Source organism: Plasmodium brasilianum, chromosome 11 (assembly GCF_023973825.1).
Source record: "Plasmodium brasilianum strain Bolivian I chromosome 11, whole genome shotgun sequence".
NCBI classification, from domain to species: Eukaryota; Apicomplexa; class Aconoidasida; order Haemosporida; family Plasmodiidae; genus Plasmodium; species Plasmodium brasilianum.
In genome coordinates, this window is record NC_090124.1 from 2,434,592 (window position 1) to 2,506,680 (window position 72,089).

General features: G+C 18.9%; 11 protein-coding genes and 2 pseudogenes across 13 annotated transcripts in view; 9 read left to right on the forward strand and 4 right to left on the reverse strand.

The window, feature by feature from the left end:
• Window positions 1-16,871: 16,871 nt before the first annotated feature.
• MKS88_003963 (uncharacterized protein) lies at window positions 16,872-18,709 on the reverse strand (the record flags this gene model as incomplete). The annotated part of the gene is made up of 3 exons (XM_067217102.1): window positions 16,872-17,039; window positions 17,162-18,559; window positions 18,683-18,709. 3 exons carry the CDS (start codon window positions 18,707-18,709, stop codon window positions 16,872-16,874), a joined length of 1,593 nt encoding a protein of 530 aa, XP_067072771.1.
• A 2,688-nt stretch (window positions 18,710-21,397) lies between these two features.
• Window positions 21,398-22,630, forward strand: MKS88_003964 (PIR protein; the record flags this gene model as incomplete). Its single annotated transcript, XM_067217103.1, has 6 exons — window positions 21,398-21,424; window positions 21,565-21,624; window positions 21,682-21,763; window positions 21,891-22,143; window positions 22,197-22,332; window positions 22,493-22,630. The coding sequence occupies 6 exons, from the start codon at window positions 21,398-21,400 to the stop codon at window positions 22,628-22,630; spliced, it is 696 nt and encodes a 231-aa protein (XP_067072772.1).
• A 3,827-nt stretch (window positions 22,631-26,457) lies between these two features.
• Window positions 26,458-27,354, forward strand: MKS88_003965 (uncharacterized protein; the record flags this gene model as incomplete). The annotated part of the gene is made up of 2 exons (XM_067217105.1): window positions 26,458-26,544; window positions 26,683-27,354. The coding sequence occupies 2 exons, from the start codon at window positions 26,458-26,460 to the stop codon at window positions 27,352-27,354; spliced, it is 759 nt and encodes a 252-aa protein (XP_067072773.1).
• A 1,458-nt stretch (window positions 27,355-28,812) lies between these two features.
• Window positions 28,813-29,158, reverse strand: MKS88_003966 (uncharacterized protein; the record flags this gene model as incomplete). Its single annotated transcript, XM_067217106.1, has 2 exons — window positions 28,813-28,956; window positions 29,090-29,158. The coding sequence occupies 2 exons, from the start codon at window positions 29,156-29,158 to the stop codon at window positions 28,813-28,815; spliced, it is 213 nt and encodes a 70-aa protein (XP_067072774.1).
• Window positions 29,159-38,594: 9,436 nt separating this feature from the next.
• MKS88_003967 (uncharacterized protein) lies at window positions 38,595-39,006 on the forward strand (the record flags this gene model as incomplete). Its single annotated transcript, XM_067217107.1, has 2 exons — window positions 38,595-38,621; window positions 38,752-39,006. The coding sequence occupies 2 exons, from the start codon at window positions 38,595-38,597 to the stop codon at window positions 39,004-39,006; spliced, it is 282 nt and encodes a 93-aa protein (XP_067072775.1).
• Window positions 39,007-43,368: 4,362 nt separating this feature from the next.
• On the reverse strand, window positions 43,369-44,349 carry MKS88_003968 (uncharacterized protein; the record flags this gene model as incomplete). Its single annotated transcript, XM_067217108.1, has 2 exons — window positions 43,369-44,157; window positions 44,260-44,349. 2 exons carry the CDS (start codon window positions 44,347-44,349, stop codon window positions 43,369-43,371), a joined length of 879 nt encoding a protein of 292 aa, XP_067072776.1.
• A 2,884-nt stretch (window positions 44,350-47,233) lies between these two features.
• On the reverse strand, window positions 47,234-49,654 carry MKS88_003969 (annotated as a pseudogene). Its single transcript has 3 exons — window positions 49,634-49,654; window positions 48,406-49,504; window positions 47,237-48,192 (listed from the first exon to the last, which is right to left on the reverse strand). Coding segments are annotated over exons 1-3 (2,076 nt in total).
• Window positions 49,655-51,229: 1,575 nt separating this feature from the next.
• On the forward strand, window positions 51,230-52,013 carry MKS88_003970 (annotated as a pseudogene). Its single transcript has 2 exons — window positions 51,230-51,237; window positions 51,365-52,010. Coding segments are annotated over exons 1-2 (654 nt in total).
• Window positions 52,014-55,439: 3,426 nt separating this feature from the next.
• On the forward strand, window positions 55,440-56,416 carry MKS88_003971 (uncharacterized protein; the record flags this gene model as incomplete). Its single annotated transcript, XM_067217109.1, has 2 exons — window positions 55,440-55,526; window positions 55,670-56,416. The coding sequence occupies 2 exons, from the start codon at window positions 55,440-55,442 to the stop codon at window positions 56,414-56,416; spliced, it is 834 nt and encodes a 277-aa protein (XP_067072777.1).
• Window positions 56,417-58,389: 1,973 nt separating this feature from the next.
• On the forward strand, window positions 58,390-59,349 carry MKS88_003972 (uncharacterized protein; the record flags this gene model as incomplete). The annotated part of the gene is made up of 2 exons (XM_067217110.1): window positions 58,390-58,476; window positions 58,603-59,349. 2 exons carry the CDS (start codon window positions 58,390-58,392, stop codon window positions 59,347-59,349), a joined length of 834 nt encoding a protein of 277 aa, XP_067072778.1.
• Window positions 59,350-61,933: 2,584 nt separating this feature from the next.
• Window positions 61,934-62,866, forward strand: MKS88_003973 (uncharacterized protein; the record flags this gene model as incomplete). Its single annotated transcript, XM_067217111.1, has 2 exons — window positions 61,934-61,936; window positions 62,066-62,866. 2 exons carry the CDS (start codon window positions 61,934-61,936, stop codon window positions 62,864-62,866), a joined length of 804 nt encoding a protein of 267 aa, XP_067072779.1.
• Window positions 62,867-65,623: 2,757 nt separating this feature from the next.
• Window positions 65,624-66,067, forward strand: MKS88_003974 (uncharacterized protein; the record flags this gene model as incomplete). Its single annotated transcript, XM_067217112.1, has 2 exons — window positions 65,624-65,647; window positions 65,771-66,067. The coding sequence occupies 2 exons, from the start codon at window positions 65,624-65,626 to the stop codon at window positions 66,065-66,067; spliced, it is 321 nt and encodes a 106-aa protein (XP_067072780.1).
• A 5,604-nt stretch (window positions 66,068-71,671) lies between these two features.
• Window positions 71,672-72,089, forward strand: part of MKS88_003975 (uncharacterized protein) — a gene marked incomplete at both ends in the record, with an annotated part of 1,884 nt that continues 1,466 nt past the window's right edge. The window contains 2 exons of the mRNA XM_067217114.1: window positions 71,672-71,695; window positions 71,835-72,089. The exon at window positions 71,835-72,089 is cut by the window's right edge and continues 1,182 nt beyond it. Coding sequence (XP_067072781.1) covers window positions 71,672-71,695; window positions 71,835-72,089 — 279 coding nt within the window. The remainder of the gene's footprint in view (window positions 71,696-71,834) is intronic.

The following is a 72,089-nucleotide window of genomic DNA, read 5'->3' on the forward strand; positions in this document are numbered from 1 at the left end:
AAGAACAAAATCAGTTTAAATATAATAACTGTTGTACCTCTTCGAAATGTTTCAATGCACATATTAAAACAGAAAAAATAGTAGCTTTCGTAAAAAAGATGAGCATTATTTGTATTTTGCTTTATGGTAAATTTCTTTGAAGTTGTTATAACATTTGTAATAATGTACTAGGTTTACGTGAAAAATTAAGTAATAATTAATAAATTGTTGATTTATAATATGTTTTAATTATTATTTTATTTTTTGTCAATAAGGAAGATTTTTAGTTTTTTTTTTAAACAAGTAAAATAGTGGTATATACTGAAGCATAAAAAATGCAAAAATTTAGTGAAAGTTGCATTTTATTATATTAATTAATATTGTTCAATTAAAACAAATTAAACCGTATTTAATAATTATTATAAGGATAAAACCATATAAAAATTATTATTTAATATGTAAATTTATTTAAAAATTAACATTTATATAGTAGTATATATTGATATAATATTGTATTAATAAGAAAATAATAGGGGAATAGAGAATTAATGTAATAATGTATGCATTAGAATACATAATATTTTTAGAACTAATATGCCTAAATTTGTTACATATTACATAATAATTTTTTTTAGAAACTATGAACTAACTTATACTATTGTAATGTTTTTTAAAATTAATTTTTATAAGTACTTTTAATGGAAAAACAGAATATAAGGAAACGCAAAATTATTACAATACATTACGTTTATATTAAATATAGTATTAGATTTAGATATAATTTGATGTACATTAATTATTAAAAAATATGTTAATATAATTATACAGCATACCAGTATTTGTACCTTTATGTTATAAATAATATAGAAATTTTTCATTTTGTTCAATAATTTGATATGATGTTCCATTGATTTCTTGCAGGAAGTATATATTTATATACGACCTCAATAATTCCAATGATATGGTGTTCAAAATAATAAGAGTAAAATTTTAACTCAAATATACACTCCTTTGTAGAGATTTTAATAATATTTATAGGATGAATATAATAATAAAAAAAAAAAATAGATATAAAACATTGTCCTTTTAAAATGTACATTTTAGTTTTCAAATTTTTTTTTATATTTATGTATAATTAATTTTTTCTTTTTAATTTTATATCAGTATTTTCATTTCAATTTTTCTTTTTAGTGTTCTTATTTGTTTTTTATTAAATACTTTTATTGAAGCTGAATATTGGAAAATGGAATTTATGCAATATATGTGTACATTAAACCTATTTCGACGACCTTTTCGTAGAATGAAATTTAATATAATATTAAAATTAGAAATAAAAAAAAAAAAGATATAGATGTATGTAAAGTTTGTATGAAACATTTAAATTACCTATTTATTTCTTTCATTTTTTTTTATTATACAAAATGTCTGCTATAGCGTATAAAAAATTGTATTTAAAATGTTTAAAAAATGTTTAGTTAAAATATTATTTTACAATTTTGTAGTTAAGAAAATTTAAATGTAAAAATATATCTAACAATATTAGAGTAAATGACTATTATATATATGATATCTTGGTAAAATCATATAAAATGAAAAAATGAAAAAAAAAAAATTACCTTTTTTACATGATATGTGCGCACTGTTTATGTATATATATATGTAGTACTAATAAAATCAATAAGGAAAAATTAACTTCGTTAATAAAAAATCAGCATTTGTGTATTTTTACGGAAAAACTTTACTGAGAAAAAAACTTACGTTTGTTTAAATCTAAAAAAAAAAAAAAAAAATAGTTGGGTTTAGGGTTATTTTTTAATTTTATTCTTATTTTTGTATTTTAATTTATTAGTTTATGTAAGCTGTTAAATATATAATTAATTTTTAAAAGAAAATAAGCTTAAATTTTGTAGTTTTATGATATAAATAAGAACTTTTTTATGTTTATGGAATAAAAAGGCCAACACCAAATTAGACATACATTCAAGCTTTCTTAAATTGTTATTTAAAGGTAAAAATTTAATTATTATTATATTGTTTTTTAAGCAATAACGATAGAAATTATTTCTGAGTGTTCTGAAAAATTTAATTTATTTTAGCATTTTTATATTTTTTATAACAAATGTAAATATTTCAAATAATTTTTATTTTAATAAAAAATAAAAAAATTTGTTTTATTATTTAAGACAATTAACCATTTTTACTTCAACGAAGTTAAAATAATTCATTAAAATTATAACAAGTGGAAAAAGTAATCACGATTTTATTGTATCTCAAAATAATATAGTTTTTTTTCAAAAAACAAAAAACAATATAATAAAGAAAAACGAGATCCAAATAAAAATTAAAAATTATTTAATTTGTGAAAAAATATTTTTTAAATATTATATTAGTTTTGTATAAATGGAAGTAATTTTTTGTAATGTACTCATTTTATTATAATAAAAAGTACTATATGTAAAATTTGGAATTGGCATCTGTATTTAGTAATTTATTTTTGTTGATCAGGTTAAAAATACATAATGTTGGTATTATATATAAGTAAATTTATAAGGAAAAATTAATACTTTATTTTTATATTTTTTTTCTTTATCATATCATTTAAAACTCAACGTATATGTATAGAAGTATATGTACTTTTATAAATCTTCATGATAGAACAGAAAATAGTAAATAAAAACTTATGTCAATCTAATTAATATCTATTTACTAATTACAAGTATGAATCACATAATGAGTAATTTTTTCTTTACTATATTTATGATTTGTAAAAAGAAGTGGATATGAAATATAAATAAAAACGACTTCTTATAATAAAATTTTTCTGATTTAACCCTTTGATATAGACATTCTAATGTTAGAAAAATATGGTATAATCACAATATTCCATATTTTTTGTTTAATCGTTTTGCTTTGTTTTTTTATGCTGTTATATGTTTTATGTGTGAAAACAGGATTTTATTATTATGAGACTAAACACATTCTTAATAAATAGTATTTATATCTTTTTGCTATAATTCGAATAATAAATCACCGAATTAGAAGAAAAAGATATATTTTGTTAGGTTTATTAATCTAGTTTATTATTAGTAATAAATGTGACGGAATTAAAGCATATATATAAAGGTAAATATATCGAAGGTTCCTTATTGAGTAAAAAGTTATCAGTAAACTATGAATTAGGATAATTAGATAATGAAAAGTAATCATAAAATGAAGAATAAAAAGGGAAAAAGAAAAATAGAAAAGACAAACTTAAGTTAGTAAAAATAAATGAAAGAGTTAACTCAAAGAAAAGACAAGAACTAATTCCATTAAAAGATATAGAAGAAATGAATAAATTAAAAATAAAAAAAAAATAAAATATTTTTTTAAATTCTGTGAAAGGGAATAAGTTTATTCCTATGAAAATATGTTCTACATTAAAACCATTTAAAGAAGATAGAAAATATATTTTGAAAAGTGAATATTAGATATGCTTATATATATAGATGAATATAAAGATGTTCTAAGTTTTCATAAATGGTTTCAAAATAAAACAAAATTTTCTAATTATGGTATACTATGTAGTGTACCAGAATTAATGTTAGTAGTGTGGTGCTTTTGTTTTATAAGTGGATATTATTAAGTTGTAATATTTTATTGCGTCATAGGTGCAGTGTTTACCGAACTTTTCATAAATATTTTTAAATAAGATTTATCTATAAATGAAACAAATATATCTAGTTATAACCAACATATTTTTCTCAACAACATTTATTATAAATTATACAACAATTTAATGTATTCCTAGAGATAATATATCTTGAAGAAATATTATGTTGATTGTAATATTTATGAAGATACTAGAATATAATTAAACCTTTTGAATTACAATAAGAAAATTAATACGTATTCTTAAACTTTGTCAGAATTTGGATATGTTTTTTTTCTAATTTGCATATTATGGTATTTTTTCAGGACATAAACATGTTCCTGTTTATTTTATATATATGAATATATAAATTTAATAATTCTATTAATTTATAATTTTTACCTTTTCTCAAAAACAAATTAGACGTTTCACAAAAAAATGAATATTAATTATACATTATTTTTTCATTTTTTTGAATGTAGATAATTAACTTAAATTTTTTTCGATATTTTTAATAAATATAACATTTACAAAATGATTTACAAAAAAATAAATACTCCTAAAATTGGACAACTCAAATAATTATATAATAATTTAGAAAATATTTATTAAATGGAAGCTTTTAAGCTGTATAATTTTTATCGTTACATGCTTTTTATAGGATATATGATTAATTAATAACCTATGCTTATATATATATTTATGTATACACATATTTATATTGATTGAAAAAGTAAAAGGAATTCAAATAATAGGACATTATTTGACACCACAAACAATTCTAGATATGCTTATAACTGTATATAGTATATATATTATATATATATGGGAGAATTCAATAAAAAAATTAATTATATTATTCTTGTGTAATATAGATTAGAATAATATAAATTATAATTGAATTAAAAATTTATTGATTTATTAAATTTTTGTTTAATTAATTATTTTTTAGAATAGCAAACTTATTAGACTAATTTGTAATAAATTTTTATTATAGAATTATAAATATATATTTAATATAAAATATTTTTATATTTATCCATAATCATTAAGTGAAACAAACAAGAAGAAAATAAAAAGATGGAATATAAATATTTATTCTTCTGTAGGAACATTTCATAGAATATATAATTCATATTATTTACATTAGTTACATAAAAGTATAATTTAACATACGAGTTAGTATTGAATTTCTATTTTAAATCAATATAATATAAATGGATCGTTCTCCCCACTATAAATTATTCAAGAAAAAAATTAAAACATTGAAGATATTCAAAAATTTTATTATGTATTATTTTACATGTTTCACAAGAATATTATTTTATCTTGTAATATTCTATATTAAAATTATTTTTTAAATTATCAAAATTATTAAAAACGCTTTTTAGTTAATTTATTAATACATTTTAATTTTACCTTTAATGTAATTATTTAGAGAGAACCTACAAATTTGTATTATTCTTAAGGGGAAAAAAAAAAAAAATAAAATAAATTAATTTTACATATTTTAAAACATTTTATTGCTAAATAATAATATAAATTAAACTTAAAAATTAAATTCTTCATAATATTTGATGAAAAAATAGAAATTGAGTTATTTTTTAGCTTATAAATGTATTTTTTTTTTTATAGATTACATAGTATATTATAGATTCGCTTTTTTAAATATTTTATGGACAACAAAAAATGAATATGGTTAAATAGTAGCTGAAGTGTACGTTATAATTATAATTAATATAAGATAAGATGTTCTGCAGCATGTTGCTATTTTCATTTATTAATACTATTATTGCTATTATTTTATTGTTATAATGATTAATATTTCTTAAGTCAATAACATGTTTTAGTGTATGTTCTAAAATTAGAATAATTAATAAGATACAATCATTATAATTAATAATTACTGATATAATATATAGAGAAATGTATTATGTACCTAATTCAAATATTCAATATTGTGTATAAATTCAATATTTTCACATAATAGCAAATCTCATATCCTTGTTCTTATTTTATTGTGAAAACTGCTAAAAGAAAATTTATTTAAGGAAAACACTGTATTGCATAATTAAATAGTATGTTTTATTTATTTATGAATGAATTCAACTTATTTTTATTTTAAGGAAAGTTTTATTTTTTTTTAAATAAGAACAAGATAAAAATAGTATATCAAATTTGTATGGTTATTTTTTTGTTGTCCAAGTTGTAAAGTTCATTATATTTATATACGTTTTATTACTTACAGTGCAATAATGAAATTTTTTTTTTTTTAAATAGATATAGAATATTTTATCCTTAGGAATATATTACGTGATTATTAAATTTTTCTTTATTGAACATACTACAATTATAAAGATCTATATTTTATAGCAATAATATAGGAAACATTTAATTATTAAAATTTCTGCATTAATACTTTTAACTTGGATATTTCTTTTCAACAATCGTACATCATGTTAATGTTTTTTAAGTTTTTTTTTATAATTCATATTTTTAGTATTTTGTTTTTAGAAATATTGTTTTTTGTTCTATTAAATATGAAATATTTTATTTTTTTCTTTTTTTATAGTTCGTTCAACAAATATTTGAATCATAAATTGGGATATAGTATAAAATTAGTTCCAATAAATTATCGATTATTAGAAAAATATAAAAAGGATAAGCATTCAAATATTGTATAATTAAAAGAAGATATACCAAATAATGGAGAAAAGGGGGAAAAATTCTATATAATTAATAAATGAGAAAAGAAAAATATTTTATTCTAATGGAGGTTTATTAAATAATGCACGATAATTTCGAAAGCTACGTAAGATAATTATAAAATATTTGATGGGAAAGTTTTATATTTACAAAGGAAATAAATTAAGGACAAAACATTATGATGATGTTCTTGAATAAAACATAATTACTCGTGATACTGAAAAATTAAAAAAGAAAATTAAAAATTACTTTTTTGGTATTGCCATATTTTTACTTTTTTTCTTATATGAATAGATTTATCCGTGTTACAGAGTTTAAAGTTTTTATAACATTCATGAATAAGTGTGTATCAAAATGATGTTAGTGGTTGTTTGGAAAATATACAAACAACATTGTTATATGTGTTATGATATCATTTTTTTTCAGTATTATATATAATAATTTTGAATATATTATCAATAGTAATTGTAGTAGCAATAAGAAGTATTTTAATAAATAATGAAAAATAATAAATATTTAAGTTGATAACTGAGTAAAATTATTAATAAATATGTATTTTTCTGTAAGGAAGTTCTTATTATGAAGTAATATCTGTAGCATATTCAGTGATATATTTTTAATAAACATACATTTATCTGCTATAATATTATAAATACTCCTGTATATACATATTCGTTTTGATAAGGAACAATTAAATTTTATGTTATTCTTCTTGTAATTTGTATGTTTAATTTTTTTGTAATTTGTATTTTAATATACTATATATTATTAATTAATTATTATGGAGTGATATATATATTAAATAATTTAAATAAAATTTTTTAAAAAATATATGTTTTTACTTTAAAATTAATATATAATAGCTCATTTCATATAATTTTATTGAAGTGTTTAATATTATAATTGAATTGTACTAATTGGTACTTTATATACTTTATTTGGTTCCACTCTAAATTTATATAAATTCACGCAATAAAAAAAATGTATCATTAGTTTTAAATTAAAAATAAACGTGTCTTGCTATATGATTTATGAGACAGGGTTAATGTATTATGTTGCATGAATACTTACACTCCCACACATATATATATATATTTTATTTATACACTTAATATTGTTTATAAAAAATATATCATTTGAGAAATACTCAGTAAAAGATGTTTATAGTTATAACATGTTTAGTTGGAGTTTGCTATTTTTTTTTAGCATATAAATGTGAAATTATAAATATATAATGAAATAACAATTATTCTAATAATAAATTATCTATAATTACCTTCTAACTGCAGAATGATTATTCAGTACAATTAAGTGAAATGTTAAAACAAATTATTATTTTACTATTGTTCAAAACTTTATTGTTAATTCGACTCTGCATAAGTCATTTTAATATAATTTGTATTGAAAATTTATAAATAAATGCAGTATATATTCTTCTTCTTTTTTCTAAAAGTTTCAACAATTAAATTTATGTATTTAGTTTAATTAGATTTTAAAAGATAATATGAACCAATACATGTTTTTTTTGTTATAATTGTAAATTTCTAAAAAGTGTTATTTGTTTATAAATATATAAATTACATTATTATAAATTAAAATACATATATATTTTGTACAATAGTTTGAACATGCGTAGATATTTACTTATATATTTGTGATATTTTATATTGCTGTATATAAATATATTATGAATCACTTAATATTGTTTTATGTATATATATAAAATACATACAGTTTATATTAATCGATACTAATTCTTTTATATTTATAGAACTTATTTTTTAAAAATATTAAAAGTATATAAAAATGATCTCATTTCTTATATATAATTTAGAAATACATTTTTATGTCACAGGATATTCCTAAGATATAGTGGAATATTATTAGTGTAATTTTAGTTTTATTAACAACTACATATGGAGAATTATAGATTTTGTGAATTTTTATTTTTTTTCAACAGATAGTAAGATACTTACATTTATTATTTTATTACGAAACACTTGTAATTTTTGATTTTATTCTATTTCATAAGAATTTTTTAAATATATATAAGATAAAATGAAAACCAAAAGAGAAGTGAATCTTTATTTTTGGAAATATTAAACCATACTTTTATAAAACTTTCTATTAAATAAAAAAAAAGCGAAAAAATGGTTAAGAAAAATAAATATTCCTTATTATTCTTGAGAATATGAAAAAATTAATACATTAACTTCATTATATTCAATAGATGTTATAGGTTTTTGAAATTTTTTTGATAATATACATATTGCGTGATTCTTTTTTTTACCATTTTATAAGAGCTAAACATTTTTTATGTAAAAGCATTTGTTTAATTCGTTAAAATATGCACAAGTGAAAAGAAATGAGCGTGTAAATGATACTGAAAAGGTATTATTATATATGTTACAACATACACATATAAAGTAATGGAATGAAGATACATTATGTCAATTCTGACAATTTGTTTTAGTAAATGAAAATAATTGTTTTTACTTTAATATTTATTTTCTTTATTTTTTTTTTTGAGTATATTAATTTTATTGTTTTATTCATTAAGATTTTGAAAAAACAGTTGTATGAATTTTTTTTTTTTTTTCGATAAATAATAATATTTTTTTTAATACAATAAATTTATATATATTTACATTTAGTGTTATAGTATATGATAAATGAAAATAATAGGATATAAAGGAATACCATTTTTATAAGAAATTTTTATAATATATAAAAATATTAATTTTTTATCTTTCCACTTAAAAGTATGTTATTTTAGAAAATAGTATATTACATATTATATATTAATAAATATCCTGTTTTCAATGAATTTACTAAAAAATGTAAAATTGCATATATTTATACACTTATAAATATTTAAAAATGCATTTTAAAGTTATTACATTCTTCATAATCTCCTAAAATGATCAATTTAACGATAATAATAATATTTCCCATGCACCCAGTATATACTTGTTTTCCATATTATGTATCATATAAATATTTGAGATACTACATAAATTAAATGAATAACAAATATGTGTATACATGGAGGAAATATTTTAATTTTTTTTTTTTTGTATATATCAGCAGTTATATAAGGAACATACTATAATGTTATTAATTAATTGTATTGTATCGATGGATAATAAAATTTTCTATTATATAAATATCATAACATAACATCTTATTTACCAAAGAACAATTATATATATTTGTATAATAATATATTCTGTTAATAATAGATTTATTAAAATTTATATTATATTACATTGTACATACTAAAAAGTGAAATTCAAAATAATTTAAATTTTTATATTTTAATATGAAAGAAAAATAAATTATCAAAGGATGTAATAATTTTTTTTTTTCTACGGTGCATTAAATATGTTCTTATTATTAATCTTACAAAATATTAATTCTACTTAAGTGAAACGTAATAATAATATTGTTATGAAATAATATAATTTTTATAATTACATAAATTTTAAACAATTAATTCCTTTAAAAAAATGAAACAAAATTAACAAATAATATATATATATATATATAATTAGGGAAATTCTTATTTAAGAACTAATTTTCTCATTAATATATTCCTATTTTTATTAAATTAAGGATATATATGAATTTTCTTGATGATATTCTAAGAAAAAAAATTATATATGTAACCGGTATATTATTAAATAAATTAATTTCAGATTTTATATTTTATGTTCTTTTTCCTCTTTTATATTATGAGTTACTTCATTCTTATAATTTCTTTATTCTCTTCCTATATCATAAGAGTTATTATATCTGTTTCACAAACAACATATGATATAACGTGAATAAGATTAAAACATAATTTTATTATGTCCTTATCACTTTATAGAATGTATTTTTTTATTAATTATTCAGACTTTCCTACTTAATTCTCATTATGTATAGAACTTAAATATATATTATCTGCTCATAATTAATCTTCTATCATCATTCTATATTAGTATTCATCCTTTCAATTATGAATATCCAGATTTTTATGCTTTCTACAGTTCTCTTGTTCGTTTCACTTATTTTTTCTGTAGCTTCTGTTTTCCTAAGTGAATTTTCTTCTGTTTTCCATTTATTTATGTAATCGTAGAGATGTGATTCCCTATTTCTTTTACACTCCTCTTTTTTGAGTTCTTCTAATATCATACTAAGTACGAGAATACAGTTTTGCCGATAATTTTTTTTTTTATATATTTAGATAATTATTCATTACACACTTTGTGCTCTATTTCTATTTTATTTATTAATCATACATTAACTTTAGTTTCTTCATTTTCATAATCATCTAATATATTTTGATATTCCCCTGTTAATCACTTAGATCAGCACTATTCCAAATGTGGATATATAATTATAATCTTTTATGATATCCACTGTTTCCATTAATCTATGAGTCTTTCAAAAAATAGAATTTTTTGATTATCTTTTGACAATATTCCATTTAATTCTTCAGTTTTTTTAAAGTAATCTTGTTCTTTTTTCTATTAATTTTTGAAATTATTAAACCAATCTTCTTTTTTCATTTTTCAGAAAATTTTTCATTTTTTCTATTTATTTATTCTATAAAATTTGTGTATTAATGTTATTGCTACTTTTAACTTTTTTCATTATTTGTTAATCAGTATTTATATTAGGATAGGTTGCATGTTTCTCTTTTATAAAATCTTCTAGGCATAATTCAAAAGATTTAGCTTTCTTAGATAGGCATTCTTCATTTATGCATTTTTTTAATACTTCCATGTGTACATCAATAATAGTTTTGGGGCTGTTCTTTTTTTCCTTTGACATGTTTACATTTTTTATCATGTTAGGATTATGTATTGTTATACTTTTTATGATATCCTCTTAATTCTACATTGAATTTTTTAAGTGATTTTATGCTACGAACTCAATTTTTTTGTGAGAATGTAAAAGTAGTAGTATTATGAAGAATTTTGCACTTCTTCTTTTTATCTTTTTTTATTTAAAAACATTCCTATTAAAACGAGCTTTAATATAGAAAATAATAGTTTTATATAATAAATTATTACAATATTCAAATTATTAATTTATTTTTTCACATAATTTATATTTTACTTTAATAAAAAGGGAAAACAAAATAATAACCACGAATCAAAATAATATTGATGATACGTATTTGTTTTGTGAGTTTAACACTGTATCTGTATTATCATTTTAGATATATATGTTATATATTGTAATTATAACAAAATTATAAAATTTTTTAACATTAGGGGAACCTGCAAATTAGGGAGCATAAAAGATATAAAGGTCGAATTAGGCATTAATATTTTAGGATATAATAAAATAGTTTCAGGCTCAATGATTTCTTTTATTTCTTGAGAATCAGGACTATGTATTTTGCATTTTGGTGATATACTTGTATAGGATTTTTGAGAATGTGTAGAATTTTTAGGGAGTTCTTCTTGTATATCTTTAATTTGACTGGCTTCATTTTCCGTAGTTGCTTTTTGTCGTAGAATTTATTATTCCTGTTAAGACTGGATAGCATATTTTGATTTAGTTTTATTTGGGGATTAGTTGTCTCTTTTAGGTGAAAATTTATTTTTTTTTTTTTTCTTGTCTTTATTTTGAGCGTTTATTTTCCACTTCAGTTTGAGATTTTTATTGCAGAGGATGATCCAGGATTAAGTACCTAAAGTGTTTTTTAGATGTTTGACTATTTTGTATGATGAAATTAGGGTTCAAATTTTTATTTTGTTATTTATTATTTTAGAATTATTTTAAGGATTTATGTTTTTTTCTAAATAGTTCTTTCTTTATGTAAGCCATGAATTATAATCTTTAAATGCAGTTATACATGAACTATGTCCATTACAATTATACGTATTTTTTCGTTATTTATAGGTCCGTATTTCATCTATGTATATTTTTCTTTATTCTCGAAAATTAGCTTCTTCATATTTTAATTGCAAAATTATTATATCAATATAATCTATAATCATAGGACAACCACTCTATTTATTAAGCTTTCCAATTTGATGTTTAAAATGATTTTTATGTACTTGTTTCCGCTCATTCTGTTAAGTATATGGTGGTGAAAATTTTTTTTTTTATTATATATTTAGCCATTACTAAGCATTATTGTTTAAATTTGTTTTTTTCTGTCTTTGTCTTTTGATAAAGTAGTTTCCTTTACAATATATCTTCCAATTCTTCTGTATTTATTTTTTGAAAACGTAATTTCCTTCAACATATCCGTATCCTAACTAATTATGGATTCAAGAGAATTAGTAAGAATTATTTAAACGGTAATTTTCATATTATGTACGTGATAATATCTGGTTCATATATAGATAGTTTATGCATAAATTTAGTGATATTAAAAAGCAATAAATTTTACCCTTGTCATAATGGCAATATAATATTATTCTAGTATGTCATAAACAATCACCTGTAAGAAAAATGCAAATTTACATTTTTTTATATATCAATAGCTTAATTTTAAATTAATATATATTAACAGAAATTAAAGGATTATCTAATGGATATGCGTTTTTATATGTTCTGTTATATAATTGGATACACTAATATTTGTTTTATATTTCTCCTACCTTTTATTACATTAAACAAATATGTCACAAGTGGAGATATATGATATATATAATTTGAAATTAAGTCACAGTAAATTATATAATTTTATAAAATATCAAATTTCACTTTATAAAGTGAGAGACAAACGGCTAACAATAATGTATTAAATATAAGATACATTAATAAATAATATTGCATTTGTGTAAATTTATCGCCAATATATGGATGACGCTTTTTTTGTTTTTTTAGTACAGATATGCACATGTTTATATATATTATAACTTGTATTATTGTAAATAATTCTTTTTAATATTTTGATTTTCCTAAAATGAATAATTCATAAACCAAGTCGTAATTATCACTGAGAGTACGCTCCTTTTTTATTGTGTTAGATTAGTTATTAATTTTTTATACGGCGATATTACAGTGTTGTAAATTTCTTGTTCATAGTTTTTTACTTTTAATATATTGTATCTAGGAATGTGATTTATTATTATATAAAATATGGTATAATGTATCTGTAGTTACTGAAATTACATATCGCTATAATGTATTTGTACCATTTAATACTATGTACATATGAATTACCTAAAAATTAATAATATATGGTATATATAGTAATAAATATAATAGATTTATGTACTATATATTATTACATATGTGGGTTTTACTTTATATGTTATTTGTCACTTTCGAATAAGAACTATTTAATTTTGATTACATATTTTAATTAATAGAATGTATCGTTCGGCATATTAATTAGTTAAAGTATATTTGAACACGTATTGAACATGCGAAAAATTATTAGTATATATTACAGCAGAATTAATTAAAACATTATGTTAAAAAATGTAAAATAAATTAGAACTTTATAATGAGAAATCGTAATAATATAATTGAATGTAAATAGAATGATATTTTACAATATTTAAAACAAAATATATGGAAGTCTTCCAATAACACTTCTGTAATTGTTCATATATATATTCGAATATATAGATTAAAATTATGTTATTTATTTCTGGTTCTTATTTTGAATTTGACAACTACATGAATATATATTTTTTACATATAAAGTTTATTTGGAAATATAAAAAAAAAAAAGTCACGAATTAATATAGAATACTTTTTAGCACATTAATTGGTAATTAAAATTACATAAAGATTTAAAATTAATTCAAAAATGATTGATTATTCTATTATAATATAAATATATTATTTCAAATTTTAATTTTTCTTTTGAAATAAGTACGTAAGAGATAATGAATGGAGAGAAGGTTAAATGAAAAAAAAGGAAAATATATTAATTGATAATAAATATTGGTAAATAGTTAATTAACACAAAATATTAATCCGTTCTATTTATCTTTAATCAAAATGTTGTATTAAAGAATTATTTGTTTAATATTTTATTATTTTTTGATTTTATTTATATGCAAATTTTCTGTTGGATACTTTCTTTTTATTTTAATGCCTTACACACTACTGCATTTCTTTTTATTATATATTGCTTAATAATGATATACAAGAGAATATAAATAAAGATAATTTATCATTTTTTAATGCATAATATATTTGAACAGTTGTATTTGAATATATTATATATATTATATATATAGTAAGCATAATGGAAAAAAAAGGTACAACGTAGGATAATATGTAAAATACTAAAGGAAATATGACTTTCTCAAATAACTTAATGAATATTGGAATAATTATATAATAGTTAACAAATATATATATATCAATATATATATATTTTTGTTATTTTAATTTATGTTTTATAGATGCATTTGTACATAAGGAAGCTTTATTTGATATAGATAATTGTGTATTATCAATATTTAGATATATTCTATATAATTATTTTATTAAACTTTTTTAGGAAACATATTATATATATTATATCAACATTAAATGAGTATGTATATAATAAAAATGTTAACTTATATATGCGAAACATAATTACAATTTAAGAGTAAATAAAATACTTCAAATATAAAAGTTTTTAAAATAGCACAACAATAGTTATCACGAAAACGCTATTATTTATAATTTTTATATTTATATATTTTGGTATGCGAATTGTTTATACAAAATAAAAATAAATATATCAATATCTTTACATTATAAAATGCATGGCTATAGTTTTTCATTTTATTTTATATTAATAATGATCTAATATTTTGTATGATTTTTTTTTTTTCATTAAAAATATAGAAAATACATACATAATAAAAAGAAAAAAAAATAAGTTATACATTTTAGAAAGAAAAGTTATTAATATGTTTATATTTAATATTATGAAAATATAAAAAGAAAAGAATATTTATAATTTTACGTGTAACAGGGTAAAAATATGACTTCTTTATGTTATTAAAATTAAATGAAAAAAAAGTATAATTAACATTATGCTTATTAATTCCACCTAGTGCAATAATTAAACAGCATTATTATTTTTATCATTAAATATATATTTATGGATAAACTTTTATATTACTATATTTAATAATTCTTACTCTAAATAATATATACTTTAAATGAATGTATAGAACATGAAAGAACATATGCTTATTATTTATTTTAAATATAACGTTTTTCTAAAAAATATTTCAAGTTTCATATTATGTGTAATATTTTATATAAAATACAATAATGATAGCATATTTTAAAAATTTTAAATAATTTTAATTTTTATTAAATATTACCAACAATATATTTTTTAATAAAATACTTCATAAGTTTTATATACATAATAATATAAATAATATATTTTTCAATGTACCATAGATAATTAACGTATGTATATATTACATAAATAATATTGATATATTTTTTTATATGGCATAATCTCTCATTCTGAATTTTATTGTGCTACAGATTAATGAGAGATTGTATTAGTGTTGTATATTAATAAATTCCTTTTTTCTATTATTGATAAATTATAATTCATTTTATATTATTCTATTTTTTTATAAAAATTGTACATGTGCTGCCAGAACGGAAGAGTCACATGTAATACTAAATAGTTTAGCTCATTTATATAAAATACTGAATTGTAATAATACTATTGTATTAATTATGTTAACATAATTTACAATATTTTATTCTTTTTCGGAAGTTGTATTATATCTGTGTAAAATTTAATATGGAATTTTTATAAAATATATACTACCTATAACAAATAAGTAAGTCGAAAGAAGAAAAAAAGGGAAAAGAGAAGAAAATAATATAATAATATGTTATAATGAATTCTAGTTATTGAACTTAAATAAAAATATATATACGCAAGATATTTTATTAACGTAGGTATAATTCTTAAAATTAGTTATTTACTTTATAAAAAATATTCCAAGTAATCCTAATAACGAACTATTTTTATCCGTTTTTATTTAAATATTTACATTTAACTTCATTCTTCTTTCACATTTTTTGATGAGATATATGCATACGCTTTTTTTTAATTTTGTTCTTACTTATTTAAAGAGCTAGTTGTTTAGTTTCATATTGTATCATTGTTGTATATTCATGTATGTTCTCTCAAACATATTAGAACTTCTTATATTAGTAATATTTACTTATTATTTTATATATGTAGTTTAATATAATTTCGTTTTCTATTAATATATATAAATACTAATGTTTTACTATGCTTTTCCGTATAATATTAGTTTTCATATATTTTTATATTTTTCATATTATATGTAAAATTATACCTATTTTCCGTGATTAAATATTTTTTAATATAAAAGCTTTACCATATAGTTATATATAATTAATACACTGTATAATTTTTTATTTATACATTGTAAACACGAAAAAGATATATTTTATGTATTAACTGTATTTTATTGATATTTTTTTTTTTCCGTTGCTAATTATAAATGAGCGTATGCCTTCCTAATGCGATATTTTCAATGTAATTCTTCTAAATCATATTATATTCTATTTAAAGTAAACAAATATGGTTTCACCTAGAATAATAAGAAAAATGCAATCTTCTACTACCAACTTTCCTTTTAACGGATTTTGGAGCACGGATTACAAAATGCCGCATATGCGGATCATCATAATAGTAATCGTCAATTCTTTTTTTCCTTGGTACCTTTTTATGAAAACCTCTTCCGAAGGGCGTAAACTAATATAAAATTGAATAGTAAAAAAAATAAACAATATATTTATTTTATAATTATAAAATTTGAGGAATATTAAAAATAGAAAATTAATATATATTTTATTTTACTAAGAATATAAATTTACTTTATAATAAATGTAAATAGTTGAAATTATTCCCACTATCAAAGTAAATGCGATACCAACACGGAATATGTTGTTACTGAATATATTGGACTTATCTGAATTCCTTAAAAGTACAGATATACTTTCAGGAGAATATTTAACTCTAGCGTATGGGGCATAAGTATTCCATTTTGCACCAATCATTAGAGTATCACGAACACTTGGTTCTCTGCATTCTCCCGATATGCCTTTTACTAATCCAGGTTCTGAGCACTCTTGTTGTTTATCAGTTATTTTATCTTCCTTTCGATTTAGTGATTCTAAAGATGCTAATTGGTTATTAATTGTACTAGATTTTGTAGATGTTGGGGCTAATCCCTTCATAACTCCTTGAGGTTGTCTTGCTAAGGCGGACACAGGCAGTTGATTTGCATTTCCTGTACTTTGGACGGAACGTGTCATTTCACTTCTTGTTTGGATATCTCTAGATTCTTCTTTATTTACTCTGGTTGTACGTTGAACACGATAAAAAGAATTATAATAAGGTGAAGCTGGATGATTAAGAGATTTAGGAGATGCCGAAAACACATTACATATATGCCTTGCACCTTGAAGTGTTTTATCTTTAGGGATGTTATCTTTAATATATATACAGCTAGTAATATAAAAGGAACCTATAATATCTCTTCGGGAACCTCCAGAATCCATTGGATAACCGGAATTTGTAGTTTTTTCTAATTTTTTTAAGTTATTACATTTATCATATGCATTTGAATTTAATGTATATAAGAGTGTATTAGGATCAAACTCTGTTTCACACTTAAAATAATGTGGGCAATCAGGCCAAAATGGATGTTCGCAGCACTTTTTTTCTTTTTTATGCTTATTGTATAGCTCAATAATTCCAGAAAGATATTCCTTGTATTTTTCGAAGTTAGCATGTTCACAAGCACTGGGAGTTCTAATGGTGTCATAATTTTCAAAATAATCAAACAAATATTTCTCTTCTAACATATCTTTTAATTCTTGTAAAGCATTTTCTTTAACTTCAAATTTACAAAACTGTGCATTATAAGTATCAGTGATACTTTTTCTCGCTTCCGAAAATTCATCAATAATAGACTTTAAATTATTATTTTCCATTTTATCTCTCAAAATTTCCTTTAATTTATAATATACCCAGTATCTATAGTGCGAACAGAGATCATTATATCCTCTCATGTTATATCTTTCGGATAAACTTTTAGCATTTCTTAAAATTTTTCTACATAGTTCATATAAGTGCTCACCAGAATCATTTTCCATATTTTTAAGTTTTTGACAGCTTTCTTTGTATAGAGTGTCAGTAACATTTTCATTCAATATATTATATATATCACTTGATTGCGATCCTTTTAAAATTTTATTCTGAATATTAAACTGAAATAATAAATTATGTAATATTAAATTTTAATTTTATAGAAGAAATTAATATTTAATGTTGAGCAAAATAAATTATTTAAATTATAAGTTAGTAATTTTTTATAAAATTTAATAATGTACCAAAGTCTCTTCGCTTGTTTTTTCCATTTTATTTTGAGGTATTTTAAATAAAAGAAAATATCATTATTATTAGTTTTGAATTAACTATATATATATATTCAAAGAATAAAGTTTGTTAATACATTATGTTTTTCTCTAAATGTAATATAGTAAGTATATAAATATTTGTTAATAATAACAGTTAGTTATTTATGATTAAGAATTAAAAACTAGTAATAATATTAATAACAAAAAAATAAATATTTTTTATTTTTAAAAATTAAACACAGAAACATGTATGGTGTGTTAAGTGTAAAATGAAACACTAATTGACGAAATATTATTTTAGTTTATGTTAACATGTACAAATGATATATTAATCTACTAATATGTTAATAGGCGAAAAGTTGATTTAAAAATTTTTTTAGAATTAGTAAATTATAATTTATATGAAATAAGTATTTTTTCATTTCAATCATTTAATAAATTTGTTATTTATAAAATTTAGGTAAAATTATGTTTATTTTATTGTGAATAATTATTTGTGTTTGTTGTTTGGAACTACATTTATGTATTTATTCTGCAGAAAATGTTCTAGGATTTATTGCATTATATATTTTTTTTTATCAAAATTCAGTAAATATATTTGTTACATAAACATTTATAAATATGAATGTAACAATATGAATTAAGTTTGATTGCGCCTCTTGATAAATTAATGGATTTAATTATTAGTATAAAAAATTTATAAGTGAAAACTTCCATCAGTTATAGTTGCTCTATTTAGGAAATTCTCTTAAGTTTTATTATAAGGATATGGTTTTCCCCGTTTATCTATATATTGAAGTATATTATTATCATATTTTATTTTACTTTTAATTTCCATTTAATTATTTATAATGTTTTAAATAATATATGCTATATAATATATTTTCATTAATTTTTTTAAAGATGAATTAAAGTATGGTAAAAGCAATTAACTTTTATTAACAATATACATTCACTATAATAAGTATAGATATTGCAAGTAACTATTTTTATTTATTAGATTTAGCTTAATTAATAATACAAAGGACATTATACATTCTTTATATCATGAATAAATGTTATATGAAATAGCACTATAAGTAATACGTTAGATTTAACAATGGAGAAAAAGGGTAAATTTATTAATTTAAGTTTATAAATTTAATCTGTTATATAATTATTTTTTCATAGTAAATATTATATATACTAATACAAAAATAATTCTCATTAAATCAATCGTAATATTATCAAAAAACAAAAAACAATTGATATAAAAATTTGTTATTTCACTAATCATTCATTAGAAGAAGAATTTATTTATTAAAATATATTAAAAATTTTCTTTAATTTTTATTTTATTTTATCCTGAATATATTTAGGATTAAATAATTAGTAGTACACGAATTAATTTAATAAGAATAATATATTATTATGACATAATATAGTAAACTGAATGGTATTCATGCTCCTTGATTGAATATATTCCATTGTAAACCGTGTGTTTAAAAAAATATATGAATAACTATATATCAATTCTTTTTTTTTTTTTTTACAGTTTTTATTATTGTTGCTTTACTTAATTATTACTAAGTAGAGCATAAATAAATGAAAAAATATTGGATATAAATCAATTGATATGTACAAGGAAGTATTTTTAATTATTATTTTAATATATATATAAATGATAAAAATATATTTTTATAATATATATATGGCTTGCAATTAAATTCATTTTATGTTTAATTAAATTATCAGGTATATTTTTTTATGTCAAATAATAAAAATATATATTTTGTATTCTTATCTTAGTCTTTTTAAAATTGTGTATTTTTATATTTTTTAAAATAATATTATTTCAAATAAATTAAAAAAAAAAAAACTAATCTTATATATGTATGTATTTGAGTGGTTATTTTTTGGAGCATATATAATGTATTATTACTTTTGTAGTATACAGAAAAATAAAATATTAAATTTCCAAAATAATAATATAGAGAGAATAAATAATTTTTTTATGTAATAAATGGGATATTTTTTATTAAATATTTACAAATATATTTTTTTTTCTTATCAAATAGAATTTATAAAGTATTTATTATATTGAATAACATATTATAACATAAAAAGGATTTTTTAAATTTTACATTTCTAAGACACATTAGCAAAAGATAATATATTAAATTATGCATTATTATAATTGTTTATAGGAAGTAAATTATATTAATATATAACATATATATTTGAACCTTCTAATCATGTTATACTAAAGGAAAATAAATTATGTACATATTTATTTATAAAAAATATTTTAAAAATCAATTATGATAATTTAATGAATATTTTGATATAAACTTACATTTATATATCTATCATTTTGTAATAATTGTTGTACTATATATCATTAATAAAATTACGTAACACTCATATAAAATTAAATTTTATTATTGGTACTATGTTTCTAATATTATTTGTTTAAATTTTTTTACCGTTAAAAATGTTAATTTTGTGTTCTAATGATATAATTATAATTGTATAACATAAAAATTACAATTCAAGAATAAATTTCAGTAATTAATATTTATTTTCTAATAATATACATAAGGAATATATGTTATGTTAACATATTATGGTCCTTTATTCTTTATATATTGATATTTTTATTCTAATATAAAATGATTAATTCATTTAATTGATATATATTAAAACGTAATGAAGACTGAAGAGGAAAATGATTTGGTACATTTTGTATATTAATTATAATCGTTATTATTTACTAGTTGTTTTAATATTTTATATCTTAATTTGAATAGCAAATTACATTTTTTAAAAGAAAGTACATATATATATATGTTTCATTTCCTCTGATTAATTGTTAGGTAGATGTATCAAAAGAATTATCTAAAAATGAAAAATTTGATAAAATTAATGACGATATTGTTGCAACCTAAAATAGTTATTATTGTAAGGGGTTGAACAATTCTGGAAGCATTCAGATTGAAGTATTTTGTGTGAATATTTTAAATAAATTAGATAATCTTGAAAAGGATTATATAAAAAATAATAACCATGATTTTTGTTCCTACTTACTGGACATACGATAAAATAATGAAAGAATTTAGTAATACATGGAATAATTCTTTGGTTTAATGTGATATATCTAAACTTAATAGAATAATAATTTACGCATATAATAAAATTATAGGTGAAAGTTGTATATTTTATTCGGATGGTATGTTTGATGAATGGAGAGAAGAAAAGTATTTGTACTATTATTTTAAAAAATATAAAGATATTAAGAATAAACAAAGTGTAAGCGGAGAAAAAAAAAAGTATTGCAAATATCATGCAAAGATAAAAAGTTTATACAAAAGGCACATAAAGCAATGCTGTACTTATTTGATGGTACTGAAAAATAACGAAAACATGTGTCATAAATATTTTAATTGTGAAGAAGCGTATAACCCTTATGATCTTTTTCTGAATTAAAATGTGAACAAAATTCATACAGTGGATATTGGAAAACAATAATTGAAGATTTAATTATTGATCGTGATATAATGAAAGGTGAATACTCTTTAAAAGGAACACTTAGAAATTTAATATATGATCCTTTCTACAAAGGAATAACTTTTGGATTTGTAGTTGTAGGAGTACTTTTCACTTTATTCTTATTTTATAAGATAAATATAAATTTAATTTTAAAATGTAAATATGTTACACAATTTTGTATAATTAATCTGCCTTATAAAAGTGTAATTACGAAATAAATATCTTTTGTCTCTTATACATTTATTTTTTTGTTAGATTACTCTCCGTGGAAAAAATAAAAATAAAGATAATTTTTTGGAAACATCCGAAAGCATAGTAAGATTTTATAAAGCAAAACACAAAAAAACAAATTGGGAAGACAATGAAATTCCTTTATCTTATTATTCTGTGTGAAAAGTTTTTTTCTAATTTTACATATGTCATAAAATGTTTTGGGGAAGCAGTATTATGATAAAAATATATAGTCGAATAATATTATATATGGAATTTGTCTTGATATATTATTTAACAAATAATGTAATGAATTGTATCTATCAACATTATATTAATATATAACATGTTATAACGTTGTTAATCTTTTATTAATATAATTTAATTTTATTTTATCATACAGGATCGTTCAATATATAATTGATTAAATACTAAATTCTGTGAATTTAACACTTGATATTTCAAAATTTGAGTTCCATGAATTATTACACATCTAGTTTTTTAAATATAACTATATAAATATCATTATTTATGTCTAATTATACATTAAATTATAGCTAATTCTTATTATTACTTATTTTTAGCTCATTTAATAATAATTTTGTTTATCAATCGACACTTTTTTGAACGTTACAATTATTTGATTAATAAGACGTCCTTTCTCTTATATTTTCACTTGTATCATATGTATGGGTTATCTATAAGAGTTTGTACATATTCTAAATATATGTGTTTATGAATGATATGGATATTGATTATAATATTAAAATTAATACTAATTTAATTATCATCTGTTTTTACGTAACAATTAATAATTATGAATAAAGTAATTGTTTTCTAAATGCATATTGTTTTTTTTTACCTTGTCAATAGAGTATACAGAAAACTTTATATATGAACTTTTAGAGTTCCGTTACAATAATATGCATTTATATACTATTATATTTTTAGTTTTATTACTAAAAAAAAAGGCATTATTACCTTTTTTTCTTTAATTTTTTTAAAACACCTTTCAGTTTGCTTATTCATGAATTTATTTTATATGCTAAAGATTGTTATTATAGAGCATTTATAAATTAAAATTATATACAGCAATATAAGCTGTATAAAACGCATATTCACATACATATATATGATAATATCTAAAACAATGACTATTAAAATGATTATTTTGTTCATTTAAATATTTCAAAAAAAAATTTGTTGAAGACAACATTATTTTTCAAATGAAGTAAAATAGTATATAAAAAAATTTATATTTATAAACACGGCACTATTACAAAAGTAATTTTTTGCCGTAATAGATTAAAGGAATTCTATAATAGCTTTATCAATTTTAGTTGAAATAATTTATAATTCAAAAAAAGGTAAAAATATGTAAAATAAAACAGTAACAGGTAATGATATTTTTGGATATGATTAGATAAATTCATACTAAATATGATTAGAATATGCTGTTTCTCATGTATGTGTCTGCTACAGTGAAGTTTTTATAGGAAATGGAATTCATTAAGACTTAACATCTTCATATACCTCATTTACAAATTTAATAGGTAGTCACCTATTGCTGCTAGTCATATTATTTTTACAAGTTTCATAAAATATTTGAAAAATTGTGATTTCATATAAAAATTATTTCTCTTTTGTATAACATATATATATATATATATTATTATATTACAGGTTTTATTTTCAGCGTGTATAAGAATATTATATTTATTAATTGAATAATGAGGACTTTTCGTAAATAGAAAAACAAATAGTTTTTATTAAAAATTAAAAAGGGAAAATTTTTAAGAAGTTTTTCTTGTGTTTGAAGGAAAATATAAAGGTACACATAAATAACATATGTCTGGAACTATATAAACAGTATATTAAATTCTGTAAAAATTAATACTTTAAATGAATATTTTATAATTTGTATATATTTTACTTCATAGATTGTATAAATAAGATTACAATATTCTTAAATTTAATATGATATTTTATTTAACTAGTTTTATTTGTGTATATTAAATATATAAATTCATAATTTGAAAAATACGTAAATTTTATTAGAAGATATATATATATATGATAAAAGATATATGTTATTATATATTCACTTAATAAGGAGAAACTTTTTATGTTCTCCAGAGAAATTAATATATATTTGAATGAATTTTAAATTAAAAATAAAACATTAATAATTTAGGTAAGTATAGATATATTATTTAAAAAGTAGAAAAAAAAAGGATATTTATAAATAATCAGAGGTACTAAAAATGAAGAATCCCATTAATATGTAAATGTTTAACATAATTTTATAATATAGTTCACATACTTTTTATAGTGATATTATAGTTTATATTTATATTTGTTTAAATATTAAAAATAGATTACTACATATCATATATAGTAACATTATTTATAGTAAAAAAAACGAAAACTACCAAAATGTGAGAAGAAGAAGAAAAAACAAAATAAGTGTGTTTATAAATGCCGTATAAATATATATAGATAAAATAAAATAATAAAAAAAAAAAACAGTGTTAATTTTTGTAGTTTTAAAATAATGCTATAAATTTAGCTATTTTTTCTCTTTTTTAATTTTTTTTATTTATAGGCTTAGAATATAGTACTTCTTTAGAACAGTAGTATAATGTTATATTTCAAATATTTACAATAATTTTTGGTGTACATAATATTTTTAGAATTATCGTTCTCTTCTCTATATCACATAAGTTCTGGAAACATTTTCGCATCATATATACTTGTTGTTAAGAGTTCTTTTAATAGAATACTATTTATTTATATATTTATGTGGATTTATTATGGTGCATAAGTGAAATATGTTCCAAATACTATGAATTTAAAAAAAAATAAATAAAAAATAATATTTTCTTAAAGCTTTTAATCGAAAAGTTAATATATGATATATATTAACAGATTATATTGTTCTTTGTTTTCATTTTATATGTACGTGTTATATGCAGTGTATTATTTATAAATGTCTTTCATTTAATATGTTTTTTATAGTGAAAAAGTATAAAATATTTTTATAACATTATAGTTTCCCTTTCCCTTTCTCTTTGATTTTTTTTTTTTTTTTTTGTGTATTGTTATTTCTTATAAACAAATATAATTAATTGAAAAAAAATAAAATAACTAAATATATAAATATAATTTGTTCACTTTTTAAAAAAAATGGTATAAATTGAACTTAAATTAAAATCATATTCTTAAAGAATTATGATAGAAAAATAAAAAAATGAATACATAAGTGACTTTAAGATATGGATTTATTCATATATTAAGTTGTAGAATATAAATATAATTTTTTAATTGTATTATAGTATAGAAAAGCTTGAATATACCCAAGGAGTACCTAAAAAAATTTTAATAATTAATATAACACAGAAGGCTGTTTTTTTTTTTTTTTTATTAAGTTTAATATATTGTTACAATAATTATTATTTTATTAAAAATAATTATTTCCTCAAAATATAATTTTTATAAAATTGAAATTATTAAAATTAGATAATAATTAAAATTAGTAAATGTTTTAAAATTTAGAGTAGTATACTATGATATATATATTAATATATTATATATATTTTATATACTATGGAAACTCAATATTTCCAAAAAATAGGAAATGAAATATTTTTTTTTCATTTATTCTGAAAAGGTTTCGTAAAAATATTATTTAATTATTGCTCTAAGTGAAATAATTATATAACATATTTAAAATAGTTACTAATAAAATTATTTTATTTTAATTAAAGTATAATTTTTATAAATATTGTTAAGGTAAATATTTTATAATACCTTATTAAATATATTTTTCGTTTTTATATATATTGTAAAATACATTACAGTTATATACATTTCATGCATTATTTAAGAAAAAATAATATTTTTTTTTTTATTGTTTTAATAAATACACTATCTTACATCATTGGAAGTATATTATATTATTATTAATTCTGTTTTTACTAAATATATTAATAAAATCAAATATGTATATCATGGCAAAAAATATTAAAACTATATTTTTAATTAAATTTTCTGGGTGTATTCTTTTAACTTGGTTATGGAATTTTAGGAATGATATGGTATGATAATATAGTATAAGGATATTTTTGCGTTATACTTTTCGTTGGTGTTTTATATATTATTATTTATACTACTTTTTATAATGGAATTATTTATTATACTAAGTAAGAAATACTTACTTTTTTTTTTTTTTTTAGATTATACATATAAAATCTTTGGATGAGTGCTATACTCTTGGTAGAATTTTAAATAAAAGAACACATAGATTACTAGCTGAGTATAAAAAGGATAAGAGTTCAGATATATTAGTATTAAAAGAAGATATACCAAATTATAGAGAGTTTGAAAAGAAAGATATATCTTATTGTATCAAAGGGGAAATACGGAAAATTGAAAAATCTAATAAACCACTACATAAGGAAAGATTCTATACACAAGTTACCGATGATAATAAGGGAATCATTGATAAAAAATATTTTCATTTTGAAAAAAAATGGGTTAATAAAAAAGATTACGGAATTCTCCGAGACAAAAGTAGAAAAATTAGTGAAAATGATTTAAAAAAAATAAAATTTAGAAGTTACGGATTTATAGTTACTCTGTTTTCTATTTTTTTCTTGTTTGGTATAGTATACCCTGTATTAGAAGGATTAAATATGCTGAAAGAACTAAAAAATAATCTTTTAGGAATATTAGGTAATATTATAGGTGATCCTACTGCAGTACAACACTATATTTGTTCAATTTTTTTCGGAGTACTTATCTCTATATTAGCTATAATAATTATAATAACGATTCCTAAGATCTTAATAAATAATGAAAAATATAAAAAATTTAAGTTGATGGATGAAAAAATGTATAATAAGTAGTATGAATTTTTCTGTAAGCATTTTATTAATACGAAGAGACAACTGTATAATCTTTAAATATATATTCTTTTTAAACACGGCTATAATTGAAATAATTTCATAGATGCATGTGTGCATATCATATTATGTTTTTACGTAAAGTAAGAAATTATATTCCTAACCTTTTTATGAATTTGAAAGATTTAAAGATTTGCATTATTTCTTATAAATTGTTGTTTCAGTATAATTAAATATTAATGCTTAGTATATATATTTCTCCATTAAAATTGATTCTTATATAGAACATATATAATGGAATTAAAACTAGCGTATAATATAAAAAGTAATATAATTTAATGGATGTCCTGTAATAATTTATATTTTAAATGAAAAATACTTTTGTCCCATTTTTTATCTTATTCTAGTCTAAAATTATTATTTGTATGTATATTGAGATAAATATATAATTAGCTTTGTACTAAAAATAAATATGTTTTTTTTGTACTTAACGGAGAAAAATAAACGTATTATATAACATTGATATATATATATATATAGATTACATAAATAGTTAGAGAGTATATTTTTACATAAAATTAGAAACTTTAATAATTTAAACTAAAAATTAAAATTCAAATAATATATTTATAATACAAGAAATATGAAATTTTATGAAGACAAATTTGTAAAGTGAAATGTAAAAAATACAAATAATTTACATTTTGTATCATTGAATACAGGCATATATTTTTTTACAATTGAACATATAAAATTTTATTCACGTTCCAATTATTATAATAAATTTATAAAATTAATTTTTTACAGTTAATACTTTTTTCTAGAAATAGTTTAATTTATCAGATATTTTTATGTATATTAATATAAAAAAAATTGTATTATCCAAAGCAGCAAAACAAAATATTAAAAGAATTTTACTATAAATACCAATAAATAAGGAATTATAATATTAAATATTAACACAAATAATTATGAGGTAATAGGGATAGAGAAAAGTGGTATGCCTGCAATTAAGAGTATAATTATTACTGAAATTAAAGAACACAACGACACCGCCGCTGACAAAGTAAAAGAGTACATAATTGCAAATCGTAGTGGATGTGTTCGATTAAAATGTAAAATAGTATTAACGTTATCTTCTAAATTAATAGAATTATATTTACTGCTTGATCTGATATAGCTTAAAGATGAGTCATTCATTGAGTGAAATTTTTTTAAGGATTTTGGTAGGTCTCTATTTTTCTGAATATCATCATAATGTTTTAATGTAAGATATATTTTTTTTTAAATTATGCTTAAAGTTAAAATCTCTATATTTTGGGGTATTTTTACGTTGCATCACATAATTTAGTTCTTCATGATAAATATCACTTCATATAGATTCATTGTGTTGTTTTTGAAAAAGGTTTTTATGTCCTAATGCACGTGGTTTTTCTTCAAATACTTCAGTACATTGGTCTTCTAAATCATTTTTTTTTCTTTTGAAAATTTATATTTATCTTCCACTGATGATCTTGTTTCACTACATAACAATCTGTTAAATTTTACATTTAATATATTATTTCGGTTCATTTCCTTGTTCAATGATTTATAATAGTTTGGTGACTAAAAGTAAAAATTCATATTAAAAATTCAAAAAACATATATTTATATAATAAATAACCAAAAATTTATTGTAAAATAGAAATATAAATTAAAAAAGAAAAAGAGAAATATTTAAGTATAATAACTGTGATACCTCGTCAGAATATTTGAATGCCCATATTAGACAAGTAAAAATAAAATCTTTGGTAAAAAAGATTAACATTTTGTATTTTGTCTTATAAAGAATTTTTTAAAGTTGTTAGCACTTATAAAATAATTTACTAAATATATTTGTTATTTTCAAAACGACTGAGTAAATGATTACTTTACAAATTGTCTCAGTTATTTTAAATTTTTTGGATATAACAAGTATTTATATTTTTTTTTAAATAAATATAGCTTTAGTAGACACTGAAGTACAAGAAAAATGTTACAGTTGAAAAAAAATATATATAAGTTAAAGCTGTATTTAAAAATATTATTAATGTTATTCAAATGAAACAGATAAAAAAAGTTTTAACAGATATTTTAAGGACAGAATTGTATTAATATCATAATTGAAAATACAAAAATGTTATTTGCAAAAACAAAAATATGTGTATATATATAAATACAATGAATCAATCAGATATTGCTTTAATGAGGATATAATATAAGATAAATTCTAGTAATAAAATATGCATTAGTATATATTCAAAATATATATTTAGAAGAATTATATTTTGTTATGTTGTTAAAAAATACATTGTAAAATTTTTTTAGAAATTATATACTAACTATCCTGTTGTAATTATATTTGAAATTATTTTTGAAAAAAATTATTTATTAAAAAAGGGAAGGAATACGTAGAGTACCAGTAAAAATATAATATATTACATTCATTTATGTTATATATAGTATTAGATTTTGTTATAATTTGATCTAGTGTAATTAATAAAAACTAAGGTAACAAAATATAATTATTTAATATATACTTATTTATATTTTTATATTATAAATAATATATGAAATTTTTATTTTATATAATAATTTAAGGGCCTGCTCTATTAATACTTTGCAGATAATGTAATTTATATATGAATCCAATAATTCCAGTAATACAGTGATAAAAAGAATATTAAAACCATAAAATTTGAATTTATTATAAGGCATTTTATAAATGTTTCAAACGTACAAACAGGATATAATATAATAAGAAAAAGTACGATTAAATTAAACATTGTGTATTAAAACTAATTATTTTTTTGTATTTATTTTAGCATTTTACTGGTTATTTTTATATACTATTTTTTTTCTATTTAATAAGGTTATTTGTTATTTGTAAAATAATTTTATTAATATTTTTCAATCCGAATACCATTAGCAAAAACAGTTAATAAATTAGAATGTAACATTTTTAAAATATATTTCAACAAATTTTTAGAAGAATGATTTTTTATTTTGTAAGATAAAATTAGCTGAAAAAAAGAAAAATAAGTAATATTAAAAGTGATTTATTTTGGGTTTATATGAAGTATTTTATTTATTAATATTATTTTTTTCTTTTCATATTCGTTTTTAGCATATCTTAAAAATAATTATATTTATGAATTATATGTTTCATATTTAATATAAGTTTTTGCAAAGTTAATGTTAAAAATGATCAAATATAAAAATACTCGTAAATTTAGCGAATTCTATTATTATAATATAATGTCATAAGGAAATCATGTAAATAACAACAAGAAAAAAAAAGGGAAAAAAAAAATTGTTAGGTTTGCTTTATATGTTTACCTTATACGTTAATTTATAATTAAAATATATAATGAAAACGAAATATTTGGTAATGTTAATACCAAACCTCATTCGTTCATTTGTAAAGAAAAAATTTATTGGGAAAAAATTCATCTTTGAATTTAAGTAAATAAAATGAAAAAAAGAATAATAATGTTTATGGTTAATTTTTTAATTATTCACTTAATATTTTATTTTATTAGCTCTATGAACTTGTTAATTATATAGTAATTAATTTGATATTGAAAGAAAATATATTACAAGGTTTCATGAATATATATATATTTTTTTATTTATGAATACAAAATATAAAATAAAATAAAAAATTAAATACCAAAATGGATGCATGCATACTTTATTTCTAATATTTGAATCTAAAAAGAAAGCTTTACTTTTGGTTATGATATTTAATGTGTACAAAATAAAAATTTTTGATGTCTGTTAAAAAATTAAATTTAATTTGTTATTCATATATTATATAAAAATGTTAGTATTCCATATAATTTTTATAATGTGAATGCGTAAAAAAATTTATTATATTATTTTGATTCATTACACATTTTGTATACAATGGAATCATAAAATTATTTTATAATTATAATATATATCAGTAGAATTAGTGATATTGTGGTATTTCAAAAAATAATAATATTATTCAGGAATAAAAAAAAAGATATGAAAATAAAGATTTAAATATATATTTTTTTAAATTTTAATAAAATATTTTATTATATATGTTTTATATTTTTTATGTATAACTGATGGTAATTTTTTTATTGCTAATATTATTTTTTATAAAAATAATAGCCTTTTTAGTAAAATGTTGAATTGGTTGCTGTTACAAGTAAATAATATGTATAGATTATACTATATTGACATTGAATAATTAAATCTATAAGAATATATTACTATATCGTTATTGTATTTGTCTTATAGTTTAACTTATCATCCAATACACAATGTTTACATCTATATAAATATATATATATAGTTCAGTAAATAATTTCGATAAATTAAATATAATGAGTAAAATGTTATAAGAGATTATATGAAAACTTCTAATTATATAGAAATATAAACAATCTAAGGAATAATTTATTCCGTAATAAATTTATGATTACTATGTAAAAATGGTGAGAAAAATAAAATTAAGTTCTTCTGTATAATAAAAATTTATTAATTTGTTCTTTTTGTATAAACTTGTCACTGTTACAATAATAGGATATAATTACAATATGCATATTTTTCCTTTTTTCATTTTATTTACCTTTTTTGCTGTTATTTGTTTCATTCTTTTAATTAAGATTTTCTTATTATAAGGTAAAACACATTCTGAATTAATATAATATATTTTTAAGTCTTATTTTTAGTTACTGATAAGTAAAACTATAAACCATAAGAAACAAAGAGGTACTTCTTTGAATTACAAAACTGAAGTATTATTAGCATAATACATGATAGAAAATGAATAAAAAATGTAACTTTGTAAAAGAAGGTGCCAACAAATGATGAACAAGGAAATAAAAAAAAGGAAGAAAAAGAGGTAATACGAAAGTAGAATAAACTTAAGTTAGACAAAATTAAAGAAAATACAAGAACTAATCGAATTAAAAGGTATAAGGAATAACTTAAACCAAAATACAAAGAATTAAAACATACATTAACTACCGTAAAGGGAATAAATTTATTATTAAAAAAAAGGTTCTACGTCAAAGTCTATTAAAAAAAGTAGTAAATGTATTTTGAAAATTGTGTGCTGAATATTCTATGATATATAGTTGCAAATATAAAAAAACGAAATTTAATTCAAATATTTATAATAAAATACATTAATACAATTTGTGAATATTACTTTCCTCACTACTTTTGAAATTATTAATTTTGTTTCTTTGTTTCATAAATTAAGTTTATGAAATTTGAATATTCGCTAGTACATATAAGTATTATTTACCTATCTTTACATAGACACCCTAAAATATGATGTATTATCAAAAAGAATAGTAAGCGCTACTTTTAAGCATAGTATTTTTACGCAAAAGATATTTATTACAGAGTTTAACAAACTTATTGCATTTTTAGTAATAATACGTTCTTAAGAAATATTGAGGAAAAATGTAATCACTAAGAAATCTCCACTATAAACTTAAATATTTTTATGTCATAAGAAGTTTAATATATATCTTAAATTTTATTAGAATTTGGATATATTTTCTTCCAAAATTTTTTATATAGCATTTTATTCAAATGTCTATATGTTCATATTTAATATATATCTATGTATTCATGCATTTAACAATACTAATTATTTATGATATATATATTTACTTAAAAACAACTTAAATATTTCAAGAATAAATTCAAAATACTTACATACGATACTTTGTTTGGATTGTTATGTATAGTTAATGTAGAATGACGTGAATATTTTTATTACATATAAAATTCAAAAAACTGTTTAGGGAAAAATGAATAATCGTAAAAATAACAATTTTAATTAGTTACTTGAGAATCTAGAAAATTTTTATTAAATAAGAAGATATAAGTTTACATAATTTGTATCATTATGTATTCCTTTTAATATACAGAACTAGTCATTAAGATACACTTTTATATTTCTTTATATAAAAAAAAATTTGTAATATACGAAAAAATAAGGGAGAGTGAATTGAATATTGTATAGTTATGAAACGATTATCTATCCAAATACTTTTTAATCATACGTATAACATATATAAATATATATCATATACACATATGAAAGTATGAAATATAAAATTATCTCATTCTAATTCAATTACACATGGTAATAATAATGATATAGTATAAACAAAAATATAATATGTTTTTTATGTAAATTTATTATTTATTTTTTAGAACAGTAATTTAATTCTCCAAATTAATATGAGTTTATTAGTGCATAATAAAAATAATATATACAATATAAATATTTTTATAATTATCGCAGTTAACTGAGACAAATAATAAGATAAAAAAACAAATGAAATATAAATATGTTTTCTTTTATAAGGTCGTTTTGTAAAAAATCCGATTTATTTAATTCAGAGTATATGTATAAATTTTTTAATATAATATCTAGCTTATGAAGTAATTATTTATAAACAAATAAAAAATAAATATATGGTTCTCTCAATTATAAATTTTTCAAGAAAAGAAATTATATATTAAATATTTTACTTAATTTTATTATATAAAAGTTCTCACATTTCGTAGCGATATTAATTTATATTGCAACTAATTTTAGCTAAATTTATTTTAACTTTTCATAATTATTAAAGTTGTTTGTTTACGAATTTTATTTTTACATTTTTATTTTTTTTATATTATTTATATTTCTATGAAATCCATAAATTTTTTTATTTTTACGATAAAAAAAGAAAATAAGGAATAAACTAAATTATTAATTTCAAAAAATTAACTTTTAGTAATAATAAATAAAATATATTTATATAAATTATACAATAATTATAAGGTTCTATTTATAATTATTAGTTAAAAAATTATGTAACTGTTCATTTGTATTTCTCTTTTTAAAATATAAAAATTTTTTAAGTGTTTTAAATTCAAGAATACAGAATTTATATAATAGTGCACAAGTATTCTTCATATCAGAGGTATATTTTATATTCATTATAATTTGCGCAATATTGAAAAATTGTATATTATTTTTATTTTTTTTTTCACTTCGTATAATTGGTATTAAATGTCATATAGCAGTTTAAGTTTTTTAATTATTATATAATGTATAAAAATTATAAGTGCTCGGAGATACATTTTCTAACAGGAAAATAAGAAAACAATTAATAGCAATATTCCTAATGAACATGTCAGTTTGAGCACTCATTTAATATATGTATTTTCTATTTTAAATATAAAATAAAATCATTAAACATTAAAAGATCAATTTTATTTTATTTCAAAACGGTACAAATAGCTAAATTTATTATTGTTTTATCAGGTATTATAAATATATATGTTTCAAACATTTATTAACAATATGTACTATACCAAAACGTATTGTAAAAATGTTACTTTTTCTAAAAGTAACAATATTGAAAATATTTATTAATATATTTTCAAAATTATTTATTACTTTTTAATATTTACATTTGTATTTTATTTTTTAATGTTTAATATATATTTAAAAGAAAAAAAAAAAAAATTATAATTTAAATGACCTTATACTTTTATTAGAATCTTATGAAAATTCGATGAATTTTTTTACTAGTATAATGAAGATATAAAGTTAAATAATTGCAACATTAACGGAAAAATGAAATTTTTTATTTTAGTTAAAACTCCTATATTTCTTCTAGATACTTAATTATGTTTTAATTACTATTATGTGGTATAATAATATCATCTGTGTAAATGCGCTTAATATTCATTACTGCTTCATATTATGTATATATATAATAAAAATAATAACAGCACCTTAAAGAGTACATATACATGTCACATCATAAATAATTAAACAATTTTATTTTCATTGTAGCAAGCTTTGATGAATCTATAGATAATATGTAAAGTACCGTAGAGCTTTATATTAAAAAAGTGATATTTTGTTATCAGAAGGTGAGTAAACAAAAAATGTAGAATTTTAAGGCATGTTATTTGGAGATAGAAATTATCATTCAGAAAATGAGGACAATAAAGACAAGTAAGAATTTTATAGAAAATGAGAATCCATGAAAAAAAAATAATACAAGTGCTTCATCCAAATGTTTAGTCAATAAATTCACATCAGTTACATGAAGATCATTTGCAGATGTAGATTATTTCTTTGAAAAAATATTATATAGGGTATTTAGTACTATATATAATTACAGGAGATGTATGTATTCTATCCATATGAAAGGTTCAAAATGTTCAACATATAAAAGAAAAACCTTAATATTTGTACTACCTGTAATACCTTTTGAAAAAGTACTTTCATTATTTATTTTATGTTCTTATTATGAAAACATTTTTTCAGGTAATGAAGAAATGGTCCTTGATTTATAAGAATTTATGAAATATCATGATCATTACGTTTTATATTTGTTAGATTTTTTGAGTATTTCAATGGTTATTTAAATTCTTGTAAAATTCATGAAATATGAAATTGACATTGGAGCAATGTACTTTAAACGCTGATATTATAGATTTATTAGCTTTAGAAAAAACTTTTCTTGAATAACTGATAAAGATTTACTTTATGCTTAATGATATTATTTTCTCAGAAAAAATGTCTTCTTGTATGAATATAAATTTAATCATGTTTCATAGATATTTTACTAATATGTATAGATTCACAAAAGTAAAAATGTATATATTAAATATTTATTTCAGTTCACATGGTTCTATGTTTTTTATATTAATATTATGTATTATTATGAGATAATTTATTATTCTCTCTTATTATTCTTATGTATATGTATTTTTTGTATCATTGTAATATTTCATACATATTGTTAAATATTTGTATCTACAGTAAGAGATATATTGAGAAAATTAAGCGTATATAAGTTTTTATGTAATTTTTTTTCATAAAATATATGAGTTCATTTTATCTGATATACAAAATTGCACTTAGTACAAATCCCATCAATCAGTGAGGAAACATAGATTTTTAACATTCTTAAGTTTTTTTGTTTTTTTTATGTATATATGTGATTATTTCAAAAATTTGTTAAGCAAATTTATTATATATTCGTTTTAATATAAATGTATATTGTTGCTTTTCATATAATAAAACTGAAACTACATGATTTATTTTTTGTCAGTATATATATTTTATAGATTATTAACAAAAGATTTTTAGAAATAAATTATTATGGGAGTAATATGCTTCTAAGTTTATTCTATAGATGAATATTTTTAGTGGATTTTCCCATTTTATGTATACCATTGGATTAAATTATCAATATAAAATAATAATATTTTTCTTTTAAAAATTAATTCATAGTAGCTCATTAACAATTTTAGAATATATAAATTCGTATGAATTTATGAAGGATTTAAAATACTTGTATCATTATATAACTTGCATGATGATTGGATATAAAACTGATTCATAAGATTTACTTAGATTTCTATAATAAAAGAAATTTATTAAAATTTATTATATTTTTATGTTTTTAATAGTATTAAAGATATTTGTTTTGTTCGAATATGAATCTATCATTATTACTTTTTGTAGAAGTATTACTCGTTTTGTTCAGTGTTAAACAGTAAGTACTTTATAATAGTTAATAATATAGATATAATAAAATTTAATTAAAAATTAAATAATATGTAAATTTATTTTAAATGAATTTTTTTCTTACTATCATTATATATATATTATCATTTATCTATTTGTGGTACTTTCTAATTTACTTCTGCACATTTGTTCACAACAGAAAACGTGCGTTCATAAATATATGCAAAATGATATAGGTTTTACACCAATGCCTTTGAATATTATTAAATTTATTTAGTGCTTTTTTTAATAATTTAATGTTAAAAAAAAAAAATCTAAGTTATACGTATACCTTAATTAAAATATAATTATGTTTTTATCAAATCTATAGGATTCAATATATTTTAATTAAAATATTAAGACATAATTTGAGTAAAAAGCTTAATTATTTAAGGATAATATATATTATTTTTTGTAAAATTTATATTTAAGCTTTTTAAATGTTATAACATTAATTTTTTTTAAAGTGCTATAATGTAAATTCAGATATCACCCATATATTTATATTAATAGCTTTTTACTTATTATAGATAGGTGGATTTATAAGGGTATTCCTTAAGATATAAAACAGATTATATATTCCTATTTTCTGTTGATATAGAGTTGGATCTTGAAAATTTAGGATGATATATGGATAAACGTGTATAAAAAATTCATCACCCTGCTAAAAAAAATTTTATTATGTTCTTTTATATTATAATTTTTTTTATTATATTACTTTTAAATATATATGTTTAATTAAAGGGAAAAAAAATTTATTTCAAAAATTTAAGTATATGTCAATTGTAAAAAATGATTTAACTTAAACTTAATTAAAAATAATAATTTGAAAAAAATTGCTATTCAATAAAATATCAGTTATTTTTCTTTAAAATATATATTTTTTCCATAGATTAGGTAGTATATAATTAATTTCATTTTTTATATATATTATGGTCTATAAAATACTGTACTGATTAAGCAGTAACTAAATCATATGTTATATTTGACACAATATGTAATGTTGTTTATTTTATTTATTTTAACAGTTATCTTAATTATATTATTAATATTGTTAGAAATGATAAGTTCTAAAATATATCGTTAATGAAATTATTATTATTAATAGGATGAAATCCTTAAAATTAGTAATTCTTATTATAATATGTAGTGTATTATATATACATTCTATACCAACTATATATTCTATATAAGTTCAACATTTCTATATATTAACGGAACATGTATTTTTCTTTTAACTTTATTCTAAAAAGAATTAAAAAAAAAATTATTTAATTGATGCAATACAATAAATAATTAATTAATATATTTTCCATATTTATGAATGTGTTCAAGTTTTTTTATTTAAGAGGATGTTAAATTTTTTTTCAATAAATTTAATATAAAATTTTTAAAGTATAATTTTTCTATTATTTCTTTTTGTAAATGTAATATTCATTATAGTTATATGTATTCTATTAAGCATCATGTAGCAATATAAAAATTTTTTTTTTAAGTATATATAGTATACATTATATTTTAAAGTATATTATAATATTATTATTTTTTTCTTTAATATATAAATTAGAATATTAATTAATCATATAATAGAATGAATAATTAAGCTAATATTATTTATTAAAAACGCTTCGTTTATCCCTTTAACATGAATATGTTATTTAACAATGATATAGTATGATAATATTTTTTAAAGATATTTGTATTTATTTTATTCTCAGTTTTTTATAATAATTAATTTGTTTTTCACTATTAGATTTTACATTATACTAAATGGAAAATATTTACATTTCTTTTTCTTTTAGAGGTTATATAACAAATTGATGAATGGGAACTTAGATCTTGATAAAAAGTCATATACAAGAAATTATCGATTGCTCGTATTATATAAACAGGATAAGTATTCTAATATTGTAGGGTTAAAAGATGATACACCAAATAATGTAAAAGGCAAAAGAAAAAATATATATAATAATGAAAAAGGGGCCAAAGTGATAAAAAAACAATCTAATAGGTGCATATTACATAAGGCGCAATGCTATACAGAAGTCATTGATTAAAAAAACGCAATTTTTGATGGAAAACATTTCCATTTTGAAAAAAAATGGATTAAAAAAAAAGATTATCAGAATTTCCTTGAAGAAAATAGGAGAATTTGTGATATAGATTTAAAAAAAATAAAATTCAAAAATTATGGATATAAAATTGCTATGTTTGTTATTTTTTACTTGCTTGCAATAGGAATATACGTATTATCAGGATAAAAATCTTTGAGCACTGCATGGAAAAATCTTGAAGAGGGTAATATATTGAAAACTTTGTATGACTTTGTGGATAAGTGGGGAACAGATGTAAGGGCCTATATATTTTTAGCATTATTCAATGTACTTATTGTTATATTGATTATTGTGCTTGTAATAGGAATTTGTAAGGTTTTAAGAAATAATGAAAAATATAATAAAATTAAGTTAATGACTTAGTAAAATGTACAATAATAAGCATATATCTCATTACAATTAAACCCTTAATAGTAAGTAATGTGTGTAATATTTTTAGAGATATTCTAAATGAGAATACATATAATTTCTAAAATATTAAAAATTAACATTAATGTAATTGGTATTTTTATCGAACAACAATATAAATATATGTTCCTCATTTTTTTGTGAATTTGAACATTTAAAATTTTATTATTTTTATTTTAACATATAATTTACACTTAACTAAAAATACTTATTATAAAAATTATGTTTGTACATAAAAATAGATTTCAATGAACCATATATATGTTCTTCAAAGTGAATAAACAATAGAGTTATTCATATAATTTTGTTGAATTGAGTTAAATTATATTATAACTACCAATCATTGTCTTCTATACTGTAGAATGTTTTATTATAATATTATTATTTGTTAAGTTAAATAAAAGAAAATATATTATTTGTTTCACATTAACAATAAACTTATCTTGTTTTGTACTTAATTAAACTACATGAACGTATCTTTTTACACTGTTATATATATAAATATAAATTTGTACATAAAAATACCATTAATATTTATTTTATATGATATTTTTTATGAGATGTATATAACAAAATATATTTATTGAAAAATTATTCGTAAAAGTCTTTTGGTTTTATTATTATTACATAATTGTGAAAATATAAATATATAATAAAATAATATCTTTTTGGAATGTGGAAAATTTATTATTGTTTAATAATTTGTGTAATTTTAAACTTTAAAATTAATTGAACAGTAAAAACAAATTATTATATTATTATTGTTCCTTATTATATTATTGTTTCTATTCTTTATATATTATTTTAATGTATATTATATTGAAAATGTATAAATATATCATATATTGTTTTTATTTTTTATATCATTAAACATTTTATTTTGTAAATTAGTTTTAATAAGATATTAATAGGTAATATTTTTATTTATTCAGAATGTAATGATTAACATTATAATATCTATTACAATATAAAATAGATAAAACTTTGTTACTGAAAAAATATATAAAAGTAGTTCTGTTTAATTCTATCTAGAATTTCAGAAGTAATATAAACATTTTTTTTTCCTTTCTACAATATTATTGCAAGTTTATTGCATTAATTTTAAAATAATAATATATCTTATTTTTATTAGTAATTAGAAAATGTAGAATTATAAAATATAATTAAAGTTTTCAAATTACCAATGATATAACAACATTATTTATGAAAAAATTTTATAATTAAGTACTAGACAAATATATTGTATTTTATGTTTGCCTTAAATACATTAAGGTTTAATACTCATAAAATATTTTATCACTTAAATTTTGTTTGTATATTATTTTATTTTATTTATTCCATGGATGAATATTTATAGAATAAAATATATAACCAAGCATTTGAAATGAAAGTTATATAATAGATATATATAAAATTCATGGCGTATGTATATTTTTATATTAATATAAATATTATTAATTTATATCGGCTTATATATTTCAAAAATTAAATTTAATTTCTTGATAATTTCTTTGCAATTACTTTCATATTTCAGTAATATGTACATATTGTATATATTGAATTCTTGATATATGTAATGTGCCATAAATATTGAATTAACAACCATAAAATACTTATTTAATTAATAATACATGTTACACGTTCTGGTTTTTTATGTAATCTCGTCTATTTTTTTTTGGACAAATTTTTGGATAACATTATTTATTACCCAATTATAGTTAGAATTATGTAATTGCTTAAAATATACTAAACAGAATAATATTTAGTTGTAATTATTCATATTATGGAAGTGCTATTATAAATTCAATTATTTTAATTTTTTTTTTAATTTTACTAACTCGTTTATATATATTGAATATCTATGACTCATATTCAATGAAAAATATGTCTGTTTAACCTGTTTTTCAGGGTCCTGTTTCATTGCCCATTTTAACTACTTTATTATAATATAAAATCTGGGACTTAAGCAAAGAATCGTAAACATAAAGCATAAATAATATACCCATGAAATGTACTAACTTTAGTAGTTAAATAGAAAAAAATTTTATAAATGTTCTAACATTTATTCAGATATATGGCTTTTCTGTTTAATCTCTAATTTCCTTCTAATTTGAAACTTCTTATAAATTGGGCTATAAATTCCGTTGTTTATTATTTACAATTATCCTATAAATAGAACACTTCTATTAATTAAATAAAAGGAGTTTATCCATTTTTAGTTTTTTCAGTACACACAGAATATTTAACTAAATATAATTTTTTAAAATTGTCTACCATTTTTTTCTACTTCTTCGCCTATTTATGAGTCCTTTTTCCACTTATTAGTCATTTTTTCTATATGAATGTATAAAAATTATGATTATGCTATGTTCCCATAACACATGAACTTTTCCACGATTTATATTCGTAATATTTGGTATATATATGAGTCAGTTCATGATATATATATTTTTTCCAAGAACATATCTCTTTATATGTTAAATTATGTAATTTTTTATTTTTTGTTAATATGAAATAATGCTTTACAATATAAATTGGAAAATTAGGGAAAATGCGAAAATTAGGGCCTTTTGTTTTTTGTTAATAGAAAAAAATGGAAAATAAAAAAATATAAATTTCTTTGAAAAAGGGTAATATAATAAAATATATTTTTAAATTGATACTTAGAAGAAATAAAAAAAAAGAGGAATAATAAATTTTTAGATAATATATCAAGTGCAGTTATAAAAGGAAAATAAAATAAAAATTAATTCAAGAACCATCTTTTAAAAGAATAAAGAATAAAATAAATATAAAAAAGCAATAGAATATATTTAAAAATTTAAGTCTATTATATTAATGGTCACATTTATACAGTGTTATCCGTTCATTTTATATCAAATAAAATAAATCAAAAAATATGTACATATATTTATGAATAACATTGTTAAATAGGGTAATGTTAAACATTATGATTATAAATGACTATTAACTCTTATTTAACTAGTAAATATATAATAAACATTAATTCAATAAATTAAGGGAAATTTTATATCTATATTGTTTAAAATTAAAAAAACGCAGCTCATGTTATATGGTGAAAAAAAGTACACTTTATTCTCAATTATTATATAATATTAAGGATATAAAAAAAGTTACTAGATTGAGGAATTTTATACCTTCTGCTTAAGTTCAACCGAGGATTGAATTGTTAATATTTGCACTAATAAATTTAAATTTAAAGAAAAATATTTAATTATATTAGACATTCTAATTATAGAGGCATTATTATGATAAACTGAAATAAATGTAGTAGTAACTAATAAATATTTTTCTCATAAAAATAAACAATGATATATAATTTTAAATAACATAATATTTTTATAAATTACAAGAATAAAAGAAAAGTAATTTTTTAAAATATAATATTTTTCATATATTAAATAAATTCTATAACAAAAAAAAATATATAAGAACAAATACTATTAAAACAGAAATAATATAAATGCGAATAAATTTAAAAATAAATTGTGTTTTTTTATTTATGCAAGGAAATTTACAGTAACCATTATATAACTATTCTATGTTTTGAGTTAATATTAGTTTTTTAATGTAAACATTGCTCACTTTATTATTTGTTTTCATTGATCCAGTTTCATTTTTTTTCTATTTTTTTTTTTTCAATAAGAATACTTTTCGATTAATAAAAATATAATATATTAATTTCACTTAGTTGTATAAAGAAAAATGTTTAATTTATCTATTCCTATTTTATATGTTTTCTATTATACATATTTATCTGTCTTCTAGTCTTCATTTATACATGATGTAATATATAACTTAGAAATTAAATAGATGAAAATTTTGTAATTTCATTCCGTTCATTTTACTATAATATTTATTATTTTTATTCGCAATCTATTTCATTTTCTTTTCTTTAAACCATTCTTTCCATAGTTTATTTTCTATCCAATTTATATAAAAGGATGTTATCCAATTGTTATAGTCTGCCATAGTTTCTTTATACCTTTGTGTTACCATAATTTTTGCATCATCTATATATTTTTTATTAATTCTCTCAATTAAAAGGTTCCACATTTTATTTTCTTTTTCTCTACTTTTTACCCAATATGGATATGCTGCAACTTTTATGTAATGATCTGGATCTTCGCGCAATCCAGTTTTCTCCCAGCGTTCCCAATAACGATCTGCGTAAAATTTACTGGGTAATAATTCCCATGCATACTTCTTCTTTTTATTCCATTTAATCAATTTGGATTTCATAATTTTATTGTAGACGGATATATTTTCATTGAACCAACTTTCAAATTCTGACATTATATAATCTAATCCATGTGTTTTGAACCATTCTATGCATTGATCGTCACTCCAGTTTGAACATACATCATGAAGATTTGATTGATGATCTTTGAACATACTGGGATTACACTGCATCAATTTATCCTCTAAGTATTTCAAAAAATTATTAAATGCCTCCTTTATGTTTTTAATGCAAGCTTTCCTTTCCTTTTCAAAATCTTCTATCATTTCTTTTTCCTGTCTTCTAAGCCATAATTCCCAAAGAGAATTTTTATATTCTTCAAATATATGAATTTCCTTTAACTTTTGTCTTAAATATTCTTTTTGCATATCTTCAGAACTATTGTAACTTTTACGAAGTGAAGGCTTTGTTTTTCCAGTAAATATCTAAATAAAAATTTAAAAAATAATATATTTTTAATATTAATTTAATTTTTAGATAGAATTAATTAAAATTTAAATACATATACTTCAAATATTTTGTCCTACCCAACTAAAGCAACCATTATCATTTTCAGTGGTAGAAGATAATTTAAATATAACAGCAGAAGCTGATACAAAAAGGAATATTGCTTTCATCTTTAATAATATATAGTGTTATTTTATATTATTTAATTTTCAGTGAAATATATTAAATTACAAAAGCACACACTCTAAAATAACAAGTACAAAAATATAATGGAACAATAGGAAATGGTTAATAGAATATATTTATATTCCATTTGAAAAAAAATAATAAAATAAACATTTTTGAGTAAAAGAAATATAGATCAAAAAAATTACAAATTGTAATCTTTATTAAGAATTAATTTTAAAAAAATGTTATAACAAATATGTAGAGAAATGTCTATATCTACTTACATGTAATTAAATATTTATTTATGTACTAATGTACCCTTATAATAATTTAATTAATAATTTTATTTATTATTTTTAAATATTTAACTTTAAAATATAAACAATAATAATAATATATATTTTTATTTTAAAACATAATATAAATAAATATATATATATGTGCATATATATAGACAAAACTTAAAGCGTTATAATACATTATTACATTCATTGCTTTTTAGCATGTAGGCGTATCATTAATGTCAGCTATATATGTTTTATTAATAAATACAGTATCCTTATCATTAATATTTTTAAGATAATATTTTTTTTTTTTAAGAAAATATTATTCTGTATAATTATATTTTACGCTATATATACTGATATAGAAATGAAGATAAATATTAAATTAGAAAAAGCTATAAAAATAAATAATTAAAATTTTTAAACTCAAACTTACATAAAGCTTAAAAATAAATGACTATTATACAGAGGAAAATAATGAGTTAAAAAAAAAAATCTTAACATTTAAAATGTATTATATTTTCCTTGTATTTTTTTACACCTTTTTTCAACCATCTTTTTTTTACATTATTTTATGAGCTTTTTTAATTTTATTTTTTATTCTTCTAATTATTCTATTATATTTTGTATTTATTTTATATATTATATATATTCCTTTTAGCTATTTTTTTTTTATTTTATTTTTACTTTATCTCTTAATTTTTTTAAATTTTTTATGTTATTTTTTTATTTTCTTATATTATTTTTTCATTATTTTTATATTATTTTTTGCTTAATATTTTATTTTTTATTTCCCATTTTTTTTTTTATTAATAAAAGTTTTCAGTGGAATAAATCTTTGCTTATATAATTTTTTATTATTATATTTTCATAGCAAGAATATTATTTGCTATATTAGTAAAATTCTTTAATAAAAGCGTTTTTTATGAATATATTATTAGAATTGTCACTTAAAAAAAAATTTAATATTTTTGGAATAATGTTAAAAGATAATTTAAAAAGAAATTTTTTGATAATAGGAAGTATATTAATATAAAAAATATGTTTGACGCACTTTTTATGAATGTTGAAATATGAGCAAGGTAAAAAAATGTTTATTTTTAAGAAAAAAAAAATTAATTTATTTAATATGAAGGTGAATCATTACTTAAAAATTACACAATACATTAAACGTTAATTAATAAAATGTTTTAATGAAAACAGAAAATGATAATATGATAAAATATATTTATATAACATAACATAAAATGGCAAATGAATAATGTTTTAAAATGGATTTGATATATCATTGCCATGATTTACTATAAGGTTGTTCTTAGTAATATTTCATAAATCATTAATAATAATTATTTTACATTTTAGAAATTTATAGGTAATAAAATAAATAATTCAATCCTTTAGAAATGTTATTCTATAGCAATTCTTAATTGAGAATTCCTCACACATTTGTAGTATAATATAAAGTATATCGATTTATGGTATCTTTTTGTATTCTTCTAAAAATATAAAAAGTACATTTTTTTTTTATCAATATATATATATGCGAATGTGCTTTTCTTATTAGACCGTATATATTATGTAGAAAATGAAATTCTTTATTAAGAAATGGAATTTTTAAATATGATTTTTTAATTTTGCAAAAATTTAAATAAAAAAAAACAAATATGTCTAACAGATAAGTGTTTAAAAATATACAAAAAATGAATGGCATTAATATGCAAAATCTATTAACTTGTAATCGATTAAAATGTTTTCATTAAGTATATATAATATATATTTTTTTTTAATATGATTTATAATATATATTTTTTGTTGTTACCATTACTTTTTCATAAATAAAAAAAGTTTTTTTCTTTTTTAGTTTTTATAAACAAATTTTTTATATAAATTAAAACATGAAATGATCGAATAATGGGAATGTCTAAAAGATACAAATAATTGTATTTAAAAATCTGAAAATAGCAGTATATTAAGATTTAATGGATTAAAATATAATTATATAAATTTTTGTAATCATATGGTATTAATTCATGAATAGTGTATCAATTTATTTATTTTGTTTTTTTTATTATTCAAAATTATAATTTTTCCCAAGTGAAACATTTTAGGAAAATACGAATATTAATATTTTTTTTTTATACTTGTATTAACACCTTACTACTTTTACTGCAACAAGTATTAATATAGTGTTCTAACGGATAATATTACAGACATAAAAAAACACATATATAATTGGAATATATTTTAAATACCTCAATTTAAAAGTTCATACTTCATGCTTATTTTTTTCTTTTTTATTACTTATTACTTTATATTCTTTTTCATTTACAGTAGACATTACAATATTTAAATAATATTTTTCATTAATAGATCTTTTTCTTAAATAGCATCTAAATATATTTTGGATGGATATCTATGAATTTATAAAATGTGTTTTTCTGCTACTTCATCAGATTTGTCTACTTTCCCGTAATTAACTACATAATTTACCTATATGTCTTCTTCTCTTATCCAATCTTCTATTTCATCCCTTAAATTATCTTCTTTTGTATGAAGATGGAATTCGTTATTTCTTTTATTTTCTAAATTATTGATGTTATATTCAATTATATGTTCTGTAATTTTTTGTTTTTTTCGAATATTCTTCTGTCTTCCATTCATTTATGCAACTATCTAAATATGATTCCTTGTTTTCAAAATTCACCTCCTTTTTATATTCTTCTAACATGGTCATAAGTGCTAGAATACACAGCTTTGTTAATAATTTTTTTTTTATATATTTATATAATTCTTCATAATTTTCTTGGTGCTGCAATTCTTCTATATTTCTTAGTGTTACATAATTTTTTGTATCTTCTTTTACACATTCATCTGACATATTGTTCAAATCCATTTCCAGTTCCTTTATCCAGTGCTGTTCCAAATATTGTTCTATAATAATACCCTTTTTTGATATCCAGTGTTTCCATAGATCTTTTTCTATTTCTAAAAATGGAACTTTTTGAGTTTCATTTGTATGATTCTTTTTTAATTCTACAAATATTTTTATATAAGCTTGTTCTTTTTTCCATTCATTTTTTAAATTAATAAACCAATCGTCTTTTTTAAGTTTTTCAGAAATATTTTTATGTCTTTCTACCCATTTATTCCATAGAATATTTTTTTTTGTATTATCATTGATACACTCAATATTTTCTGTTACTAGATCATAATCTATTAAATTAGTATAGATTTTATAATTCTTTTTTGCGAATTCATCTATACATATTTTCAAGAATTCTTCTTTGTTGTTTTCCCATTCTTCATTTCTAAATTCTTCGAGTACTTCCATATGTACCTCTATTATAGTTTTGGATCTATCTTTTTTTTGCTTTGACGAGTTTAGATTATTAGCAAGTTCATTTATTTTAATTTTTTTTACAATTTCTTCCTTATCATATATTGGGTATTCTAAATTATCATCTATTAAAAGGTTAGTTTTGTTTTTAGAGAATGAAGGTACTAGTATTCTCAGGAATTTCACTTGTCTTCGTTTTATTATTTTTTTTTTTTTAAACATTCCTATTAAAATGTACTATAAAAAGAGAATTTCTTATATAAGCAATTATTACAGTAATAAACTTTTAATATTATATTTAATATTTATTTTTAATTTTACCTTAATAAAAAGGGAAAATACAGTAACGCATAGAATGCTTATTAGAGAAGGAGATATGTATGAAATAACTGTATGTTCTTCTGAATCTGCAATGGTATTTTAAATATATACGTAACATATTGTGGTTATCTTAAAAATAGAATAATAAGTAGAATTAATGGTATCTAGAATTTTAGAGAGTTCATTATAATTAGGAAAACCTGAAGAAGGTACTGATACTTCAGAAGATAGCGATTTAGTTGCAGGAGAATGATATTCTAGTGATACTTTAGCATCTGCATGGTGCAATGTATTAGGGGATGGTGGTAATGCATTTTCAAGTTCAGGTTGTGGTAATGTTTTAGAATCTTCAACTTGGTGCATGGGCATATCTTGAATTTGTGTACTTTTATCTGTTGTTCTTGGAGGTTCATTTGAAGGAAGTGCTCGAGGTTCAATTTGTGATTCTTGTTGAATATCGTGCTGAATTGAAGTACTGGGTTCACTTTGACTTTGCATTTGTTGTGCATTATGAGGGTCTTCTTCCGCTGATACCTTATGACTAGGCGGAATAAAAGCTGTATTTTGACTTTCTACTTCTACAATCTTATTTTCTCCTTTAGGTAAACTTGGTACAGATGTGTATGATGTCTTATCCTTGCACACAGAAAATGTTTTAAATATATCATGTTTTAGTATATTGCATTGTCTTGTTGGAAAATGGGATGGTTGAGTATTGCATTTATTTATAATTGGTCCTTTCTTATTGTTAAAATACATATTTTTACCGTTAATCCATTCATTATATTCTTTAATTTTTCTTGAACATACTTCATCACAATTATCTTCATCAATATCTCCATTTTTAAAGCAAGTTATTCCTTTTATTCTTGCTTCTTTTTCTTCGCAGAAATCTTCTACTTCATATTTTAAATTTAAAAGTGCTAAATCTCTTTCTTCCATAATCACAGGGCATCCTCCATGTTTATTAAGTTTTGCATAGTAAGATTTTGCCCAAGTATATAATACTCTTTCCCAAAGTACTTTATTTTGATATGGAGGTGTAGTCTTATTCTGAATTAGATAATTAGCCAAACCTTTGCATTCTTCCCTAAATTTGTTTTTTTCTTTCTCATCCTTTAATGAACGAGTTTTACTTATTATATGTTGAGTAATCCTTCTAAAATATGGGTCTCCAGAGAATCTGAAAAAGGTGGAACCTAGAGCTTCCCGTGGCTAGATTTAAGGGAATTATGAAGAATTATGTAGGTATTAATTTTTATGTAAGTTTTATTACCACTTTTTCTGTCGTAAATGAATAATGTATGAATAAATTTAATCATACTAAAAAACGAACAATATTACCAGTGATAAACATTCTTCCATGGTAACTTAATATTTATACTCTAATTTGCCTTAAATAACAATATATAAGAAAATTATTAATTTGTAGCTTTTATTAATAGCGAATTTTTAAATTAATGTATATTATTAAAAAAAAATTATATATTTATCAAGCACATAAAAATTTTTGTGTGAACTAAAAAATAATTGAATACGTTACTATTTATATTATATGATTCTTATGTTTTTTTAACTTAAATAAATATATCAGAACTGGAAATATATCCGAACCCTATAATGATACTAAATAGCTCTTAATTATATATCTGTTAATAAAATTACTATACTATTTATAAAGAAAAAGCTAAATAACTAACAATAAAAAGTTACATATATGTTACATCAACAAGTAATGTTAAAGTTAATCTGAAAATATTTCATTAAATTATGTATTGCGTTTTTTCTTTTTTTTTTTATATAAAGACATAAATATTTAATTAAAATGTTTTATATTAATGTAAATTACACTTTTTATTCTTCTATTTTTCCGAAAATAGATAATCCATAAAACATGTCCTTATTATTAAGTATAATATATTTCCTTTTTATTTTGTTACTTTTCTTAATTTTCTTTTTCTGTTAAATAATATAGGCTTATGACCATGTTGCAATAGTTTTTTATACTTAGTACGTTGTACTATAGAGAACAATTAGCAATATATAAAGTATAATAATTTTTTCCTATACTTATGTCATGTACTTTTAATATATATTTATATGAATTTTCTAATAGTTAACTATTTATTTTATAAATTACTGCACGGTTTTATAAATTTTGTAGTAATTTTAAATTTTATTTTTTTAATATATTTTAAACAATAAAGTAAGGAACAGATTATAATATATATAGGATAGAATACTATAAAAAATATATTTTTTTTCATTTATCATTATATTTATTATGTTATTTTTATAATTAATATCTTTTTAGCGGTAATAATATGTTTTTCTAAATTATGTTTTTAACATTAAAATTATTATTAAAGAAACATAGTTAAAATTAGTTGTAAGTATCTTGAAGTGTAGAACAATGTATTTTCTATATATTATAAAATATAGTTTCTATATATTCCATAATGTGGATAAACTCAATATTCATAAATGCATAAAAATATTTCGAAATTTTATATATATATTTTATATTTTAAAGTTTTAATAATAAAATAAAATAATTCTTCTACTACATTGGATAATTAATTTATATATTTGAATATGAATAAATGATTTGAAATAATTTTATTTTAATGAAAGCTAGATTTTTAAAAGTTAAATTAAGATGAATTTTTCTTAGTATATTTTAATGTTATTTTTTTTTTTAGATATTTTAAAAAACTTCATATATATATATTATTATTTTTTACAAAAAAATAAATAAAAAAAAAAAGTTATATGAATGATATTCTTTCTTTTATATTAAAAAAATCTTATATTTTTGTTATTGTTTTCCTTACTGGATATATTGAAATTTTAAAAATTTATATCATGGAGCAAAATATTACGTTGCTCTTATTAAAATTGCTATATATATCTTTTTAACTTGGACATGACATTTCGTGAATGATGTGGTATGATAATATTATATAAGAATATTTTTAATATATATATTTTAAGTGTTTTATTTTTGTTAATATTTTTTTTTAAGAATATATTATTTAATGCATTAAATGACAGTATCTTTTTTGTTTTTCAGAGATCAATTAATATTTCTTTCAAGACGAAATACAATAATGGTAAAAAATTAGTTGCAATAACATATCGGATATTATCAAAATATAAAGTAAATGAGGATTCGAATACTATAGAGATAAAAGAAAAGTTACGAAGTAATGGAGAAGATAAGAAAAATGATATATCTTGTAAAAAAAGGAAGGTCACAAGAAAAATGGAACAGTCAAATAAAAATTCATTAATCAATTCAAGAGGCTATAAACAAACAATGAAAGATAAATCTAGGTTACTTGAAACAAAAAAATATTCCTATTTAGAAAGAAAAATATTCAAAGAACTCAATTATATGAATTTCCTTAAGAACAATAGAATAATTACCGATAAGACATACAAAAATGTAATGAGTAAGAAGTATGGATTACGAATTTCTTTACCTTTATTAATGTTCTTATTGTTATTAACAGTAATCATAGTAGATTTATCACTGGAATTTTCAGGTGAAAGTAGTATACTATTTCGGTTAGGTTTGAAAAAGGAAAAGTTAGCGGAGTGGGTCGGAAATAGTGTATTGTTGTCCGTTTTAACATGGTTAATGAAGTTCAATGAGTTCTGGAACAATGGAAAATATTGGGGTTCCACTGCTAATTGTGGTTTGTGCAATAACACATCATAAATAGTTAAAGAGTGTGCATTAGGACGATTATTTGGTCATCTAATATATTTCGCTCCTTTATTTATATTAGGTGTCACTCTTAAATTGGGATTTATTTATTATCATAAAAAAGTTAAAAAATACGAAAAAATTAAGTTTAAGAAAAAATAAAAAAAAAGTGCGTAATATGTGTGTTTCTGTAAAGAAGTAATAATTATGAAATAATAATTGTAATATTGTTATATATATAATATATATATAATTTTTTATATTTAAAAAATCCACCTAATTATTCATGCCCTTTTTGATACACAACTTTAAAAAATATGTTTTTAGTTATTTTGTTAATTTGAATATTTGAAGATTTTTTAACTTTTATTTTAATGTATATTTTTAACATAATTATATGTTATTGCTTAACAATTCCATTTGAGTATCAAGATAAATTTTAAGAGGAATATGTGTTTGTACGTTAAAATTCATATACTATAAAACTAATCATATACTTTTATAGAATTTATATGTTAATTTTTATATAAACTATAAGAAATGGTATTTTCTATTTTTTCTTTTTCATAGTGTAATATTATTATTTTTTTCTAAATTAAAATTATATATTATTTTTTTAAAATTAAATATAAATGTGTCTTTTTATATTTAATGAAATGAATTAATTGAATTTTGTTTCCGTGCCCTATATATAATATTCCTTAAATTAAACTATAAAAATTAAATTTTTATATATAGAAATCAATATAACAAAACAGAAAAATATTTTAATAAATCAAGAAGTATTATTTTAAATTAATAAAGTAAAATATTGTACTGTTATATATGATTCATTATATAAGACTTTTTATTAGTATAAGATATAAGAAGGTTAAAATATGGAAAGTATAGAAGTATATAAAAATATTCTTAATTAAATATAATATATAAATAAAATAAATTTTTAAAGATTTAAGTACTTTTTCAAAAATGAACTATAAATTATAATGATAAAATAAAAATACGTAATATTTTTTTTTAATAACTGATATATGGGCATGTTGTATTACGTAAATATTTAAAGCATTAATTATTATATGGATTAACTAGGATAATAAGTGCATATAGAGAAACATACATAGTTAAAAGCCGTTATAATATAAAAGATACATGTAAATTATATTATTTTATTAACATGTTATTTTTTTTAAAATATATATTATTATAAGGATATATTAATGTTTAAATACTATGAGTATAGACTAAAAAATGTAATATTTTTATAATAAAAATATAAAGGGATTATGTATGATTGAATAAGTACGAGCTAATTTTCTATTGTAATGATGACCATTTTTTTATTATATATTAAAAAAATATATTGAAGAATAAAATATGAAATACTTTATATGGTTAAGCATTAAATATTTTTTATTAAAAAAAACAATACATTAATATAAATGATATATTTATGATAATGCAGTAACACCAAAATGATCCCTTATTCATTTGATTAAGAGATATATTATACGATTAACATATATATATATATATATATTCTTAATACACACTAATTTATTATGGAGAAAATTTTATATATTAAAAACAATAATTTATTTGTATATAATACTTTATTTTTATAAAGTAATTCAGGAAAAAATATATATAATTAGTAAACAAAAATGGCCAAAAGTGTGTTCAGAATCAAAGAACTTTTATAAGAAAGATAAATTCTTCATATAATTAATTATTTAGTAATATTTTTTTATATATATACTACATTTCTTTAGTAGTAATATATATGTATTATTGTATGTTTTTAAAATGGGATAAAGTGTAATTTATATGGAAATATTTACAGTGAGTAAAGAATTGAAAAGATCAAATTCTCATAAAAATAGTAGGTAACTAAGTAAATGTCTGGGAAATTGTCGGAACTATACTATAAATAGCTTAAAATAATAAAGACATAATTATGTTAATTTTTATAATTTTTTTTTTTGAATTTAAAAATAGAATTATATATTTAATTTTTTTTTCTTTTTTATATTTTGTTAATTATTTCTATAAAAGAGTATTATTTTAGATATAAAATGAAATATTATAATGCTACATAATTGCTATAATATTTCGTACACATAATAAATTTATAATTATTAGTAGCTCTGTTATAGTATTATACGATCAGAATAATCGGATCATATCATATATTTTCTCATAAAATTATTTTTAATAGAATAATATTTATTTAGGTTGAATGTTTAAATTAAAAATGTATATTATGTTCCTCATATTATGTAAATGTAAAAGAATAAATAAAAATTAATATATTCGTTTTAAAACGATCAAGTGAAAGATTTATAAATTATATATTTAAGTAAATTATTTTTTTATTCTTTCTTACTTGTTATGAGTGTATTATAACTTTTATATCTATTTTATTTTAAAAGTTATTTTATATGAAATATTATTAAACTGATGCATTAGCATAATATATATATCAATATTAATTTTATTATAGAGCCCGTTTTTTTTTTTTTTTCTTTTTAATTATAAATACATTTAGAAAAAATGTTAATAAAAAAAATAAAATAAAATAAAACTTATTAGGCCAATTAAAAATTACTTTATTTACAAATAATAGAATAAAATATACGTAATCAAAATTTATATTTTTCAAAATTTAAGATACAACAAAAAATATATTTTTTATTTTCCTATAAAATATAAATTTATTCATAGAATAAAGAGAATATTATAAATTATAATATATAGCAGAATATATTTATTTAATAGTTAATCAAGGAATGTGTTAATATTTATATAATACAACAGATTGTAAAAAAATTTTTCTTTATCATTTATTATTACTCTTATTATATTTTTAAAACAAAAAATATTTTTTACCAATAGTAAATATCTTTTCACAGTTATAACATTATACATTTAAATTATTAAATAGAAAGCAAAAATGAAATTAATTATTGTTCTCCTAATATATAGAACAGATTAATATCTCTATTCTATAGGTTATATATGGTAAATAAAATCATTATATCTAATTATTAAAAAAACACATATTTTTTTCCTTTTTTTTGAATTTGTTTAGTAGATATATTTATTTAATTACTCTTCCAAATTAAATAATTAATTTATTCATTTTGTATATATATGAATATATTAAAATTATATAATTTTTAATAAACTTAATTTTTTAAAAATAATTTTTTTTTTTAATTTTTATAATAGCATTATAAATGTATTTTTTTTTTTTTTTTTTTTTTTGTCTTTGTTATAAAAATCTACCACAATTATATATATTTTATTATGTTTTTATAAAGAAATAACAAAAGAAAAATTAAAAAAAAAAACATAGTAACTTTTATTGTTACAAGCGTACTATATGAATGTTTATTTTTTTGGTTTAGTGTATATCTTACAATATTAAGAAACTATAACATGGAACAAAAAATTAAGTTACTCTTATTTATTAAAATTGTTATGTTTATCTTTTTAACTTGGTTACATCTTTTTGACAACGATATGGTATAATAAAATTTTTTTACTATAATTTTATTATTCTCATTTTCTGTGTTTATTTTTATTAATTACTTCTTTTAGAATGAGATTATTTATTCTTTTAAATAACATATATTTACTTTGTTTTTTTTTGGAATACATTCGACAAGTCTTTGGATGAAGGGAACAATTTTTATAGAAAAATATATACGAGAAATTATCGATCACTATCAAGCTATGAAAAGAAAATATATTCTAATATTGGAGGGTCAAAAAAAGAGATATCTTATCGTATTAAAAACATGAATGAAAAAAGATTTATAATTAATAATGAAAAAAGGAACAACAAAAAAAGTGAATGTTCATATAAAAGTTCTTTAATTAATAAAAGAGAGTATACGGCACTTATGAAATATAATAGGAAGATGTTTAATACAACACATTCCCATATAGAAAAAAACTTTTTGAATGCACTCGATAAAACGTGTTTTTTGAAAAAAATCAGGATGACTAACGATGAGTCGTACAGAAAAATAAAAACCAAAAAATATGGATTACGGCTTGGTTTACTTTTATTAGTTTTCTTGTTGGTATTAATGATACCTATACTAGATTTATCATTCACATATGGGGGAGAAAAAAATGGATTATTGGGTGTATTAGGGCTTTTATCCGTAACTTTTAATGGAAAGGATTCGAATTTTATAGGTGGTGATATTGAAGTAAGTGGGCTTACAGCAAAATGGTTTGATCTAAAGCAGATGCACTTTATTGAAATAGAAACATCGGTGAGTATTCTCTTTTATTGCGTTCCTTTTTTTATATTAGCTATAATACTTATATTAGGGGTTGTTTATTACTATAAAAATTCTATAAAAAAACAAAAAATAACGTTTAAAAAAACATTTTATGAATAATATGAAGTATGTCTCTATCTGTAATGCATCTTTTAATATAAAATAATATATATGATATAATTAGTGATATGCTTAATAAACACATTTATAATTATTTATATATTATAAATGGACTTCAAATACATTACCTACTTTATAGGTAACAATAAATAAATATGTTATTATTTTTTTTATGAATTTCAGTATATAAGGGTTTTTCAATTTTTATTTTAAAATATCGCTTCATTCGAATTAAATATTATGGCTTAATATATATATGTTTTTGTAGTTAAGTAGATTCTTAAAAAATATAAATGTTAAGATTAATTTACAATAGTATAAATCGTATATAATTTAATTGATGTTGTGACTTAACATCTATTTTAACAATGAATAATTGTTCTTATAATATATATAATTTAGTCAAATACTTATATGTTGATTTAATTTAAACAGAATAATATTAGTATTAAATTAAAAATAAATGTATATTTTTTTATATATCTTGAAAGGAAATAACATATATTTTTTTGTACGATGTCCAATTTTTTTTTTTTATTTCTCAATTTTTTCAAAAGAACTATAATATTTTATAAATAGAATAATAACATAAATTTTTATATGTGATAACTAAAATAAACTTTTGTGCATATATTATTATTATAATTATTATTCTATTATTTCTAATACGTAAGGAACAGAAGTACATTAACAAAAAATATTTGCTCTTAAATATGTTTTCAATAAAATGTTATATATTTATATATTTAACCTTTTTTATTATAAAGCACCTCTAAAATATATTTATGATATTATATAATTATAAAAGAATATATATAAAATAAAATATATTATTTCAAAAATTTGGAAACAGAAAAATTACTAAATCATATTTATTTGTAATTTATAATTTATTCTCTCCTATGTGTCATGAAAATTATAAACTATATATTATTTTTACGTGTAAAATCATTTCATTTTAAATATTTTTATATGAGAATAAATGTATGAAATATTTTTATTTATACTAATTTTACTCATAATTTAAGTTTTTTCATATAATTTTTTGTTTCTTTTTTACTTTATTAATATATATTAATTCAAATATTTTTAATTAAAGAAAAGAAGAAAAATGTGAAGTATATATATTTTTAAATATATTGTTTAGAAATAATAACATATGTTATACTTAACTAAAAATTAGAAACTTATTAAATAAGGTATAAAAATGCATAAATTACTTCTTATTTGCATTTAGAATCTATATTTCTCTATAGATTAGACATTATGTTGAAAATTCAATACTTTAGTTATGTTATAACCCAAAATGGAGGGTGTTTATTTAGCTATGATTTAAATTATATTTAATAGCTTATATAAGAAAAAAAGGTTGTTGGTCTACGTCTTTTTTGCCTTTGTTATTTTTGCTATTATAATCCTATAAAAATATATGTATTTTAACAATATTAATTAGTTTTTCCTAAAGAGTATATACATATATTAGAATTATTAAATGGATAAAGCCGTTGAAATTCGTAATTGCTTGCTAAATATATAGAACAGTGTAATATCTCTATTCTATACAATATATATTGTTAATAAAATGAATTTTTCTATGTATAAAAAATCGTAAATTTTATTTTATTTTAAAATGTTTTAATGAAAAACTATTTAATAACTCTACAATAATAGATATTTGGTTAATACATTTTGAATATTTATGAACGAACTACAATTATATCATTTAAATTAAATTTAATCTTTTATATATCACATTAGTATAAATAAATTAGGATTAATTTTAAAATTATTTAATTTTGTCTATAATGTAAAATGACTTATAGTTATATACATTAAACATCTATTACAAGAAAAATTAATAATTAGTAATTACTAAAAAAAATAAACGCAGAATCATTTATCATTGGACGTGTATAATGTTTTAATTAATATTTTTTTTTACTAAATATCTTTGAATATTAAGGTTTTATATCATGGAACGAAAATATAGGTTACTAATTTTTATTAAAATTACATCGTTTATTATTTTAACTTGGACGTACAATTTCAAAAGAGATTTGGTATGATAATATTATTTATATATATTTGTATTATTATTACATATAGAGTTTTATTTTTATGAATACTTTTTTTTGTAATAAATTATTTATTTTATTAAATAACAAATATTTACATTATCTTTTTAGAATACGTTTAACGAAACTTTTTTTGCGATCTACAAACTTACTGGAAAATTAAATATAAGAACATATAGATTACTAAAAAATTATACGCATGATACTAATTTGAATACTGTAGAAATAAAAGAAGGAATATCAAACAGTGCTGTTAATATAAGTAAAGATTTTTCTAATAATGAGAGAGAGTGCATAAGAAAAAAGAAGCCATCAAATAGAGATATATTAAATAATGATGGAAATAATAAAAAATCTATGAAAAATAATTCTCCTATATATGGAACAAAAACATATTCCTATTTTGAAAAAAGAATATTCAATAAACTTGATAATACAGAATTTCTTAAAAAGAACAAGACATTTACCGATAGAACATACAAAAAAATAAAATTTAAAAAACGTAGACAGCGTTTCTCTTTAGGTTTATTTTTGTCCATAGTAGTTTTACTGGTACCTTTAATAGATTTATCTTTTTATTTTATATGTGGAAAAGATTTATTAAGTGCGTTAGATTTTTTAAGCGTTAGTGTGGGCCATGAAGGTTATTTTCCTAAAATAGAAGGTGGGCAGTTGAAGAACTTATTTGACCTAAAGCACTGGATGTTTAGGGAAGCAATAAGAGTTCCGACTATTCTAAAATATTGCATTCCTATATTTATAATATTTGTCGTAATTATAATATGTATTGTTTATTACTATAAAAAAGTTATGAAATATGAAAAAATAAAGTTCAGGGAAAAATTGAAAGAATATTAATGAATATGTTTCTGTCTGTAAAGTATTATTTACTATGAAGTAATAAACATACTATATGCAGTGATATTCTTAATAAACAGACACATAATTGATTATATTTTATAGATGAACAACCTATATATACGTAGGATATTTAATAGATATTAGTTAAATATATGTTCTTAACTTTTTTGTGAATTTTTATGTTTTTTAATTTGTATTTTAAATTTTTGTTACTGAATAAATATACATTATGGCTTAATATATATATATGTATATTTAATTATATTCTTATTAGAAATAAATATAATTGCTTAAAATTAACGTGTGATGTATATTTATTAATATATTACTAGAATTTTATAATTAATGATTAAGAGGATAATTAAATTTTATGTTTTTTATATTAATTTATTCTATAGTAATTATTTATTACTTAATATAAATAAAACCATCATTAGTTTATGAATAAGGATTGATGTTTCCTCTTTTGTATATGAGATGAAATGCAAATATTTTGTTGAATTTATATATGTATATGTTTTACTTTTATGGCAAAAGCAAAATTAATATTTATTATATAAAATATGTTTTATGAGGAATGTGTTATAGAACTTTTATGTAATTTAAAAATATGTTTAGCACACCTTTAGTTTTTTTTTCAGTTATAAGAGTGAAAGTATAAATATATTATATAATAATATATCTATTAACTTTGAGTTATTTGTAATTAATTAGTAATTACTTAATTTTAAATATTTACAATTAAATGAATATTTAATATTTTTCATAATTTTAATATTACACATAATTATGGTGTTAGTTGTATTTTTCTAATGTTATGTGAATATGTATTATGTTAAAAATTTATAAAATATACTATTACATTTTATTTGTTCTATGTCACTGAAATATCAAATTAATGAATTAAAATTAAAGATATATTAACAGATAAAATGAAAAAATTATATTTTTTTCTTTTTCATAATAGTAATTTCTAAAAGCACGTTATACAAATTCCCAAAAAGCTACATAATTTTAAGGATTAATGAAAATAAATATGTTTTTTCTTCATTCTCAGAGTAATATGTATGTATTTATTTATATATTCGCCCTATTTTTTATGGTCATTGGCATATATATATTGAGTAAATATTTCGTATTATTTTGAAGATACGTGTAATTATATATTGTTTATATTCATCATTGTTAATTGTTTAATATTTATAACGCTAATTTTTTTAATAAATATGAAAAAAAAATTTTTTTTTTTGATATATATTTCATAAATACAAGATTAGGTTATACAGTTAGTATGAAAACTATTCCTAAGTAATGTCCATACATGTTAGTGTAATATTAGTTTTATTTGTAATAGTACGATACATATTATTAATTCTGTATATCACTTTACTGTGCCAATAAATAGAGTAAGCTTCCTTATCGGCATTGTTATTGCACCTAAATGGTAGTTTATTTTATTTTATAAAAATTACTGGAATATCCTTAAAAAATACCTTGATAAAAAAAAAGATAAAAAACTTTTATTCTTTATATGATTAAATGGAGACGTTATATAATCAATATTATTCTGATTTTAATACAATTACACAAGAATTACTACATACATTAATTAATAGTATTTTCTATTATATATTTTATGAACGTATATAATTAATTAGAAAATAAAAAAAAATTAAAAACATATGTTTAAAAACTGTTAATTTAGAAGAAATAATATGTATTATACTTAATTACAAATTGCAAGTTTCAAATTATATATTATAAAAATAAGGTGTCATTCTTTATTTAATTATAAAATATATATTTATTCGTAAATTGAGTAGTATTTAGTAAATACGATTTTGTAAGTATATTATATACCGTAGAATATTTCAAGTGCTATATATGTTTTAAAACAGAATGTAATACAAAATATAATTTTCTTTAATTTTTATTACTATTATTATATAATAATAATAATTAACGTCATATTGCTGTAATAATTAGCTTTTTAAAAATAGAAGGTTAATAATATTAGATTTATTAATAGGAAAAAATTGTTCAAATCAGTAATGCTTTTATTAATATATAGTACAATATATTATCTATATTCTATACTATCCATATGGAATATATACTGAATATTTCAAAATATTTAGAAATCATTTATATGCTTTTATATTTTATTATGAAAAGAATAAATAAAAAAAAATATTTATTTATTATACTAAATTAAATAAAAAATTCATATATTTTCATAATTTATCAATGAATTCAATTTATGTTATTTTAATTAAAGTTATTTTTTTAAAATAACATTAAAATAAAACTTTTGTAGTTTATAATTAAATTTATTCTTCATTATGTAGTAAAGAAAAAATAAAGTTATATAATTTTAATATTTTTTTATTAAAAAATAATAAAAAATAGAATTAACGATAACCTTATGCTCTATCATTAAAGGAATATTATATTATTGTTATATTCTTATTATATTACATTTTTAATGATGTGTACCGTAGAACAAAAAATTAAGTTTTTATTATTTATTAAAATTACTACGTTTATCCTTTTATGTTGGATATGTTATTTTTGCGTTTATATGGTATAATAACATTATTTAATAATATTTATATTATTCATATTGTTCGTACTCTATTGTTATTAATGTTTTTTCTCCATTAGATATTTTATTCTATTGTATAAATAATATTTACGTATTTTTATTTTTTAGAGTATTCCTAAGAAACATCTTTATGAAAGCAGTTATCATTGTAGGATCTTAAATAAAAGAACATGTCGTATACTTGAAAAGTATAAACAGGATATGTGTTCAACTACAATATATTTAAAGGAAGAAAATCCAATTAATGTGATTCATAAAAAAAACAATATATATAATAATGAGAAGGATGCTTCAGGAAAAAAGAAACCGTCAAATGAAAATTCATCAGAAAATTCAGGAGGTCATAAACCAGCTGTGAAAAATAAAACCTGTACATTTGAAACAAAAAAATATTCTCCTATAGAAAAAAAAATATTCAAGGAACTTGATTATACGGATTTTCTTAAAAATAATAGGACAATTAATAATAGAGTTTACAAAAAAATAATACGTAAAAAATACGGATTACGAATTGTTTTACCTATAATAATAGTCTTGTTTTTATTAATAATATACATAATAGATATATCACTTGGATATGCACAGAAAGGTAGTTTATTGTATCATTTAGGTTTAACCAAAGAATATATAAAATCTTTATCCAGCAATACAACATGGAATTACATTTTAGAAGGGTTGAAAAAGTTAGAAGGATTTTTGGAGCATGCTACATCTTCAACTTCGAGCGCTATATGTTCATTTTGTGATATAGGAACAAAAGTTAGTGAATACTGCAAATTAGGACAGTTATTTCGTATTGCAATATATTGCCTACCTTTCCTAATATTAAGTATCACCATAATATCAGGAATCATTTATTACCATAAAAAAGTTAAAAAATATGACAAAATTAAATTAAGGAAAAAATAAAATACAAACTATGGAATAATTTTCTTTCCGTAAAGATATCTTGACTATGAACTATTAACTGTAATATATATAGCTACATACTTAAAAAAATACCAATAATTGCTTAAAATTTTATAAGTACTCCCACCTTTATATAAATTTTTTGATACACAACAATAAATGAGTATATCCTTAGTTTTTTTATAAATATTGAAGCTTTAATATTTTTCAATTTTCATTTTAAATTATTTTTTAGCTAATTGAATATTAGGTATTAATACATATAATTTTTTTTTTCAGTATATTCCTATAAAAAATATATTATTTTGAGTTATAATTAATTTATAAGAAAGTACGTATAATTCTAATAATGAAGTTTTCTAATTTATATTTATAAGCAATAAAAAACGAAACTTCATATTTTGTAATTTCTTTGTGTTTTAAAGTGATTATTTGTTCCCGTAAATAGAAAAATGCATGATTACTTTAAATTGTAAATAGATGTTTTTTTTTTTATCAGTTTTATGTATAGAAGCTACCACATTCTTTTACACTGTTATGTATATATATATTACTTTATCAACAAATAAGATTAATATTTATTTTATAAAATTTCTTTTATGAGATAAGCATTATAGGACTATTTTATTGTAAAAGTATTTTTAACAAACTTTTTGTTCTATTTGCATGGTTTAAATTTGAAATTATAAATATATAATAAAATGTACTATTAATTAAATACTGTTTATTTATAATTGTTTAATAACTTAGATTTTCTTAATACTCACAAAGAAATGAATATATAAAAGCACTTAACTTTTCGTTATTGTTTTTGCACAAGGTGTTTATTTAGTTTTTTACAATTACTTAAAAATATGTTATATTGAAAATTTATAAATAAATATAGTATAAGTTTTTTTTACTTTTTACATTGTTAAAGTGTTAAATTAATGAACTATATATAATAATGAATTAGTATGTAATATGTCTAAAATTTCTTCCTTCATTTTGCTTTGTCTTCGCATAATAATAAATCTCTCTATATATGTTATGTATCTATAAAAATCAAAATGTTCCTTAAGGATACCGGAAATAAGTGTATTGTTTTCTGAAAAGATATAATTAAGTATAAATAAATTTTTTATATTTGTAATATTACTTATACTTATTTGTAATTAGAGTAAGAGTTAATTTGATGCGAAGATGAGTGAGAGAATAAATAGTTAATGTTTATAATTACAGGTACACTCTATTTTTGAAATTCATTTTTTAAATAAAATAAAATTAAAAAAAATTATGAGTTATTTTGTACTTAATTAGTAAATATATAACATTTTTTTTTGTTGATAGTTATACCTTTCTAAGGTATATTTGAGAAGTTATCTTTTTTTTAAATGTATAATTAAATAAGAATAATGCATAAGATTCGGCATGTAATTCTTTTGAGTAATTCTTTTCTGATACATTATATTGTTTATAAATTGAATTAAAAAATATATTGTAATTTCAACATATGTTTTAGTTATGACTTTTGCATAAACATTAAAAAATATTATTTAAATAAGGAACCCGTGCAAATTTTTTTTTAAAGAATACTTAAAACCTACAGAACATGAGAATAGAACATGTGTATGTTTGTTCATGGTAATAATAAAAATAATTTTAATAAAAGAATTAGTTATTTTTATTATTTGTTTATTTTTTCTTTTTTTTTAATATTAATATTGCTATAATTTGTTAAAATAATTTAGTCCATGTAAGCATTATTTTTACATATATATAAATGAAATGATTATACTGTAATAGTATATCTTTTTTTTTTTCCTGGTACTATATTAGTATTTTTTCCACGTATATATATTTTCTAAAAACAATTAAAAAAAATTGAGTAGATGAATATAAAATTTTTTTATATAGAAATCATGGTATAAAATGAAATTAATTAAAAACTATTGTACAAAAGTAAGAAAGGAGTTTTTATTTGGATTTAAAACATATATTCCTTCATATATCATGTAGTATGAAGTGTATTAAATTTTCTAAATATATGGTAAACTATGAAAAATTATATATGCTTAGAAATTATCTAAAGGATTTCTTATATTTAGAATAATGAAAAATAATATTTTATTAATATATTATTAATATTACTGAATTGTTATAAAGTTAAATATTTTTAAGAATAAAAATTGCTTCGACAATATAATATTTATACATTTAGAATTAGTAGTAGGATTATATACTTATAATTTGTACTTATTGTATTAATATATAGAATAGTATATTATCTACATTCTCCATGTTCTATATTGTATATAAACTAAATATGTCGAAATTATATGAAATTTTATATTTTTTCTTTCTATTTTATTTTGAAAAGTTATAATAAAAAAATTATTTTAGAGTAGTGTATTAACTAGTTAAATGATATATTTTGAATATTAATTAATAAAATTAAAATTATTTTATTATATGGACAGTTAATTTTATTGTTAATTAATATTATAATAAAAATAATATATTTTATTTTTAATGTTATTTTACATTGTATATGTGGTAATATCATTTATAGCCATATATAATTTACTAAGTATTTGCGAAAAAATAATAAATAAATTTTTTAGGTAAATAGAGTATCCTTTGTTATTGGAAGTATATTATATTATTTTTAATTTATTCCTTATTTAAAATATTAAAATATTAATAATCCCTATAATGGAACAAACAAATTAGTTATTCTTCTTTATTAATATTGCTGTGTTTCTCCTTTTAACTAGGATGTTCCTTTTTAATAGTGAACTAGTATTATTATGCAATTCATTGATATTTAATTTAATTATATATATTGTACCTTTCATTAATACTGTTCTTTAGTATTACATTATTTATTCATTTTAATAATAAATATTCATTTTGTTTTTTTAGAGTACATTTAGTAAAACTCTGGATGAGAATTGTTATATTGGTAGAAGATTAGTTACAAGAAATTTTCAATCACTAGCAAAACATAAACTAGATAATTCAAATAATGTATATTTGAAAAAAGAGTTTCAAAATAATGGAGTTATTGAAAAAAAGGATATATATAATAATGATAATGTGGTAAAAGTAAAAAACAAAAAATTAAATAGAAGTTTATTAAATAAAGAGCAGTATTATACAGAAATTACAGATTATGCTAATGGAATATTTGATGAAAAACATTTCCATATGGAGAAATAATGGATTAAAATAAGAGATTATGATGATTTTCTTGTAAAAAAGAGAACAATTTGTGATATATCTTTGAAAAAAATATAATTTATAAATTACGGATTTGGAGTTGCTCTATTTGTTCTTTTTTTCTTATTGGGAATAGCCATACCCATATTAGCTGCATTAAATCCCTTCAATCTCAAACAAAATTAAGGTATATTCTGAATGCATGGGAAAAATAAAAGGTCTGACAGGTTTAAACGGAGGACACATTTATATAATATCATTTTCCATAGATATCATTATATTAACTGTCATAATTTAATGAAAATTCCTAAAATTTTAAGAAATAATGAAAAATATAAAAAAATTAAGTTGATGACTGAGTAAATGTATAATAAATAATGTATATATTTTTTTTTTAAAATCTTCAGTATAAAGTAAATATGTAGTATCCTTAGAGTTATATTCTTAATAATTATACACACAATTTCAAAGATATTTCAAAGCTCATTATATACCTTCATTCTTTGATATATAACAATAAAAATATATGTTCTTCGTTGATTTTAGAATATTAATGTATTAATATATATAATTTTATTTTAAATTATTATTTTAGCTTAATTAAATATTATGGTATAATATGTATTTATATATTAATACATATCTATGAAGAATACGTAATTGTGCTTTATGTTCAATATATAGTAGCAACATTTACGTAATTATATATAAATGTGATTGTTAATATTTGTAATAAAATTTTTTAGGTTATGTATTATATCCTGTTATAATATAAAATTATTATTTGTTATGTTGTTTATGAAGATGTATTATTTTTAAGTTAACAATAAATATGGCTTAATTGTATTTAATAAAAGGAAGTGAATATATTTCGTTACATTGATATATATATACATATATATTACTTAGAAGAAAACATTATATTTTCTCCATAAGCTATCTTTTAAGTGAAATATATTATAAAACATTTTAGTTGCAAATTTAATTTCAAAAAAGCTTCATTTTATATTTCATCGTATAAATTTTAAATAATAAATAGTTAATGGAATGATATAATTTTAAATTGTGAATTAACTATAATTGATTAATAAATTGATGATAATGGATCAATACAATTCAATGAAAAGTTATAACTATATTTAATACTATTTTGTGCCTAGTTGCAGTAAAAATTGAACATTTTATGAATTAATTGTATATTTATTTTATTTAAAATTTATATTTCAATAATCCATATATTTTATTTATTTTTTATATTATTAAAAGATTATATTAATTAACATTATTTAAGGAAATCTTAATAGTTTCTTTGTTGAAATTTAATTTATTTTCCTTTTTTCTAAATATTATTTATATTTTCATAAAAAAATGACAATCTATATTTTCATTTTACAATAAGTTATGTGATATTATTTTCGTATTTCAATAATTATTAAATTATATATCCTAAATAATTTAATTCATGGGATTAGAAGAATTCATCTAATAAATAATAATAAAAAACTTATTTTTCTAATAATATGCAGTATGCTTTTTGTTTTTTATGTAATATTTTTTAATTCTTTTTTAATTAGTTTTTAGATTGTATTGTTTTATTACCTTTTTATAATAAGATTTATATGCGCATATTATTACATACAAAACGTGTTAATTGTTAATAACAATTATAGGAATTATTTATGTTTTGTTCGTAATTTAAGATGTTTTAGAATGTTCTAATTTTTTATTTATATTTATAAATATATAGAATTATATTTTTCCCAATAGTATGCATACAATAAATTAGCTTATTTATAACAATGTTTAGGGGTTTTCTTTAGATTACTTCTAAATGTTCTTGTGTGATATGCTGCTGAATAATCAATTTTTTATCATAGCATATAAATAATTTTTTTTTAATTTTTATTAATATTTGTATAAATATTTTATAAAATATTTGAGCATATGTCTTTCGTTCTTCATATTCCTAATACACTATTAAAAGGGAAAAAATGTTTTATTATGGATATTAGAGAAACTAAGAAGTTATTAAATTTTATACATTTATTATAATCTTTTTATTTTAAGTCTATAAATATTATGCCCTTACAAATTGTTTTATCCCATCATACTTAATACTTATAATATGTATGTTTTATTATATTTATTAAAATGTCAAAAAACATATCCAAACATTTAATGAGGAACTCGAAATTGCAGAATATCTAGACAAATACAGTAATAATTATATTTTTGTCGATATATCATTTGTGAAAGAAATATATGAATATAATAAATTTATTAAAAGTTGTTATATCCTAAAGTTATAATGTTATTTTATTGGTTCATCTATTCCACTGATCAAAAGAATACGATCATAATTATATGTACACTTTTATTGAATGTCTAATAGAAGTTTAATCATAAATATTATATTTGATTATTCTGAACAGATCAATATATCCTGGAAAGAAGGTTATAATAAACCATAATTTAATTAAAAATTGGAAAGGAACTGATTTATGTGATAAATAAGTTCTTTGAATAAGTTACCCTAATATCATCTATATAATATATAAATGAAGCACTTTTTTAATTTAATGTAATACATTCTTTTTGTTATTTACAATTTATTTAATTTGCTAATAAAAACTTATAATTAATTAAAACGCTTCTACAGAATATGTATTTATATATTTTTATCTGTTAGATGTAAGTCGTAAAGCACTTAGGGTACTATAAAACGTTGTACTCGTAATATATAAAAGTATAATCATAATAACTTAACCATTATGACGTGAAATCTAAATTAAGAAGGTAATATTCTTATAATAAATATTTTACCTACATTTTAAAAATCTGTAAAAATGAAGTACACCGTAAATTTTCGTTGACATATAATTTACGTGTCATTTAAAATATTTCATTGCATTTAAAAAATATAATTATATATATATATTTTATATACTTCTTCAAATTTCTTTTATACAAAAATCGATATCGTACCATAAAATAATATTATATTTTTACATATATAAACATAATTGTTATTTTAACTATTAGCTAAAAATATATTATAGCATTACTATCTCAAGTATATCTCAATGTATATATATATATATATATATAATGAAAACATAAACATAAGATGTAGATTATAAAAATTTTTTTTTTTTTTTTTTTGTTTTAACATATTATTTTCAACAAGAAATATCATCAATAATAATATATCATATTTGACCAAGATATATAGAAATTTTCAAATATATGCTCAATTTGGAGATTTGCCAAAAGTCTTTCCATATTAATATGATATATTATTCATTTGTGTCTTAAATATATGCTATTATTATTATTATACATTAGCGTACTTTTTTAAAAATAAATAAAAAATATTACAATAATCGCTAAAAATAAGTTAATATTGTTACAGTTTTTCTACAGATCTTACTTCTAAATAAAAGGTACAATCAGAACAGTCTAAGGAAAGTTTAACTTAAATAATAACTAATTAATTATATAATTGGAAGAGTATCATTTATTGAATTATAAAATATTTAATGTATTATATAAAAATAAATAAATATTATGAAAATTATTTTATATATATAATAATTATTATATCATTAATATGATTATAAAGCATTAAAAAAATAATTTATTAAATGTAAATTACCAAAAATTGTGTAAGATAAAATAAATGAAATTAAATAATAAAAAAAACGAAAAAAAATATTAATTTATGGAAAATATATAAAAATAAATATAATTAAAATATTTTTTAACATTATATGTTATTCATTATAGTATCATTATTTAATTTTGTATGAATTCACTAATAAAAAAACTAATCCACTTAATTAGCAAAAAAGTTAAGGCCTCCTTTTACATATAATACATAACGTAATAAATATATATTATAAATGAAAATTATTGTATAAAATTCTTTAAAAAGATATGTATTGTTTTTTTTGTATTAATGGTAATATTAAGTAATAAATATATCTATATTTCTTAATAGAATCTTCATTAAAAGAATTTGAATTTATATGTATTTGTATGAAAAAAAACAATTAAACAAAATTTTAACAAAATAATATATTATATATATATAAGAAGAAAAATTTTACATTAATACAATAAAGACCGAAAAACAAACAAAAATAAAATAATAAAATTACATATTTCTTTTGTTTTTTGCTTAATAAAAAATGCAAAGAAAAAATTAATATATATATATACATTAGCCTTAATAATCTTTTCATACGAAATAATTTTAAGAAGTATGTTAATCTACTTATTTATAATTTAATATTTTTATATATCAATATTTTTGAAATATTTTATAGCAAACACCTGTACCCATAGGCATAGGAATATATTTATTGATATTTTCTTAATTTATTGATGCATTAATTTATGTTTTAGTTCATATGTCATTAGAAGTAGAAAAAGCCAAGAAATTATTAAAGAACATCTATAAATTTTATAAAATAATAATGTTACATTTCAACATTATACTAGTGTCCACGAATAAATAAATGGATATTTTAATTATATTATTAAAATTTTATATATATACTTAGATTATGTTAATACTTTTACAGTTAAGGATGAAATATTCTATGTAATAAGCTGGATGAATAAATATATTTTTATCTAATTTTTGCGGAAATTAACATGCGAAAATTTTACTTAAATTAGTTTACAAAAAACAATTCATGTGATTACTTAATTTATATATAAATACTTAGATGTACAACAATATATTCATGGTGAGAACTGTAATATGAAAGTTAAAGTAAAATATTGGTTTATTATTTAAAGAGATATCAATATAAGTGAAAATTTTGTAGTAACTGTGTATAGGGTACCTAAAAAAATAATTATATTACAATTAAAATATATGTACCATAGGAGATATATTTTAAGATTTGACCACGCATTTATGTTTTATGTTTAATATGTACTTTTTGTAAATATTTCTATATCATTTACTTATTTTTTATTTTTGAAATATGAACTTAGTTAATATAGGTAATGTAAACACGCGTTATTACATTTTTTAGTATAAAATTAAAATTATAATTTTAGTGGAATGATTTCAAGTATATTAATGAAATAAATATTCCGAAGTACGTAAATTTGTTAATGAAATTTGGATTCCATACTTAGGCCAATAAAAATATTTAGATGAACAAAATTATATGCAAAAAAAAATACCACTAGAACTTAATTTTTTATTTATGCATACTGAAAATTCTATATTCTATTAAAGAAAATATTATAATAATGATTCTATATATATTTATATATACAATTAAGTTGTAATATATTAGAATACATCTTTAGTACTATTTAATATTATACTTTATCATTGTTAAATGTGATTAGTTTCTAATTAAAAATATTGAAGTAAAAAAATAATACAATTATAATTTTTTCTATAAAACAAATAAATATTTTTGAATTTGATATATATAAATATATGTAAAAAATAATAAAAAAAAAGTACAAAGAACGTACAATAAATAAATACATATATATATTTATTTATATATGTATGTTTAATTTTCATAATTTCATCTAATACATACACTCTAAAATTGAAAGGAAACTATAGAAATGGAAGGAGAAAACGCAGTTTTTGTATATTTTAATATTTCATAGAAATAAAAATTTATGCAACTTTACTGCATTAACATTTTTCATATATATATTGAGAAAATTTATTTTTTATAAAAACTATATCTTATTTATTTAATTAATTTATCTATTCTATTTTCAGGAAGAAATTTTAAAAAAGTTACCTTCATATAAGATATATAATGAATTTAATTCTGGTGATAATATAGCTAAGGATAGCATTTGTAAGGAAGAGGATTATGAAAAATGCCCTGACAAAAAAGCTTGTATTAATCTATGTAAAAAAATTGAAAGAAATTTTAAAAATTTATCTGAAAAGCGTGAATCAGAAGATTATGAAAAGAGTTGTTCGCATCATACATATTGGGTAAATGAAGAAATAATGAATTTGTTTAAA